The sequence below is a fragment of the Castor canadensis genome, chromosome 7 (assembly GCF_047511655.1).
Source record: "Castor canadensis chromosome 7, mCasCan1.hap1v2, whole genome shotgun sequence".
NCBI lineage: Eukaryota > Metazoa > Chordata > Mammalia > Rodentia > Castoridae > Castor > Castor canadensis.
The window spans coordinates 135,094,049-135,164,882 of NC_133392.1; the positions used below are offsets into that span (position 1 = coordinate 135,094,049).

General features: G+C 49.2%; 2 long non-coding RNA genes across 4 annotated transcripts; both read left to right on the forward strand.

Moving 5' to 3' along the window:
- The first annotated feature begins 9,313 nt into the window (after positions 1–9,313).
- LOC141424975 (uncharacterized) lies at positions 9,314–52,890 on the forward strand. Of its 3 annotated transcripts, none has more exons than XR_012449964.1 (4): positions 9,314–10,735; positions 13,331–16,634; positions 47,063–47,292; positions 48,070–52,890. It is a non-coding gene; the product is annotated as an uncharacterized lncRNA (long non-coding RNA). The 3 variants fall into 3 exon arrangements; XR_012449965.1 differs by lacking the exon at positions 9,314–10,735 and having other exon boundaries at positions 12,877–15,499; positions 16,493–16,634; XR_012449963.1 differs by lacking the exon at positions 9,314–10,735 and having other exon boundaries at positions 12,886–16,634.
- A 13,491-nt stretch (positions 52,891–66,381) lies between these two features.
- Positions 66,382–67,408, forward strand: LOC141424686 (uncharacterized). Its single transcript, XR_012449538.1, has 3 exons — positions 66,382–66,691; positions 66,957–67,000; positions 67,204–67,408. It is a non-coding gene; the product is annotated as an uncharacterized lncRNA (long non-coding RNA).
- Positions 67,409–70,834: the final 3,426 nt, after the last annotated feature.

Genomic DNA, 70,834 nt, shown 5'->3' on the forward strand with positions numbered 1-70,834 from the left:
CAAGCCTGACCTTCCGACACATCTTCCTCACACTTCAACCCAGTGAACTTCAGCCACAGCAAGGATGCTGGTCCTCTTTTGTGCAGCCTGATTGTCCCCAGCAACTTTCCATTGTCAACATTTCCCTTCTCCCGCCTGCCCCTCATGAGCTCTCCACTTCAGCCAGACAGTTCTGCTGGTCTTCTTTTGACACACAGTAAGGATGCTAAAGGGTTTCTCCAGCATTTGAACGCATTTCCAGAAATTTCACTTCCAAGTCTCTGCTACAGTCTATAAGAAGAAAAGCCCTTTCCAGTGTTCCAGCCTCCAGCAAGATGGAGAAAGATGTAGCCTTGAGCCCCTGGCGAGCTCCACCACAGGGTTTGAGAGACGTGTTGTATTCTTCCCCATTCTCAACCCCAGGGACATGATGCTCTCAGATTTGGGGGTCCAGGGGGAACTTCCTTCCTGGGGGTCATCAGCTTCTTTTACAGTCACCCATAGCTCTCAGCCACGGGGCCTTATTACGGCTCTTTGCAGAGTCTCTTTCTGGAATCTTCCCCAAATCCTGGGGAGAGTAACCCTAACTAATATGGCTTTGTGTTCATCTGAGTATCCAGCCCTATTCCCATCTCTGTGCTCACCAGCAGTCCTTCTGGGATTCTTTCTCTCCATCTTCACCAATACTCCACCAGCTCCATGAATGTTCCTGAGAGGCCCACTCTCACTCCCAGTCTTCCTTCAGCCTTGAGATCCATGACTTTAATGCTGCCCTGTTTCCCCATCACCCCTTCCCTAGTCACAGCACCTTTTGGCTCCAGTACCCGTCCCTAAACACCCTTTTAATGTCTTTGTTCAAAAACTCCCCCAGCGATGACTGGCCAGCTCAGAGGATGTCTGGCCAGCCAATGGATGGGCTGCCTTTGAGTCGGGTTTCACTCCTTGACCAGTCAGCTGTGGCTGGTGGTGATGGGGTCATGCTGTACATGGGGATGACAGGGAGCCAATAATGACGAGCATCTTTAGTGAAGGAACAAAGGCCAAGTGTGCCCCCCAAAGCCCACCAAACCCACCCAGGGCTCATGCCTGATCTTGTTTCTGCTCTCAAAAACGGGGCCTGGCACTCTGCACCTCCAAGATGGAGGTAGAACTGAGCACGAGTACCCAACTGCCTTTCCAGTAGATTGGGAGGGGAACCTCTGGGGCTCAGAGGGGACATGGAAGAAGTGTCTGAGCATGGGTCAACCCTGCACGGGCATTTTTTGCTGGGCTGATGGTTGAGATCTCTGGTGTGTGTAGGATCAAACCACAGGTGCCTACTGAGAGGCCCCAAGCAGAGAAGGGTGTCTGAATGGTGGTATTTGCTGAGTGGGACTGGGTGGTGGAGCCGATGTCCTACCCAGACCTCCTTCTGCATCCTTCTCCGGGAATGGAATGTCTGTCATGGGCTGGATGTTTTCCTGCCACACTTCCGCCTTTCCATCCACCATTTCTTCCTCCAGGGGCTGAGACAGAGCACAGCCCTTGGGGCAGCCGAGCAAGGTCTCCAGGTTGGCTGATGAGATGAACATCCCAGGCTTTCCTTCTTCCAGGGTGATTCCTTTGTTTAATTCTCATAGTGCTTGCAATATTGTCTTCTGAGATATTCCTGGAACATGACCAGGATGTTCAGTGGAGAAAGCCTAGGTCTGAGAAACAGGGACCTGGGTTCTAGACCCAGATTTTCCTGCTTACTGTGTGATGCTGGGCAAGACCCTTCCCCTCTCAGAGCAAAATGTTCCCATCCAGATAATGAGGGCATTGGGTGAGGTAATCTGTAAGAATCTCCCTAGCTCTCCAGTAACGAGTGTTGCAAAATCACTAATGTTTGCTGAATGTTTCTGCATGGCTCCTGATTTAGCTATGTTATCTCAACAAATTTCACAATTGTTTGCTGACCTTTTTAAGAGAGGAGGTGAAGGCTCAGAAATGTTAGGTAACATGCCCAGAATCACACAGCCAGGAACGATGGGGCCTAGCAGACTCCAGAGCCTCAGTGGACACTTGCGGAGGAAGGGGATTGGAGACAGGGAGTCTCTGATGCTTGAAGGCATCAGGGACTTTCCAAATGCCTGCTGTCTTCGCCACTGGCAGTGGATTGGAGTCAGCAGGTCTGGTAGAATCATCTCACCCTACAGTCAGGTAATGGTTAGTCTATTGCTCAACTGTCAGATGTTAGGCCATCGCTGGATTGCGATTTTTTTCTTTGACATGCCAGAGCTGGACCAGGTCTTTCTGCTTTCACAGGGAGGTCCAGCTTCAGATGAGGCTTTTCAGGCGGCCCTTTCTTCCTAACACCTCCAACGTCCAAAATGGCCTTCACCACAGGCAGGCGCCGGGGAGTTCTTCTTAAATTAAGAATTTGATACATTCCCTCAGTTCCCCTCCAGGGGTTATGGAGAGCAGAGAAAGTGATGCCTTGTGCTAATGTGCAGGTGTGGTTATGCATTTCGAAGAAGATCTTGACAATCTCCAGAAAAAAAAAAAAGTTCCCAAATGACCCTCAGCTCTTGGAGAGAAATGCTAACTTGTAAAAGCACTAAAGGGCCAGAATTCTGTTTGAGGGTCCAATGACAAAGTGAAGGACATGCATGTGGATGGCTATGCACGCATGTGTGCGCATGTGAATGTATGTGTGTTTCGTGTGCGTGCGTGTTGGGGGAGGTGGGGATATGGGGCTGATTTATTTTGAGTGGGTGCTCTGCAGAGCAGGAGCACTGCCCAGGGCATCTGCAGGTCTGATTTGCTGGTGACCTTGGAGTCACCTTCATCTGTGATTTGTGGGCCTTGATCACTTCTGCTCATGTGACAGTGTGCCCAGCACAGGGTACCGGCTGGCTCTTCCTGGCTGGGGAATCTGTGCTCCGCCTTGGTGAGGGAAAACATCATGGAAGGGGGAGGAGAAGGGCCTGGGGAGAAGGATGGTGATGGGAAGTCAAACAGATGATGTTTTATTTCTGGCTTTGGCAAGTTGCTTGGCCTCTCTGTGCCTCAGTTTCCTCATCTGAAAAATAGCATAACAGTAGTCTAGGCTGTTGGGAAGAAGAAATGAGAACTGATCAGGGTCTGGTACATGCAAAACCTTATTTTTTGATATGTGAGTTTTTATTGAAGCTGCATATATATGCTTCTATTTAAATGAATGGACTATTTTTTAGAGTAGTTTTGGGCTTACAGAAAAATTGATCAGAAAGCAAGGAGAATTCCCATATACCCCACCCTGACAGTTTTCCCTGTTAGTTACATCTTGTATTAGTGTGGTACATTGATGAACAAATATTATTATAGTTATAATCAGAAAACCATTATTATCAGCTGAAGTCCTCAATTTATTTCAGAGTTCACTCTTTCTGTTGCATATTCTATAGGTTTTTTTGGGACAGGGTCTCATTACATAGCCCAGGGTGACTTAGAACTCACTGTGAAGCTCAGGCTGGCCTCAAAGTCTTTATTCTCCTGCCTCAGCCTCCTAAGTGCTGGGATTACAGCTGTGTGTTATCATGCCTGGCATGGCACATTCCATAGGTCTCAACAAATGCATCCACTGTTACAGTATCATTCAGAATAGTTTACCACCTTAAATATCCTCTGTGCTCCACCTGCCCAGCTCTCTTCCCCACAGTCCCTGGCAACCGCTGATCTTTCTGCAATCTCCATGATTTTGTCTTTTTAAGTAATGCCAGAAATGGAATCAGACCATAATAGAGACTTTCAGACTGGCTTCTTTCACTTAGCAATATGCATTTAAGTTTCCTCTATGTCTTTTCATGGCTGAATAGCTCATTCTCTTTAGTGCTAAGTAATATTCCATTGTATGGATGTGACATGTCTTATTTTTCCTTTCATACTCCAAGCTTTGTCACTATCATTTTGAACATCTGGCAGGCAAGTGCTTTTAGCTGAGGACCTGGAGAGTTATTGAGCATTCTGAGAAATGGGGGCATGTGCTACTGCTGTCACACAGACACCTGCACTGCGAAAATGCAAGGAAAATGGAAATTCTTTCTTTTTCTTTTTTTTTTGGCATTACTGGGGGTTGAAATTGGGGCCTTGCACTTATAGACAGGCGCTCTACTACTTGAGCCATGCTTCTAGTCTTCAAGTGGAAATTCTTTTTCAGGTTATAGAACAGATCAGCAGGGGGCGCTGCCCCACTGAGTAACTTCAGGAACCCAGCCCAAGCTTTCGGCATCAGGCTGCCACAGTGACTTTAGTGGTCTTGGTCCTAGCCAGAGGGCGGAAGGGAAAGGAAGTGTGGGAGATTCACCCACTCCCTTTACTGCCCTGGCCTGGAAATGGGCACACTGCTGTTGCTCACATGCTATTGGACAAAACTAGGTCACATGGCCTCCCCTTTCTGCAAGGGAAGCTGGGAAATGTAGTCATGTGTCTGGCTTTAATTTCTGTTAGAGGAAGGGGAAAGTAGAGTCGGGTGGGCAGCTGGCCATTTCTGCCACGTTTGTGATGGGGATTAAATGAGATGACTTGTACAAGGGTCTTTGTTTAAGGCCTGGTGCACAGTGTTTGGTTGCTCCCCGACTATTCACTAGGAATTAAAGAGTTATAGCTTATCTGAGCAGAGGGCCTGTCTTACTCCCTCAGGCTGCTATAACAGAATACCACAGATGGGTGGCTTATATACCATGGGGATTTATTTTTCACAGTTCTAGAGGCTGGGAAGACTAAGATCAAGGTGGTGACAGATGCGATATCTGGTGAGTGTCAGCTTCCTGGTTCAGAGATGGCACCTTCTCGCTGTGTCCTCACATGGCAGAAGGGATGAGGGAGCTGTCTCTGGTCTTTTTCATCAGAGCACTAATCCCCTTCATGGTGCAGTGTACACATTCAGTCTCTTGGGGTCTTTTGAAGTGATCTAGCTCAGTAGCACTCACACTTGGTTCAGCCAATCCTCACAGACCTCTTGGAGGTCCGTGTGTGTGTGTGTTGGGGGGAAGCTTGGCAAGACCAGTGAGAGTCAGCCCCCACCTGGTTTTAAGCACAGTCATTTCCCACCTGACTTATTTTCTACACTGGGTTCTATATGGAATTTCAACCACAGAGAAGGGTCTGCAGCTTAAAATGCTTAATACCAGTGATCTGGAGCTCTCCCACCTCCCCATGAGCTCAGCCTGACCTCAACCTTGCTTCTTGCTGGAGGTGGCTCAGGGCTGGCTCCGGCATCACCAGGGCCACCAGAAGAGGCTATGGATGAGGACAGAACAGTCCTTGGGAACTGTGGCCTGAAGTCTGCCTAGAGCCCACCTCTGTCACCTGCCACCCCAAAGTGTTCTGACTCTTTGGACCCAGGGCCCAGATGTGCAGGCCCAGCCTCTGGGACAACAGGGTGTGCAAGTCCCTGGAGAGCCACATACCATCCCCCTGCTTATGGGCGGGTCACTGCTACCCAGTCTAGGACTTTACATCTGTACCTGATACATCCATATTTGGAGGTGGGCCCTGTGCCTTGCCTCAGCCTATCAGGCTGCTTTGAACCTGGCTTTATCTCCTGGCCTCCCAGGATTTGTGGAAGTGATAGTTTAATTCCTGTCACCTGTGCTGAGCAGGAGGCTGGGGGCACAGCCTTTAGGTCCAAAAGACCCAGGTTCAAAGGCAGTCCTATTTATGTGTGTGATCCCAGGTTTTTAGCTTCTCAGGTGGGAAAGGGGGTGGGAGGACTTTGCTCAAAGGGTTGGTGTGAAGATTAGCAAGGCCATTTGCAGAAAGCCTCAGGAGGTTCTCAATAAATGGAGGTGATTTGAGGGCCCAGCTGAGAGAAAGTTTGTTGTAATGCTAATATGGACTTGCTGCGAACAAACTGGAAAGTTGCAAGGAAGAGTCTCCTTGCCATCTTACTGTCCCTCAGGCACCCAATCCATGTCTCTTCAGAGGTCACACTTCCTAAATCACCTGCATGGGCCCCCACCCCTGGGCTGCAGGCCAGGCACCCTATCCCTCTTTGCCTTATGATCTCCTTCCCTGGCCCTCCAGCCTCCTTTCCTCTCTCGCCTTCTGCCTATCCTGTCTTCATGTCTCCTCCAAGTTCTGTCTGCACTGAAGATCTGGTCCAGATGCCACATCTTTGCATATGCTGTTTCCTCTGCTTGAAGTGCCTGCCCTCTCTTTCTTTTCATTAAACTCCTACTCATGCTTCAAAATCCAGTTCAAGGGTCTCCTCTTCTTTGTGAATCTGCCCTTGATTTCCCATCCCTTTCTCTGTTCTGGAATGGTTTAATGTCCCCCAGGGCTGCACCAAGGCATGGAGCTGGGTCTAGAACTTTCTCCTTCCCCAAGACCCAGCATAGGACCAGTCTTGGAGAAAGTTATCAGGGAGAGCCTTGGACTAGTTTTCTTGTAGTTTACATTTTTCCTTCTCCCCTCCCCTCCCCTATTCTTTTCTTCCTCTCCCTCTCCCTCTCTTTCTCTCCCTCCCTCCTTCTCTCCCTCCTTTCTTTCTGGTATTGGGGATTGAACCCCAGCATGCTAGGCTAGTGCTCTACCACTGAGCTACACCCCATAACTTTATGCTCTAACCCAAAACTTCTCTAGTGTCAACTTTTGTGGTTTCAATTTCCCTTTTGCTGGTGGGACTCCTAAGTTTGGGCCAGCCCCAGTCTTGTGCTCCCGATGGGGCCAGCTTTCCCTGGATATGGGTTGGGGTGAATTTAATAAAGCTTGTGCCCAGGGGTTTGCTGTACAAACAGAGTGTGGGCTCTGTCAGTGACGAGTGGAGGGCCCCCTTCAGTGAGGCCACTGCCAGAGGATGGAAGTGCTGCTCTTCCTCCACCCCCCAGTGTGGGTCTCTGGGGAGACTCAGCTGAGCTGGGCTCAGCCTTCTGGTTGCTTTTGCCCTTACAGTGTGACATATGCTTGTGACTGTGGATTATTAATACTATTTTTATTATTTTGCGGTACTGGGGCTTGAACTCAGGACCTTCACTTTGAGGCACTCCACCAGCCCTTTTTGTGTTAGGTATTTTTTGAGATAGGGTCTCACAAACTATTTACCTGGGCTGGCTTTGAATCATGATCCTCCTGATCTCTGCCTTCTGAGTAGCTAGGATTACAGGCATGAGCCACCAACACCCAGCTGTGACTCTGGATTTTGAGAGCAGTGTGAACAGGTGCAACCTTTTCATTAAACTCCTACTCATGCTTCAAAATCCAGTTCAAGGGTCTCCTTTTCTTTGTGAATCTGCCCTTGATTCCCCATCCCCATCAGGACTCCAGCTGCACCTGACCCTCCACAGAAGTGGCCCTGCTGACTTGGGGTGGAGAGAGCCAGGCAGACAGGCGTTGGTTTCCTCTGGGTGCCTGGGGGGAAGACCTGTGCTCTGTGACCCTGTGTGCCTTGATACTCTCTGACCCAGGGAGTTGTCGGACTTCCTGCTGCACTCTTCCTTTCCTTGGCATCCTGTCATTTCTACATGTCCCCGTCCAGTGCCTGTTTCAGGACCCATTCAGACACTGTGTTCCCCATGAAGCCTTCCCTCAGCTCTTGACCTCTTTCCCCATGCTGAGGTGTCTCTTCCTGCCCCTCAGCTCCCAAGGCATTGGCGTTCATGATGTCATACTTATCTATTTAATTTTTATTTTAATATCTTTAAGCTATAAGATATTATTTTAAAGTCAAATACAATATGGATTTATACCAAAATGTGCTCTTCCCACTCTCCTACCTCTTCAGTGCTCCCCCCATCCCTCACTGAATGGTTTGGGGCATTCCTTGCCTATATGTCTTTTTATATTTTTGGTGGAACTGGGGTTTGAACTCAGGGACTTGTGCTTGCCAGGCAGATGCTTTACCACTTAAGTCATGCCCCCAGCACTCTTTGCTTTAGTTATCATTTTTTTCAAAAGTTTTCACATCCTTTAGGTAATCATGGAAGAATCAGATTTGCAATTTAAAACACCCAACTGTCCAGGCAGTGCTGAGACTCAAGCTTGATGCCAAGACAATCGCTGACCACCAAAGAGCATAAAGCAGCGCGCCATCTCCCACAATTCCTTACGGACCCAGCTTGCTTCTCCTCCAGTGTCTCCCCTTAGAGTTGAACCTGATTTTGTTACCAGTTTTCATTTGAATGCACTGGGGAATGGGACGATTTGCTTTTGTTTCTTGGCCAGGAATCGCTTGACTCTGAAAGGTCCGCACCATGTCACACATGGCAGCAAAAGCTTCTGAGGCTAGGTCACAGAGATTGACTTCTGTTCTCTCCTCAGCTCTTCTTGTGTGCTTGCACTGATTGATTGGGCCGCTTGGCAAAGAACTCAGTGTGGCCACCAGTCAGGCAGCTGTGAGGGACTGACGACTTCTGTTCAGAGCCTTGAGTTGCTGAGAGCTGCCCGGAACCCTGGATGAGCTGGGAGCAGCTGCTTCCCTTCATCACAGCCTGGCGACAGCCCATCCTGAGCCAGGGGCCTGCACAGCTGTGTGAGTTTCTGACCCACAGAGATGGTGAGGGAGTAAGTGTGTGTTGCTCCAAGCCACTAAGCTGTGGGGTCATTTAGTAAGCAACAATCAATCACTAATACACCTCATGTGCTTTTTGTTTTTTTATTTTTGAGACAGGATCTCACTATGTAGTCCAGGCCGGGCTCCAACTCACCATGTAGCTCTAGGCTGTCCTGAAACTTGAGATCCTCCTGCCTCAGCCTCCTGAGCGTTGGGACTACAGGTGTGCACCACCATGCCTGGCTCTGGTGCTTTTATTTCTAGAGGATAAATTCATGAGAGTGGGACTGAAGAATCAACAGGTGTGCACATTCCAAATGGTAAAATATGGGTACAATATTTCCAAAAATTTAGCAATTCCTGTTCCCACCACTCCATGCCTTCATAACTTCATCAGAACCAAATATAATTTTAAAAATAATTTTTGCCAATCTATGGGTGGAAATGGCACCTAATTTTTGGTTCAGTTTGCATTTCCCTTACTGCAAGGAAGGCTGAACACTGTACACAGTGGACAATAGTTTTTTTCTTATATTTATTGTTTAATTTATTTAAAACTTTTTTTGGAAGAATTAACTTAGAAGGTAACACCCACGCACAGGAAATCAATGTGAGTCAATGCCCTGTATAGCTATCCTTATCTCAACCAGCAAAAACTCTTGTTCCTTCCTATTATTGCTTATACTCTCTCTACAACAAAATTAGAAATAAGGGCAAAATAGTTTCTGCTGGGTATTGAGGGGGGGAGGGGGAGGGGGCGGAGTGGGTGATAAGGGAGGGGGTGGGGGCAGTGGGGAGAAATGAACCAATCCTTGTATGCACATATGAATAATAAAAGAAAAATGAAAAAAAAAACAAACTTTTTTTGGCAGTACTGGGATTTGAACTCAAAGCCTTGTGCTTGCTAGGCAGGTGCTCTACCACTTGAGCCATGTTTCCAGCCAGTCTTGTTCAGCTGTATTTTATTAGACATTTATTGAGCCCTTTATTTTACATTTATAGACCAGAATAGATCTATAATTAAGATAGTACTTAGATACAGACATTGCCCTCAAGATTTACAGGGCTGGAAGTTTGGCTCAAATGGTAGAGTGTCTGCCTGCAAGCATTAAGCTCTGAGTTCAAACCCCAGTACAGCAAAAAAAAAAAAAATTTACGACTTAATGAACACACAAAATATACAATGTTCTAGGAACACAAAGACCAAAATTCCCTAGGATTGCTTGAAAAAATACATTGAGGAGTGGGCATTTGAGCAGGGCCTTGCAAGTAGTGTAGGAGTTTGTCAAATGACGAAGAACACTGCATGAACAGATCAGCACTGAGCACAGCAGGAGCAGAGGAAGCAGAGCAATGGAGAGGAAGAGAAATGGGGTAGGGGGATTGAGCAGGTCAGTTGTGGTTGTGAGATGACGTGGTTGTTACGCTTAAGCATCTGGACTCTGCCACACAGGTCATAGCCCTGAGGGTTTTTCAGCAGAAGCGTGACATGACAGATTAACATGCTTGGGTTTATCTGTGGCCATGCCAGCCACATCTCACTGACCAGAGGCTGTGCCCCCTCCCAGGTTCTGCACTGGGCTTCACACAGATTTGTAGACTGAATGGAGAATCAAGTCCAGACCCCTGGCTGGGACTGGCCAATTTGGGCTAAAGTCATGGGGTGGCTGTGAATTGAGTGCCACAAGTTGGGACACAAGGGATTCTGGAAGTAAATGGAGGGGGCCTGGAACCAAAAGACTGTCAGGGACATGAATTCCCCAGCGCTCCACGTCCCACATGGATTCCATGAGGCTGAGCCCCGGTGGGGCACTCTCACTGCTTATGTGTGCAAATCTCGGGGATCTCTCCTGTTCTTCAGAAGGCCCACAGACAGATGGCTTCCTTCTCCCCTCCTCTGCCTTGGCATCTTCTGATCCCTGAGCAGCCATAATGGAGGGGAAAGCCGTCTTCCTCCGTGTATTTTAATAAGGCTGGATGGACAGAATGGACTGAAAGGAGCCCTTTCTGAAAAGAGTCCTATTTCTCTTGTGTAAAAATTCTCTCCTGACAAACAGGGTTCTTTTCCCCACCACCTGAAAGTCACCGAAGTCCTGTTGAAAGCAGGACTGCCCATGGCCTTGGCCCATCAACAGCAGGAGCCGAATGACTCAGTCAACAGCAATACCGGCTACCATGCCTACTGTGTCCTAGGCACCATCTGGCTCAGTCTTCTCCATCGTCCTGGGACATTTGTAGGATTACTCTTGCACCCCTACTTCACAGGTGAGGAATTAGAGGTCCAGGGAGCCTCATTAGTGAGGCTAAGGCAATATTGCAGTTTGACGGTGGTCCAGGACTGGCTTTAGTAATGGGAAATTGCACCTGCGTCTGTAGGGCAGCACACAGCCAAGTGATTGACTCCAAGGCTTTGGCCAACTCACACCCTTCACTGTGGGTTCCCACTGTGGACCTTGAAGGAGTCAGTTTTCAGATGGTACCTAGCTGGCCACTGGTGCAGAGTGTCTGCTTGAGGCTCTCTTTTGGGGAGCAAGGGACAGGGGCTGGGTGCTGCCTGGAGTGTTGTCCGGAGTGGGATGAGCACAGAGGCAGGTCTGAGCCCACAGCCTTGCACATCTGACCCTTGGCCACAGGAAGGCAAGCTTGTGAGCCACAGGAGCAATGAGTGTCAGGTGCCAGAGGGAGGCTGGGGCCTGGAGGTGGGGGCTGGAGAGGAAGCATAGGCCAAGGAGTCCTAGAATGAGCATCAGGGACCTGTCCTGGGCAGCAGGTGGGTCATCAGGGTGGAGAGATGCTGGTACACTCAGTGTCTTTTGGAGCAGGTATCTTTGTCTTCACCTGTTTCTGGTTTAGCCTTTCTTTGGTAGTACTGAGATTTGAACTCAGGGCCTCATCCTTGCGAGGCAGGCGCTCTACTACTTGAGCCACTCCACCAGCTCCTGGTTCAGCTTTTCTTCTTCGTCCTCCTCTTCCTCCTTGTCTTCTTTCAATATCACATAGCCTTAAGTAGACTATAAGTCTACTATACACTGTAAGTCTACTATACACTATAAGTGTATGTATGTATACATACACTTGTTATCCACAGGTGTATGGTTCCAAGGAGACTTTTACTTGCTTTTTGGAGGCAGATTTTCACAAAACTAGGGGCAGGGAAACAACAGATCACACTACTATTTAAACATGACTGACCTTAACGTGGGACTGACAGAGCTGACTGAGCTGTGTAAAGCATGCGTGGGAATTTAAAATTGTTTTTGAAATTTCTTTTGATTAAACATTTTGTTTGACTGTACTTGATCAAAACCACATGTAATAAGTACATAAAAAATTTATGCTCTTTGTATAAAAGTTTGTACAAAAGGCAAGAGGACTACACGTGGTGGGTGTTGAGAGGTACTGCTTGTGTGGGTAGCAAGGCTTGGAGTGATGGGCAGAGCTTGTTTGGGTAACTTGATGTTCTAGATGAAAGCAATTCACTGGCTCATGAGAGAACGAGACACCAAACTTCCATTCATCCATCAAATATGCATCTACGTCCATCCTGTGTGTCAGGCCCAGTGCCAGGAACCAGAGATGTAGGGTTGAGTAAATCATAGTCCACGCCTCTTGGGAGTGGAGAGAAAGGAGACTATGACCTCCCCATCTGTTTGGGAGGAGCTCAAGGAATGGAGTGAAGCAGGGGAGGGCTGGACATTCTGGACTGAGAGAACAGGGCACACCAGCAGTTAGGTTGCAAAGCAAAGCACCTGACAGGTAGTGGGGGTGAGGAGGAAGAGGGTGGATGGGAATGAATTCCTTTTGGCTGGTTAGGGCCAGGTCTTGAAGGGCTTTGAATGCCACACTTAGGGGTTATTCTGTAGGCTTCTGGTTAGCTTTGAAGGATTAGAGCAAAAGATGCCATCCAACAGGGTTGGAGGGAAGAAACTGAGGCCGGGAGACCAGGCAGAAGGTGCCGCATGACCCTGGGGAGAGATGGGGAAAGATCACAGCAAGGCACAGTGCTCTGCATGGGGAGACAATGGGACCAATGTATGAGGAAGAGGTGGCTGGCTTTGGGGACTGCAGGGCAAGGAGGAGGACAGATGGCTAGCTGTCTGGCGTGGAAGACTCCCAGGACTGAGACAATGTAGTGTGGTGGAGAGTTGGGAAGGGATGCAGAAAAAGCAGAAAGGGTTGGCTTTTCCTCCTCTGGTGCTGCCTAACACCTGTGTTGGTGTTTTGCTTTTTTTTTTTTTTTCCTTTTTCTTTTATTATTCATATGTGCATACAAGGCTTGGTTCATTTCTCCCCCCTGCCCCCACCCCCTCCCTTACCACTCACTCCCGCCCCCTCCCTCTCCCCCACCCCTCAATACCCAGCAGAAACTATTTTGCCCTTATTTCTAATTTTGTTGTAGAGAGAGTATAAGCAATAACAGGAAGGGACAAGGGTTTTTGCTGGTTGAGATAAGGATAGCTATACAGGGCATTGACTCACATTGATTTCCTGTGCATATGTGTTACCTTCTAGGTTAATTCTTTTTTATCTAACCTTTTCTCTAGTACCTGTTCCCCTTTTCCTATTGGCCTCAGTTGCTTTAAGGTATCTGCTTTAGTTTCTCTGCATTAAGGGCAACAAATGCTAGCTAGTTTTTTAGGTGTCTTACCTATCCTCACCCCTTCCTTGTGTGCTCTCGCTTTTATCATGTGCTCATAGTCCAATCCCCTTGTTGTGTTTGCCCTTGATCTAATGTCCACATATGAGGGAGAACATACGATTTTTGGTCTTTTGGGCCAGGCTAACCTCACTCAGAATGATGTTCTCCAATTCCATCCATTTACCAGCGAATGATGGTGTTTTGCTTTTTGATTCTCACAGACTCAGGGGGCCTTGGAGATCACCCTGCTCACCCCTTCATTTCATGGCCAAAGAAACAGACCCAGAAAGGGGAGTGATGGGTCCAAGGTCACACAGCAAGTCTTTGGAACAAGCTGGGGCTACAGCCAAGGTGCTGTGATTTCCTGGAACATCAGGTGCCAAAGACCAGGTGGAGCGGTAGCTGTGGGGTCTACGGCTAAACACTGCTGCTTGAAATGTGAGCTCTGCTGCTTGGTTGTTGGTAATCTTGGGCAAGTGCTTCCATCCCTCTGAGCTCATTTCCTCATCTGCAGGGTGGACAATCAGTGCTCCTTGACTGACAGTGTCATCTCGGAGACTGAGCAGGACACTGGGGACAGATGTCTCCTTTGTGCCTGTCACATAGCAGATGCTCAATTCAGGCTGCTTTTCATCCTCTTTCCTCTCTCCAAAGCTTGGCTTCAACATTTCCAACCTTCCATCCCAGGGCCATTTTTCCTATTTTTAACCAAGATCTGCCAACTTTCTGAAATGGTTAGGTTTTAAATTATTTCAAACTGCATCCCCTTGGGCAAATTTCTTAACTTTACTGGGACTCAGTGTTCTTATCCCCACTACCTAGGATTTTTTGGGAATTAAACGAGACAACCCAGGTGAGGTCCATAACACAATGCCTAGCCATGGAAGGTGCTTCATGAGTGGCAATCATCCCTGGATGATGACAGTTTGGGCTCTCAGGAGACCTGGGAAGACCTGTGCAAAGACATCATGCCTGTATCAAAAGCACTAGTGAGTGCGCATCTGGCATTTTGAGGGACCCTCGGGGTACCCTGAGGCAGTTTGAAGGGCTGGTTTAGCAAGGATGTCCCTTTGCCATATCTCTTTTTAACTCATTTTGCTTTGATTTCTCTGTTTGCTATTAACCATGTATGAGCTACCTGCCTCTGTGATCTGTACATTAAATATGACTGTTCAGTGTGTGTGGGAGGCTGTGCTCATTCATGCTTTTTTTTCTTTCTTTCTAATAGTGAAAACAGGGTTTTTAGAATCCTTTGGGCTTCTATGCAATCTGTCGTTCTTTCCAGATCAATAGAATTGGAAGAGACTCGAGGGTGGTCTTGGACCCTCTGGACTCCTAGCTTGTCATGTGTGAATTTGATGGGCGTGAGCAATGTCTGTCATTTCTTCTGCTGTAGAGAGTCATCTACCTTCTCACACCAAGAATAAAAGCTACAGTTCCTAGCTTGGTTTGTTCTCAGGGCCTTTGCACATGTTGTTTCCTCTACCAGGAATGTTTTTCACTCAGATAATCTTATAGCTTGCTTCTTTATTTCTTAATAAACGTTATTCACAATGTTCTGTGCTGTAAACACTGTAAGTAATTAGCAATTGTTTCTTTACCAAAGAGGCCTTCCTCTCCTAACTCCCCTTTCCTCTCTCCTTTCCCTCCTAGTACTTATCACTACTGTCATTTTACTGTGTGTTGATTGACTGTTATGTTCATGATGCTGATTTTTTTCCCAGTGCTGGGGATTGACCCCAGGGTTTCGTGCATGCCAAGGAAGCCCTCTACTACTGAGCCACACCCCCACCCCTACACTCTGAGGTCCTTGGGCATGGAGACCGTGTAGTTTTGCTCCTCAGAGACCTTCTGTAATGTCCTGTAGCTTCTTCTTGTCTTGGAGCCAGGCGGCTGCATTCTAGCCCAGCTGCAAAAGAGCTGTCAAACTCAGGCCAGTATCTTCCTCCCTTTGGCTGTAGCACAGTGATTGAGCCCAGGGTTCCTGTAGCCAGAGATACTTGGGTTCTAAAGAGAAACGACCTGGTCCCACGGCTTCTTGGCTTTTTCCACCCAATCCCTAGGACCCTGAGAGATGGGGAAGTGGTGGGCAACTCCCACTTGCCTCTGCTGTGAGGGACTGCAGGCTGCTGTGTAAGTCTGACATGGAAGGAGTCAATGAAAGGGGTGGATGGGCTGTGTATGGGATCTCTCCCTTCCTCCCCATCTGCCCATTGTAGATGCTTATAGCAGGACAAGAGCAAGTCCTGGGGGAGGTTGCTGCTCTACCCTCATTTTTATATAATGATGTCTCATTTTCAGGCTTGGCATTAAGTGCCTTATATGGATTAACTCACTTAATCCTCCCAACAATCCTTTAAACCAGGCACAGAGAGCATCTCCACTTACAGGTGAGGAAACTGAGGCACAGACCTATTAAGTAACACTGCTAGTTAGTAGAAGAGCTGGGATATGAACACAGATAGTGCTGGCTTCTGGAGTCTTGGCCTCAATCACTGTGCTAGAGCCGGCAAGAGTGGGCACTGGGTCAGGTCCCATGGCTGCTTTTGAAGCAACTGGGCCACCTGACTCTGGGATAGGACACTTTCCCTGACCCCAGGCAGGTAGAGAAATGGGAACAAGAAGGGTTTGGATCAGCCTGACCTAGATTCAAATCCTGCCTCCCTAAGACCATTTAGTGGCTGACTCTAGAATCCTGCCGGGCCCAGAAGCCTGGAAGCTGGAGCACCTGTCCTGATAGCAATGGGCACTGAGGAAGTGGCAGGGTCACCCATGCTCCCTGTGATCACCCTTTGTCTCTTAAGTCTTACCTGGAAGAACTGGGGGGCACAACTCCTCCATCTCGGGGGCTGGAGCTGGCAGACCCCAGGCTTGAGGTACCTGTTGGCCCCTAAGTTTTGCCCACCAGTTGCAGGGAAGGACTTTAAGGAACCTTGAAACACCCTCCCTAGCCCTGGGCACCCACTACCTGTCTTCAGGTCCTTTTTGCCGTTGGTGGCTCATGGTATCTGGAATGAGCACCAGGCTTGGGGTTAGAACACCTGGACAGATACTTAGGCTCTGATACCTGTTTGCTGGGTGACTTAGGGCAAGTTACCTAGTATCTCTGGGACCCTATTTCTCCATCTCTAAAACTGTCTTGCTTTTCAAAGGGCTGTTGTGAGGATTTTTGTGACAAAGTAAGTCAGAGCCTCTCGAACTTTTCCACCAAAGCAAAACCTGACTGTATAAGAGAGTAAACAGGCACCCTGGGGGTTGAGGGTGTAGCTTCAAGCAGCTCGCCACAAACTCCGAATTTATTTGAAGTCTTACTGCAGTTTAAAAATTCATGTGCATTTTGCATTCAGCTCCATAATGTACCCATGTTGTTTCTTTTAACACAGAGACAGTGCTTTAAGTCGCTCACCATTGGGTAATTTTCATGACAGCAGGAACGGCCATGTTTGTTGTGTGGCTCCCATATTCCCTGGCACACATGGATGGGAGTCCCCAGGGTTGTGTGGATCCAGTTTAAGAAGCATTCGTGTAAGTAGAAGTGCTCTGGAAAGAGCAAAAAAAAAATGTGGCATAAAGGTCAGAGAGTTTTAGTGTGGATTTCGGCAGTAATGGGAACACATCCATCAGTGAGCAAGATGGATGAGGGAGAAGAAGCAAGGGAGAGGCAAGCAGAGACAGGACTAGCAATGGGATGGGGGTGGGGCAGTGCTCAGGCAGTGAATGCAAATCCCAAAGGGCCCGGCTGGCAGGCCTGTTCTGTCCTGGGTGGCCAGGACTCTTGATACCACTGAGAAGGCTGCTGCCCACGATGTCACAATGAGTCACACTCAGACTCCTTTGGCTTCTGGTGGCTTTTTTTGTACCTCCCTCCTCCCACTGGTGTGGGTTCCTATATTTCTTTCATGGCCACAGGTCCCAGGGTTTGAGGTCCTTCCAGCCTCTCTGAGTCCTTTGAGCCATTCCTCTGCTGTCTGCTTGCTGGGGACTACAGCAACACAATTCCTCAGAATTCTCCAGAATTCCTCAGGTGGGTTTGCAGATTGGGCTCCACTGGGACCAGGGCTAGAGGTGTAAACCTTTTTAGTCTTCTTCCCACTCTTCTTAGTATCTTTTTAAAATTGCAAAGCTCCCATGCAGAAATACCCACACTTCACCATATTACAAAGTGTCTGAAAGCAAACATTTCCCAAGAACCACGGGAGCGCAAGCAAACACTTTCCTTTCTTCCTCTGTTATTTCTGGGCGGAAGCAGATAATGAGTTACCCTTTTCACAGTCAGCGTTTGGTGGATTTTTGGTTACATTATTCGGAGCAAATACAAACAGGGAAAGTTAAAGGCATGGATTATTGTGAAATAAAATTAGGATACATGAAGCTTAAAAGTCTTAATTTTAAACTACTCCTCACAATAGGCCAGAAACTTGATCCTCTATAATTCTTTGCAAACAGCGTTTGCATTTTATTATTGAATGTGTCTTCTATCCACCTGTGATGAGATTTGGCTCATGTTTTTGCATAAATATAATGAAAGGAGACTTCCCAGTGAACATAGATTTCAGAAATAGTGTTTACTTATTTCTCTCAATTCAAAAAGAGTGTGAACTGGAATTTTTTTGTTTCAGTATTATTATTTTTTTTTAACACAATGGCTGTGCATTCTTTCTTCCCACAAAGAACACACAAGCCAATCTGGGAACAATTATGGTTTTGTGTTTCTCTCTGGGGAGCACAAGCCCTTATTGTCAGCAGACAGGCTCCCTGCAGCCTAGCCTCACTGTGGACTTGGTGTGGAGGTGACCAGGCTCAGGATAGCAGCCAGTCTCCCCTATGGCAAGGGGTGCAGAAGAACCCCTGTGTGTGAGTGTGTGTGCGTGTGCGCGCGCGCGTGTGTGTGTGTGTGTGTGTGTGTGTGAGTGTGTGTGTGTGAGTGTGGCCGGGGCATTGTGGAACTGAGACTGAGGGGGAGGGGCCTAAAAGATGATGGAGAGCCAAGGTAAGAGGCTGGCAGGCGTTTTAACATCCTTCTTTGCGCTTATCTAGTTCTTCCAGACACCTGCTGAGATTACAGGCAGGGGAAATGCTGACTTTGGGTTGGCTCTGAACCCTCAAAGAGGCCCTCTTGGGTCTGGAGCAGGTAGGAGGCTGTAAGGAAATGGTGCAGGGCCTGGAGTCAGCTAAGCTAAGCCAGAGCTGAAGCCTTTCTCTGCCACTCATTGCAGCTGTTTGACCATGAGCATATGATGGCACTTCTTTAAGTCTCAGTTTCCCCATCTGCAGGATGGGATAATAATAATCTTACTTTGAATGGTTGTTGTAGATTTACCAGGGAAAAGAAGAAGATATAAAAAGCAGGCTTGGTTTTGTTTGCCTGAAACACATTTATTTGGCTGGTTTGACTGAGCCTAACTGCCCACACTCAGAAGGATTTGTCAATGTGTACTTGGACTTGGTTTGCCTTTTGTTACAGTGAGTTTTGAATGTCTGGTTGTAGTTAAAATCTCAGAGCAGTTTCAGCCCAGCTCAAATACCTCAAATAGTACTTGTATTTTGAGTTATACTGCATTTAATTTCTCCTCTAAACCAGTTATTTCTGCATTACATGGTGTTTTCCCTGGCTGTTTCTTCCCCACCTTATTTTTGCCAGATAGCACCCCTTCCCACCTGCAGTGTTTTCCTTCTAGAACACTCTTCCTGCAATATGCACCCACCACCACCAGGTGGCAGTAGAGTCCCAGGCCTCTTTTGGGAGCCAGGACACAAGCAAAGAGGATTTCCATCCTTGGGAGACATTTGGAAATGGATCTCTATTTATTAAACCAGTTCAATGAGATTAACCTACTTACCATCCCTAACTTTAAGCATGCAAGCATCACAGCAGCTAATGAGACAAAATACAAAGTGTTTGGTACACTCAATTATCTTTTTTTTTTTACTAATCCCTAAAGAGCCTCTAATCCGGCGCTCCGTCCCTTAGGGAAGACTTTCTTTTCTCTTAACACTCAGGTTTGTGCTGCTTCTTCTCCCCATTCTCGTTGCTTCCTTCTGTTCCTGCTGGTTTTCACTCATTCGGCCCTCCTCGTGGTATGTGTACTCTGTGATGGCTCCAGGCAGGGGTAGCTCACAGTCTGGCATGAAGAGGAGTGGGCTTCTGGAAAGGGTCACAACCCCAAGTGCCTAGTGTCTGGGCAGGTAATGAGGTGCAGGAAACAGGTCTGGATAAGAAGAATAGGGAGTTGGGGGCCTTGGGCAATCTAAGACTTGGGGCTCTATCTCAAGGGGAGGCTGCCATTCAGCCCTACCTTATTTTTGCCAGATAGCAATGTGGCCAGGCACTGCCAGTTCTCCCTTAAGATAAATGGAATATTTTGATTTTTAAGTATAAAGTCTCTGACTTGAAAACTCTGGGCCATATTTGGTTCTTGGGCAGAGTTCGAGGATGTGAAAGAGAGGCAGGAGTAGAGCACAGTCAGTGGGCAGGAAAGGAGCTGTGTCTACAGACTGTGGGAACCCAGAGGAGGGTGCTCTGAACTCTGGTGAACAATACTTACTGCTTTCCTATCATGTGCAGAGTTCTGTGTCCAATGTGAGGGATTCATAGGTGAAGGAGACAATCACTGGTCCTGCCTCTGTGGAGTGCTGTGTAGCCTAATCAGAGAGACAAATATTGAACACTGAGTGACAGCAAGATTTGACTGAAATGTATCGAGGTATCTGAGGAGCAGGTACATAGTGCAATGAGAGTCCTGGGTGGCTCAGGGAGGGCTTCCTTCTCAGGGAGGAAGTGATGTTTGGTCCGAGATCTGAAGGATAAATAGGAGTTGAACTTGACCATTTGCTGGACCATCTACTCCTTCCTCCAAGGTGAATGCAGTGCCCATTGGGGAGAGTCTAGCTCAGACAAGGTAATGACCCAGAGAAGGAGGCACTTGTCAGGAAGGAGTCCCATGTCAAGATTGGGTTTTTTCCTTCTCAAGGAGTGAACAGGACAGAGCAGAAAGCCATTGAGGGTGAGAGGAGGAAGCAGAGAGCCTTCTTCTGCTCTGAGCTGGGCCATGTATCATGGAAGCAGTGGGTGCTCAGACTGGCAGAGGAGGGGGCTGGGGGAGCAAAAGGCTCCTTCAGAGGGCAGGAAGAACCCCAGCCAGCACTTTGGGAAGGAGAATCTGGGTAGAGAATGGAGGTACAGGCCCCTGGCTCTCAGGCCAAAAAGGTTCCAGTTTCTTTCTTTCTTTCCTTTTTTTTTTTGTGACAGAATTATAACCCAGGCTGACTTAAAACTCACTCTGTAGCTCAGGCTGGCTTTGAAGTTGAACTTGAGCTCCCCCTGCCTCAACCTACTGAGTGCTAGGATTTTAGGCCTGTGCCATTACTCTGGCTCCCAGGTAGAGCTGAAATCTGAGGCCCCTCTAGGGCGAGGAGGATAGCTCAGTTATGCCAAGGGGGTTCAGAAGTCAGGTTCACAGTTGCCCAGAGTCTGACATGTCGAGTCAAGAACCTGGTTTGTGTTGTTTCCCCACTGGGGAACTCTGTGATCTGAGCACAGTATTTAGCCCTGGAACCTGGGCATCTCCAGATGGGCATTCTGGGTTTTGCCTGATGGAGTGCGGTGATCAAATGGTATCACGGAGACAGGGGCCTAGATAGCGCCTCTCCCCCACCCGTCCTGTGGTGTTCAGTAGCTCTGAGTTCCATTCTTCTGTCTCCTACCCACCAACCACAGGGTGTGCCATTTCTCCAACCCCCAATGTCCTAGGGCCCTATCCTGTTTGCTTCTCCTCCCCATCCTCAGCCTTGTCTGGGCCTCACTCTAGCTATTCCCTTTGCATATGTCTCTTTGGAAGAAGCGACTAGACACTTGACAGGAGATACAACCACACACTTTTCAGCACACCCTCTTGGGGACTGAGAAAAACAAGTCACAGACTGCCCTAATGCAGGCTGGCTGGCAGAGTGACTGGTGCCAGGAGACTTGGGCTGGATCCTGGCTCTGACATGCTCCCGCTGTGCGACCTTGAACATGACAATACAGATGAGTGTTAAAGATTTCACAGATGCCACTATTTTTTATTTTGTGGAATGTTTTGTGATACAAAGGCAAAGAGGAGGAGGTTTTCTTGATATTTTCCTCCTTTTTTTTCTGTTTAAGCGGAGGACCCAGCAGTTTCTCCCGATCTGTTTAATGAATTTAGCACCTGTCTCCATTAGTCAATGAACAAGTGCCCTAGCATTGCCTTTGGCTCAGCAGGTTTGAGACTCAGGGTGAGAGGTAAGCGCAGGTGTTCTTGCTGGAACCTTCCTGCAAGGTGCCTTCTCCAAACGAGCCATGGTTCCAATGGTGGGTCCTCTGCTTGTTGGTTGTGAAACCTGGGTCACTTGGCTGCCCAGCCCTGACCCTCTCCTTTCTCAGCAAGGACTTGACATATTATAGGTGTAAAGCTCTCACAGGGGGCTTGATAAACTGTTATGATGATGACTATCAACCAGATCACATGTGTGAAGCACACACGTATACTGCACCCAGAGCTGGGGACCTATTTATGGTATCCATTTGTAGCAGTTATGCTCACAATTATAATAAAATATACACAAGGAGGCCAGGCGCTGTGGCTCAAGCCTGTAATCCTAGCTACTCAGGAGGTGGAGATTGGGAGGATTGCAGTTTGAGGTCAACCTCAAGCAAAAGTTCTTGAGACCCATCTCAAACAATAACATCTGGGTATGGTGGCACATGCCTGTCATCCCAGCTACTCAGGAAGGGTAAAGTGGTTCAGGCTGGTCTGAGCATAAATGTAAGACCCTACTAAAAATGCCTAAAGCAAAAAGGGCTGGAGATATGGCTCAAGTGGTAGAGCACCTGCCTACCACTCAGGTACTGGAAAAAAAAAAAAAATCTCAGTACTGGAAAAAAAAAAAAGCACACAAAGGGCTTGACAGCACTGAGTTTTAAACATCCAGGCAGATTTCAATTATAAACTGCTTGTCAGAGTTCTGGGTGCCTACTAAGCACTGGTATTATTGTCAGTAGTATTAATGCTGTCAGGCGTGGAAATGAGCTCACGTGTGTGAAGTACCAGGCACAGGGCCGGGCACAGGCCAGGTACTCAATGCATAGGTCTCTTCCTTACCCTCCAGAGCCAGTGACATAGATTTGGATCAGAAAACTGGCAAATCTCCAGGTTGCTGAGCCCACCCCTTCCCTATCATCTGGGCTGCTTCCTGTCTGGCTCCTCTGAGCTCTGGTTCAAGCTCTGCTGGACATCACTCAGCACTGCCAGCACTTCTCTGCGTGGCCCCCGTGTGGCCTTGCTCCTCCCACTCTAAGGTCATCCACAGGTGGATGTGGCTCTTGTGGTCTCTGTCCTCAACCTGAAACTGAGTGTCCCTTCTCACAGATCCCCATCCTGGGACCCTCTGTTTTTTGGTTTTTTTTTTTGCAATTCCTTTCAGAACTTTTTATGAATATTCCATAGCTTTGTGATATGATTTTTGCAAAAGCTGTGATTGGATAAACACTATTCAGCTCTTGATTTTTTTTTAATTCATATGTGCATACAATGTTTGGGTCATTTCTCCCCCTTCCCCCTGCCCCCCCGGGACCCTCTGTGACACTGAATCTGCAACCAGAATCTGGGCTGGGGGTAGAGGTCCTTGATCAGTGGCACCTTTCCCCTCATTCCTAACTCTCCAACACAGAGTGAATCCCATCCCCCTGACACTTCCTTGTGTTGGGACCACCTCGGTCTGAGCTATGAGGACCTGTGGGGCTCTGTGCAGGCTTCCACCTACTCTCAGGAGGCCTCAGGGCAGCATGGAAGCTCCTACTCTCTCTCTCTTTCTCTCTCTCTCTCTCTCACACATGTGTGCGTGCACGCAGGAACCAAACACATAACTACTCTTGCATGCTTGATACTCCAAGTATCTGAACACATATCTACCCCTACCCTTATCTTTCCTCACATATTACAAGTGTTCACCCCCCTCCTGTCCTCACAGACACACATGCCAACACATGTGGATCCTAGAGTATGCGCTCTCCCCATGCATGAGCACAGGAAGGCACATTGAACACACCTGTGTGAGCCCCACACTCACAGGCCCACACACCACTGCAATTCTCTCCATCTAGTGGAGATCCTGACCTTGCCCATTTACCCCCTCCACAAAAAAACAAAACACAGCAAAAAACTGCACAGACATCCCTTCCACAACAGGTCCTGCCCCTCACTTGGGGCCCTCAAAGAGCACGCTTATAGAAACATTCTTGCCCATGATGGAGTGCTTCCTTTGGGCCTCCTCGGCTTGTAACAGATTAAAGGCGAACAGGCATTTGTCACAGGGAAGTGTACCCAGTTGTGCTGGAAAATGGACTTTTGGATGAGCGTGAGAGCTTGAACCTGTCACAGAGGGGAGAGGCTGTGTTATTGCAGCCTGCCGGGCTGCAGTGGCCGTTGCCAGCTTATCGGCTGTGGCAGGCATCACCTCCGACTGAAAGGATCCCATTACAGTAAGTAATGGCTTAATCACAGCCAGTTTGTAATGGAGATGACCTCTCCGCATCCGCTGGCCTCCTCCGATGGATTGCACTTCTCCACACCGTGACTAACAGCACTCCACTCTGTTCTGCTCTCCTGAGAAAAGGCCATGGGCTGGCAGGGACACATGTCAGACAGCTCGGGGGTGGCTGCAGCAAGGGGTGGGAAGGGCAAGGACAGCACCCTGCCCCAAAGTCTTGGGCAGGTGGGGAAAGTGAGGCTGGAGTGGGCAGGAAGCCACACACTCCCTGGCTTGATGCCACACCTTTGCCCAGAGCCTTGCATTTTAAAGCAGAGTAATGACAGCGAGAGCTTCTCCTCTTGAATTTGATGGGCGCTGGAAAGTGTTTTCATTTTTCATTCTTCATCTTGCTCCAGCTCTGGGAGCACCCACTTTGCAGTGGAGGAAACTGGAGTTCAGAGAGTAAGTGACTCCTCCCAGGTCACACAGCAGGTAAATGATAGAACTTGGTCTTGAACTCTGGGCTGGGTGACTTTGAAATCAGCACTTTGTCTGTAAGTCCAGAGTGATTCCCATCAGCCTCTGGGTGGACTGATGACTTCAGAGGCCTTCTTGCCACCCACCTTGCTAAGCCTTCCTCACCATGAATCCACATCAGGACACTTCCATTTTCTGCCTGGAAGCTACGTGTGGCACATGGTTGGGCATCCATCCATAGCTGGCCATGGTGGAGGCTGAAGGTCAGCTCAAGGTCAGGGGTTCCTCAGTGAGGGCAGGAAGCCTGTTTTTTGCTGGTGCTCAGAGCATGTGTCCATGCAATTGACCTGGTCGCTGAGTTAATGTCATTCCCCCTTTCCCTCCAGACTGGCTGCTGCAACCACTGGGTAGCTACCCAGCAGTGCCCAGTGTAGGACATCTGGAGACTCCAGGAGGACTAAGGGACTCTTTCTTTCCCTGATTTGGCTCTTTTCTCCGGCATCCCATTCAGCCCCTGGAGAAGGGGTTGGAATTTAGAAAGCTCTAGGATTGAGTTCTGGCTCTACCCCTGGTCAGCAGCACAACATCAACAGTCCCTCCCTGAGCCTCAAATTCCTCCCCTGTGCACTACCCAATCCTGCCTCATTGAGGTGTGAAGGACATGAAAGAGCTGGCTATACTGGGAGCGAGACACTCAGCAGAGATTTCTAGAGAGAGGCCAGGAGCCTGAGGAGTGGGGTCCCAGGAATGGATTGCTCTTAAGAGCCTACAGCAGAGTTCCGGGTGCTGGTGGCTCACGCCTGTAATCCTAGTTACTTAGAAAGCAGAGAGCAGGAGGATCATAATTCAAAACCAGCCCAAGGAAATAGTTCAAGAGACCCTATCTCGAAAAAATACCCATCACAAAAAAGGGCTGGTGGAGTGGTGCAAGGTGTAGGCCCTGAGTTCAAGCTCCAGTACTGCAGAAAAACAAAATCAAACCTACAGCAGATGACGGTAATCATGATGGTGGGATGTCACCTGACTGTGACAGGCATTAGTGCTCCCAGAGAGTGCTGACTTAATTCTCCCCAAACTCAAGGCTATGAGGATCATTATTATTATAGTGATCCCTATTTTATGGATGAGTCACGTGAGGTCAAGGATCTTGCTGATGTCATATAGCTAGGAAATGGAGTGCCTGCACACAAACCCAGGCTGGTTGGCTGGGAGTCTGTTCCTTCCCTGCTCCACAGATTGCCTGTGTTTGGGATTGCTTGAGAAACCCCAAAACCTTTTCTCTGGGCCTTTGGAGCATAATGTAGGCCCTTGTCTCTTTGTGCACTAGTGTGCTCAACATTCCAGTTTAGGGTGGGCACAGGAGACTGGGGCCAGCCAGAGGGACAAATACTGAACCAGAGCTGTATTCAGGAAGGGACTGGGCCACAGAGAGTCATTGGTGGGAGGCCCTGTCTCTGAAGAGCTAGGTGAGGTGGACAGCCAAGAGTGCTGGGGTGAGAGATTCCAGAAAAGGTATTGGTACCTGGGGCCTGTAGGGGATGCTCTGTGTTGTAGATGGGTTCCTGTCACCTGCAGGGCTTCCCATGGCAAAGCTTCTGCCTGTGACAGGAGGGAGGGGAGCAGCCCCTGAGTTTCATTTACTTAGCGATCTCCATTCAAGGAATAGTTATTAAGTTCCTGTTATGTCCCAGCCACTGGGCCAAGCAGTTATTTAATTTTACTTACTTGGTGATATTTATTCAACAGATAATATTTAAGTGCCCACTATGTGGGGACCAGGCACTAGAAATTCAAAGGTTAGCCCTGGAGATACAAAGGAATCCCACTCAGGGTTCATATTCATGTGCCTGGCACTGGCACATCACCCCAAGTCATCCTTCATGACAACTCCATGAGGAAGTAGTTTAACAATACTTACTTTTCTTCCAATGAGGAAGCTGAGGCTCAGAGAGCTTTAATGATTTGCCTTGGGTTGCACAGCTGGGAAGTGATGGAGCTGAGTCTGAGCCCAGATCTGTGACAGGCCTGCATTTTAACCAACGTGGCTCTGCTGCCTCCTGTACTGGCCGTGCCCCCGAAGATCTGGGGTCACACTGGGGAGGGAAGTGGGACACAGCCTTTTCCTCTCTACCGGGAGGGCTGCAGTCTTACTTCTCTCCCTCCCACCCCCACTCTCCCAGCTCCCCCGCCCCTGGTGTCTGGGCCTTGCCTTCTCTGCAGTTGGGGGAGAGCGTATTCTCATGCTAATTGCAAAACTAATTGTTCTTATTGCAAAATCCATTATATAGTATATTTATATTGCAGATAATGAGCTGTTTGGATTAAATAGCTCACTAAAAGTCAATAAAAAGAAATTTGCTTCACTGTTCCTCCCCTCATTTTTTACCAGCACCGTTAACACAGCTTCGTTCTCCCTGAAGGCTAGAATTCATTAAAGTGCCTGGAGCTGTGAGGGGGTGTTACTGTGTGGTTCCTCTCCCCACCCCACTTCCCTTTGAAAGGTGTTTGGGAGAGAGGGTTGGAAGACAAGAACCAGGTTCTTTCTCTTGGTTTTAGTGACGCGGGGATGACAACGGAGAAAAGTATATCTTAATCCTAGCAGAATGCAAGAGTGTGGTTCTCTAGAGCAGAAGGGGACTGAGGAGGGTGGGGATGGAGGGCTGAGCTGACAGCCAGTACAACCCTCAAAGGTAGCCAAAGACCTCAGTGCTGTGCTCTGTGCTCCCAAAGGGTTTGGGGCAGAATGAAGGCAGCCCACAGGGCCTGGGCTTCGGACAGGAGCAAGGCAGGGACAGTGACTATCTGGTTGGGGGTCAAGGGTCTGGATTTTCAGGTTCTGCCTTTTCTAGGATTATGTCTTTTATGAGGCCCTAGGATTTTTCTGGTCCAGCTATCTCTCTGGCCTCAGTGGTAAGGCTGAAAGGAGAGTGTTTAAGCTAGGATGTACCAAGAGGAGGGCTGGTTTGTGAAGTTCTTGGGTTGTGGCCCAGGCCGTCTGTGATCACTGTGTTTCATTTCTTCATGTCTGGATGTCTAAGAAAGAGGTGCAACCAAGATGTGAAATCAGGTTAATGACTTTGACACTTAATGGCATGCTCTGAGTGGTCCAAGTACGGCTGAGGGGAGGGCCCTGTCTCATTTCTTTCTTAGGAACCAGCTTCACTCAATAGAATGCATAATTTGAGAGTTGAGGTGACCTGGCTGGGGGCTGCAGCTCCCTTAAACCTATGGGCAGTTAGCCCCTTTTCATTCACTCAGGCATTCAATCAATAAATATATATGAAGGTTGGGGGTGTGGGTCAAGTAGTAGAGTACTCATCCAGCAAATGCAAGGCCCTGAGCTCAAACTTCCATATTTCCAAAATAAATATAAATGTATATTTGTATATCTGTCTATCTATCTATCTATCTATCTATCTATCTATCTATCTGTCTATCTACCTAAGTGTCCACAATGCCAAGACAGTGTGTGTGGCCCTGAAGGTGACTTTAAATAAAAACACATAAGTTCTTCTCTCTCAGTTAATGGGTAGAGTAGAAGCAGTCAACACTCATAGTCAGTCAACACATGAGTGGTTAATGGTGACCAAGGCCAGTGCTTTGAAGGAGAACAGTCCCAAGGGAGCAACTCCAGGAGGACCTAACCTGGGAGGCCAGGGGATGTGTGACACAAGCTGAGCTCTGTTAGGAGGTTACTGGACAATGAGTGCTATAGTTTGGATATGGTTTGTGGGTCCTCCAAGGCTTCATGTGTTGAAATTCAGTTCCCATTGTGAGATATTAAGGGTGGAACTTAATCTGACATGGTGTTTAGTGGTCTTTGGGTGGGAGGTGGTTAGGATTAGATAAGGTCACCAGGGTGGAGCTCCCATGATTGAGTCCTGGTGGCCTTAGAGAGAGAGAGAGAGAGAGAGAGAGAGAGAGAGAGAGAAGAGAGAGGGAGACCAGAAGACACATATATAGACACACTCATCTTCACTGGCTCTTGACAAGTGATGTCTTGTATTGCTCTGAATTCTGCCAGGAAGAATGTCATCACTAAATGGTGATCCATTGACCTTGGACCTCCAGAACCATGAGCCAAAATAAACTTTTCCTTATAAAATTACCCAGGTATTTTAGCATAATACTTCAGGTATCTTAGTATAATAATGGAAAATGGATGAATATGATGGCAGAGGAGGGGATGATATAAGCAAAGCCTCCCTCAGGTAGAAAGCAAGGCAGCATGGTGAGAAGGCAAAAAGGCCAATGGGATAAAGCTGGGATGCCAGGTGGGATCAGCTCCTGCAGGGCCTGGTATGTCAAGAAGGTATAGAGTTTAATCTTCACTGCAGAAGCAATGGGAAGCCCTTGAAGGGTTTAGAGTAGAGGAATGACATGATTTGTGCTTTGAAATGTTCACTCAGATTGCCAGCAGCATGTCAGAGGTAGTGCTGGAAGGTTTAAGCTGCAGAGAAGGGTGGTGGAGCCTGAAGAGGGAGCAGAGCAGAGGCAGATGGGAGAGAGCCTTGGTAAGAATGGAGGAGAGACAGTGTGCCCAGAGGAAATCAAAGTTGTATCAGAAAGGGAGGAGAGCTGCTGCCTGGCTTTCCACTCAGCAAGTCCTGAGCAGACCATCATTTTGAGGGCTGATTTTTAAACTCTTCTGTGACATGAGAGATGATGTGGGCTCTAGCACCATGGAGAGTTCCCCCAAACCATTCTTGGCAACTTGGGGTGGAAGGGGCTGATTACATTCCCTGGGATTCTTAGCTGGGTGCCATGCTTGAAAGGCCAGTAAAGTCACTGCAGAGCTGTCTCCTGGGGAGCAAGGCAAAGAGATGCTGGGTTGTTCCTGGAAGGAGGCAGAAACCCTGACTTTGGCCAGCTTGGAGCAAGGGCTTCAGGAACCTCTGGATGGAGCTCACAGGCTAGCAGCAAAAGAAAGGCAGCCTGAGAAAGTCTCACTCCAGGTGACTGAAATGGCTGTAATCTATAGCCATCTTTACAGACTTCAAAGGGAGATGGGAAGAGAGGGAGAGAGGCAGCTGTATGTTGAAGAAACTTGAGTATGGCTGAGATCAAAGGTAAAGGGATGTGGTTCCATGCACTGCCCCCTTCCTCAGGCCTCAGAATCCATAGAGATGTAGTGTGGAAGAGGTCTCCAGGGAGGAAAAAGAGGCTCCAGGAAACCAAGTCCAGCAGAACACAAGAAGCCCCCGCAGCCCAGCCTAGCTCCTCCGGTTAGGGGCTGAGGAGCTCAGGGTCCCTTCCTTCTGGTACCCCTAAAACTTCCCTGACAGATGATCAAGGACTTCCAAAAGGAAATGATGACCTTCCTGAGCCTCAGTGGTGCTCCCACTGAGGTTTTGGCTGCCCATAGGTTCACCTCCAACCCTTCAGAAAGCTATAAAATTGATGTGACAGTTAGACACAATCACGAAATTCTGGTTCTTTTTGTTGCATCTTTGGGGTTGTTTAAGAGCTGCCTGCAGTTCAGAGATCCACCATGCTTGGGAGCAGAGCATAGACCAGAGAGCATTCTTGTTGCAAGTTTTTCTTTATGAGTCTTGATGGGGCCTGTAGATCTGGGCAGGGTCATTGCCTGCTGATCTGCAGCCAGCAGTAACCTGTTCTTATTTAGGTCATATCTCTGCCCTTGGCTTTGGTTCTTTTGTGAATGTGTGGATCTCCATGAATGGCAAGCTTCATGGGAGCAGTTCCTGGAAAATGAACTGCTCATCCTTTTGGACATAGCTCAAAGCAGCCAGTAATAACAGTTTGATGACTGACATTCTGATTGGTTTGTAATAGGTGTAACCCAGCTTCCTGCTGGGATAAGGAGAGGATGTGGGATTCTAAGAACCAGAGTCAGAATGGTGGTCTGGAAGGGGCCAAGGGCAGCACAAGGTAAACCTCAATGTTTCTGCAGATGACTGGGATAGGGCATGTGGGGGCACCTTAGGTCAGGAGGGCCTTAGCAACTCTGTCACATCATAGCCACTCACAGGGTACATGAGCACCTGAGAAGCAGGGCCAGTGGTGTTAACCAAGGGGGTTTTATTCTGTACTTCCTTGGACCTTCCCCTCTGCCCTTCACCTGGGTTGTGGGGAGCTTGATACAGGAATGGATGAAGAGGCTCTCACTGGGAGAGTGGGGCCTCAGGAGTCTCTGGGGGGAGATTTTCTCCCCTAGAGAGAAAAGGGTGAGTGCTCAGTGCCCTGCTTCAGTCCTGGATGGGCTCATAGCCCCACAGGGAAGAAGATGGGTGTTTGGAAGTAAGGGGAGAAGACTAAAGGCAAGGACAGGTTTGAGTGAGTGAATGTGTGTGTGTGTGTGTGTGTGTGTGTGTGTGTGTGTGTGTGTGTGTGTGTGCAAGCACGCATCTCTCTGTGTGCAGCAGCCAATGTGCACCTCTCTGTGTATAAGAGCAGGTATGCACTCTTGCATCCTGTGTACAAGAGAAAGTGCACTTCTCTGTGGGTGAGAGTAGTGTGCCTCTGTGTGTCAGTCAGTGTGAACATTATTCTGAGGGTAGGGAAGCTTTCAATGAAAATTTGATGCAGGGCCTGTGTCTGAATTTGTGTGTGGGGACTTTTGTGACAGGCAGACTTTCACGAAATGTCTCTCTGAGTGTGTTTGTGATGCTGCTCCATGTGTGTCTGTGAGTGTGCACCCCCGTTGCTTGCTCCAAGGGCAGCATGAGCAGTGCTTCTTCAGGAGAAGGGGGAGACACGGAGAGGGAGAGAGTGTGTGCGAGAGCGTGCCGAGTGGCAGGCATGACAAATGATTAATCTATAGAAATCTATATTCTATTCTTCCATGCGTCCACTCCGCCCTTCTCATGCTCCCATGCATCACCTCCGGAAATCCATCACCGACTCCCAGCCAAGGACAGGCTGCGAGGCACGAGTGCCTGTCTTACTGATGGACTTGCCGGGTGCTTTTTTATACATTTGGATATGTGCAGAAGGAAAGCTTGCTCTGGCCTCATCGTTTCACTCTCTCGCTCATTTATTCATTCGTTCCAGCAAACAGTGCTTGAGTGCCTACTGTGTGCCAGATGGTGCTGCATGCTCACCAGACAGTGACAAAAAGGCCGATGCAGTCCTTATAGTCTCAGAGTTAAGGCTGAGGGGTAGGGGGAGTTCCAGACAGCATGTGGGCCATTTCAGCAGAAAGCAAGGCAGAGGGTGCAGGGGCTCTGGAAGAATAAAGTTAACCGGGTCTGGGGAACTATGATTTCTCCTGAAGGAGGTGACACCTAAGGGGGCCCTGAAAAGTGACAGAACCAAATGGGAGGGAGAGGAGAGGGTGCACCAGGCAGAGGGAACAGCATGTGCCAAGGACCAGAAGCAAAGAGAACGTGCCTCGCAGCCTGTCCCAGGCATGGTTTACATGGCTGGGGTCAGAGGAAGGAAATGCAGGAGGTGAGGCTATGGAGGTCAGTGGGGACCATGGAGGTTCTTTAATGCCCTGGCAAGGAAGATGCATTTCATCCCGAGGGCAATGGGGAACCATTGAATGGCTTAGGTGGGGGTGACATAATGCCACACTTTAGAGGGTCATCCCTGGCTGATGGTGGGACACTGGCCCGGAGACAAGCTGCTGCAGCAGTGGAGGGATGGACTAGGGTTGTAGCAGTGGATGGAGATCTATGGCAGAGTTCACAGTGCTCTGGAGGTAGAACTCAAGGCTTGGTAATAGATTGGCTGTTGGCACAGTCCTAGGTTTCTTGGCAAGTTACTATATCTCGTTGAGTCTCTGTTTCTCCATCTCCAACATGGGATTCTGGTCCAGCGATGTAGCTCAATGGTAGAGTACTTGCTAGCAAGCATGAGGCCATTGGTTTAATTCTCAGCACCCTGACACCCCAAAAAGAAATGAAATAACATGGGATAGCAATTCTTGCTTCCTAGGGTTGGCGTGAGGCCATTTGATTCACTCACCATTTCTGACTGCCATCGAGTCCGCCTGGAGAATGGAATGTTCCTCCCTCCTACTGGATGAGTCACCTCCAGACATACTCTTCTCTAGGAGGGTTTGGTCTGATCTGCTCCCTGTGGGTGCCCACAACGAGGGTAACTCCTGGACTGTGGGGGCCATCCCAGAAGCCTACTTTTAAGTCCCTGAAGGAGACTTAGATGTCATCCAGGCCAGCTTCCTATTTTACAGATGGTCAAACAGGTACCAAGAGAGGGAAAGGACATTTTCAAGGTCATCAGGCATGCCACCTACACTGGCTGGTGTTGAGGTCACAGACCATCATCCCTGGGCAGGCTGCCTCTTAAAAGTCAACATATTCTGTCTCCTGCCTTCCTGTTTTCAGATGTCATCAGGGAGATGAGATTCCTTAGTCATGGCATTTGGTTCTGGGCTGTCCTTGGGGAAAAGGATGCTGGCCCAATCTCCCAGGAGGTTCTGAGGGCTGCTAATTCTTGTGTGGTGTGACAAAACAACCAGAGACAGGCGTTTACTCTGATCCCTGCCCCTAACCAAACAACTCTGGATCTTGGAAACCATTTTAATCCATTACCCCTGTACATTTGTACATGCTTTCTTTTGTAAAACAACATGTCCATTTTAGAAGCAGGCAGAGTTGACACTTACCATAGCAGAAGAATTGTTTCCCCACTTTTTCCTCCCATTGCTTTTGAGCGTGCATCGTAACAAGACCATGAAGTCTGCTGTGCAAAGGCACCTTCTGATGCGTGACAGGGTGAAGCGCTGTTGAGTGGGGTGGGCAGAGGACATCCTGGGGGGCATTTGTGGCTGTGATGCACTGCTGCATTTACTGAGGAAACCACAGACTGCAAATGTACCCAGTTTTTCTTAGGTAGGGCCAAAAAATGCCAAGGAGAGGACCCTGCACACCTAGGATATTTGCAGATTAAGTGACAGCGGGCACAACACAATGGGGGAGACAGCTTGTGTTTCTTTGGAGCATTCAGTCACAATTCATCATTATCCAATTTTTTCCCTTGGGTTTTCTCTCACACACATTTTTTATCCCAATCTGACAGCTAAATGAGGAATCACACTGCCTACGTTATCTGTTTTGTTCAAGAATTAATCCGTCGTCAAACACCGACTGCCAAGTGGTTAGTGTGAGCAGGGAATGGCTGTGCCTGCCCCAGTCCGCCTCGGTGGTGTCAAGTGGGGCCCTTCTGGCTGGGTGGCCCCAGAAGATGTGGAGAAGGTCTGCATGCTCTAAGCATAGATGTGACACCACAGGTGCTGCCTGATCTTTGTCAACTTCATGGGTTATTGGACTTGAGGTTGACCTGCTCTTCCCTCTGCCTCTGGCAGCTTTGAGGAGAGAGGCCTGGACCTCTGACCTCTGTGCAGGGCTAAGTCCCTAAGTACTAACCCTTTCTCACTGCAGCAGGTCCCCAGTGAGTTTCTGGGAATCAAGGAAAACGTCAGCTCAAAATGAGAGGACCACAAAGTGCCCTTAGGGATGCTTGGTCTTTCAAAGTGGCTCAAGTTTCTTCCCCTTCTCCCTCCTCCCTTATTCTTTCCATCTCTCCTTCCTTTCCCCTGTCTGTCCTTTCTCCCTCTCTTATTTTTGTCCCTTTCTCCCTCTCCTTTCCTCTTCCCCCAATTTTTGTTCTCAACTACAGTGATGAATAAGATCCAGTGGTGAACAAGACAGGCCTGGTCTCTGCAAGTGGGGTGAGTTCTGGGAAGGAGAGATGCAGGGCAAACCCCAGCTATGTGCATGGCTGTGCCGTGGGCAAGCTTCAGCATGCTGGCTGATGATTGGGGTGAGGCTGGAGGTGGAAAGAAAGCTGTGCCAGGGTTATGCCAGGACTGTCCCAGGATCTTGGCTTCCTTTGCAGATACCCCTCACTCGTGAGACTCTGAGTTATGTTTGAGAGGAACCGTACCTGGTTTTATTTACCCATGTGCTCCGGCTTTGAGCACAGACCTGGCAGAGGTGCTCAGTACATGCATTTCTTATGTGTCAGTCAATGAGGAGGTACGGGAGACAGATGGCAGTCATGAGCTGAGGCACTGGCCACACCTAAAGTCCCCAGGTTCCATGATGGTTGGCAATTTCCTGCCTATAACTGTGGCTCCCAAAATATTGCTGTCTACAGATGTCACTTTAAATGGCTGGGAGGAGAGGATAACTGTTTGACAGAGGGAGGTGGCAGTGCAGCCAGACAGCTAAGAGCACAGACCCTGAAGCCATGTGGTCCTGGCTCATGGCCATGTGTCATTACTTCCTGTCTGTGAGATCTCAGGCAAGATTTCTGGTCCTGCTGAGCCTCAGTTTCCTCCTGTGCGAGATACAGATGATAAGTTAGAATGTGGCTCTTACAGATGAATGAGCTGGGGCTGGACACACCCCTTTCATACCTGCTTTCACAGGGGTGCTGAGAAAGTTGCTCAGGCCTCTGGCTGCCAGCTCCAGTGTGTTCTTGCCCTTGGTGTGTCTCTGGCCAGCACAATGACCTACATGTCCCTGTGTCCTCTGCTTCTTCCAGCTTGCCTAGGTGGGGATTCTGGTGAAGAAGCAGATGGTAGCCGGGGCTGAGTGTGACAGTGATTACGCTGTGAAAGGGTGATAATTTATTCTGCTCAGCCTTGACTTAGAGTTGGAAGGAGATATCTATTACTTCTGAAAGGCAAGGCTGGGGGGAGTCCTCCCCTTTCTGACCTCTGGCAGGAAGCTAGCCCTGGCTGTTCTGGCTTCTGAGAACAGGTCTGGAAGGGTGCTTGCTTTCCTGGGCAGAAACCTACAGCTGGAATTGGGGGTGGGGACAGGTCTGGGGAGAGGAATTTGGAGGCAGAAGAACCCCAGCCCCATGCAGAAGGGATGTGGATCTAGGGGTGGGGATCTCAGTGTCCCTGTCTTGGCTGGGTACCATGCCCAGCCTGTACATGGACCTTCCTCTCATTCATCTATTCATCTTCCCTGTGAATGACGGATGTCTTCTAAGTGGTGGGGAGAAAGATGTTAAACTAATCCCCTCTCTAATAAAAACAGTTTCCCGATTAAATATGTATGAACACATATTGATTTGGGGATTAAACAGAAAAGAAAATTGAGCCTGTAATTGAGCTGGAGAACATGTACTGGGTGAGACCTGGGATGCTCATCTCCCTCTGGGGCTGCAGATGAGGGACTTGCCATGGTACCTTGGGGCTCCTCAGCATGAGGGGGCCTCTGTCTATTGTGGGAGAGCCTTTGCCTTCCACCTAATTTGGGAACTCCCAGGGGAGGGCTGTCCATTTCCTCTCGATGTGTGCTTTGGTGGAGAACAGCTGTAGAGGGAGGTGTCTATCCTTTCTTAAGGAAAAATCTTTTAGTGTTCACCTGCCATGAACAGGACCTGAAAAAATGGAAGAAGCTGAGCTGAGCTTTGGCTTACAGCCTTCTGAATCCAAGTCCAAGTTGTATTTACTATAGGCCAGGACTGGGCAGTCTAATTATACCAGAATCTGCAGTCATAGGATTGAGGATCCTCTAGGCTGGAAGGGACTTTGGTCACAGGTCCAATTCCCTGCCTGAAATTTGTCACCTTCTTTCAATAATACAAAGCCATCCAACTTCTCCTTGGATAGCGCCAGGGTTGGGGAGCTTATTACCTTTCAGGGAAAGCTGGGAACTCTATCTAGGATAAAACCTACCTAGCCATGCCTGTCTATGGATTCTGCATCTGTTCATTGGGTCAGAAAGAGGAGGGTGGGTGAGGACGAGCTGGTGGGTGTTGAACCCCCACTGTGTGTCAGGCCCTGCACTTGGCAGTCTCACTTAGACTATGACTTAGTTTCTCAAAACAGACGTGACATAGATCTTATAATTTCTACCCTACAGCCTAGAAAACAGACTCAGAGGCCATCTATAATTTTCTAATAATCATGATAACAATGGAAACCATTTATTATTTCATATATTATTGCCAACACTCACAAGGATCCTGCAAAACAGATCTGTTTTCTCTATTTCTGTTCAGAGAGGAAACCATGGCTCAGAGAGCCAGAGATGTGGCCATTGCAGTGCCTAGCCCTGCACAGTGACTCTGAACACTTTTTGCCCTGTCCTGGAGAAGTGTGGCTTCCTGGTCCCTTGCTGCTAATTCTCCATGATCTTCTGTCCCAGCTGCCTGTGTCACACCAGAATGCCCCTGTCTTCCTGGGCCTGGGCTCCCACCTCCCAGGTCACTACATGTTTCTCCCGAGGAAACTGCTGGGACTCACTCATCATTTCGTAGCCCATGTCCCCTCCCACTGTTCATCTCTGCTGTTATCCCAACCCCTGCCTTGACACCTGCTGGAATCTGCCTTTCCCTAGGGCTCACACATCAGTATCTGTGTCCTCAGTGTGCACCATCCTTACAATTTATAGAACACTTTCACCTTTGTCTTCTCACTCAAGGTTCACAGTGACCCAACATCCCATGTTACAGAAGAACTCGAGGCACAGACAAGTGGGGCAATTTGCTTCAAATTACAGTCAGTGAGTGACAATGTTAGATGTCTTCCCAGATAAGATTGCACCTGTCCCAGGAACAGGTGTCTTTCTCGGGAGCCACAAAAGACCCTCTGAGGCCATGTGATGAAGTGGGAAGAGTATATGGAGTCAGGCTTAAACTTTGTGTGCTTCCTCTAGTTGGCCATGTGGCTCTCTGTAGGTCATGTAACCTCTCTGAGCTGTATTTTTTTTTTAAGGTTTTTCTTGAATCACTCTCTAGTGTGGGAGCCAGAACCTCTATGAGCACACCTGTTAGAAGTGCCCTAGGACTCAGGGTTGGCCCACATGACTAATTGTTGGAGGGGCTCCTTGCTAGGCCAGCTGCCTGCACCTCCTGACATGGCCCTGGAAGAGCAGCAGGAGAAAGGCACTGGACACAAGTGGACTGGAGGGACAGGGGCATCCAGTGCCCCATGGTAATGCCCAGCTCATCAAAACCCACGGAAGATGCTGAGAGCCATTTGTCTCTGGCCGTGCAGTCTCCACCCTGTGATTATTAAGGCAATTATTTAAATTTAACAAGGCCTAACATGCTCTTCAGGAAGCTATTGCCTCCTCTCCATCCATATTAAAGGAATGAATCAGGCAGGATTTGGCCTTGGGAGGAGGAGTCATGGAGCCTAGCGTGTTCTGAGCTCTTTTTGGAGACTTCAGCGTCTGCCAAGGGAACTCAGGCTTTGAGGCCATCCTTCTCCCCTAGACAGGAGGCCTGGAGGTAGAGGGCCCAGGCTTTTGTATTCAGAGACCCGGGCTTGCCTCCTGGCTCCACTGCTGGTCAGCTGCAGGGCAAGGGTGAGGGACTTAACCTCTCTGAGCCCCAGTTTCCTCATCTGTAAAGCCTGGATCAGGCATTTGCTGAGATGACATAAAAGAGGATGCCAGACACATACATGGGCAGCGCTAGTGCTGCGCTCATGGATGGCTCAGCTGAGAAGCTGTGACCTGATCCCAGACATCAGCTCTCTCTTTCTCCCCCAAAGCAATCTTTATGTGCACCTGCTCCATGCAGCTGCCATTTGAACCCTGGGCTTCTGAATTCAAGTCTAGGGCTGCTTATGACCCCAAAATTCAGGCTAGGAAAAATTCAGCCCCTGATTCTTTCTGAATTCCTGCAGAATCATAGGATTTGAAACCCTAAACAGCTGTCAGACCCACTAGGGATCATTCAGCCCATACTTTGTCCCCCTGGCTGGGCATCTTAGTCCCTCCCACACAGGTGTACACACAGGCATCTTCTACATCTGTCCTAACCCTCACCATGGGTGGGCAGCCTTTCACCCTGCTTCTTCCACTTGTCAGCCTGGTCTTGCTGGGTCTAGGAAGGGTCCCTGCCTCCTCCTGCTCTGGAGCTCTTCAGCAGTCTCTCGAAAGCCTCAGGCATTTCCTGATTTTACCTGTGGAGAGATACCAAAACCAACACCCCCAGGATGACGATTCTCTTGTGATGAATCTGTGGGATTTGGAGCCCAGTGGATTTACCTCCTGCAGAGTGGGGTCCCTGGGGTTCCTGTGCTGGTAGCCCCGTGGTTTGGTTCCTAGGATATGTACCTGTCTTCCTGATACATCCTAGTTACCCCCAAAGACCCCTTCAGGGAGGTGTCTGGGCCAGGCTGTCCCTCCTGTGGAACTTGAAGCAGCTCAGCTTCAAGTCCAAGTCTCTTGTGACTGGAGGGCGGGGTCTTTTCTAGTTGCCTCTCAAAAGCCAGGTTCTACAGAACTCATCTCACTCCAGGTTTTGGAAAGTGACACAGATGGATGGTCTCTGGCTTCTGAGTGGCTCCTGGGAGGAGGGAGCAGAGCAGGTGGGTGTAATGTCCCTAGCATTTACCTGGCAGGGCTGTCCAGCTTGGGGACATTCCCTGATGGAAGGTCTTCTGGTCCACAGTAGCTTTCTCTACATGACTGTTTGCTTCTAGCAGCTGTCTCCTTGCCCAGGGTTGTTCTAGTCCTAGAGTTCTCCTTCTTTCTTGTGACTCCCTGCCCACCCCAGTGTAAAGAGCCCCTTTAGTCAATGGTCCACCCATGGCCAGTTTGCCAGGGCCATTGATGTTCTCTGGACCCTGACAGACACAGCCCTCAGTGCCACAGTCACTTATAGCTGGAGTCCTTTCAGAACAGGTGCTGCCTATGCTGAGCCGGTTGTCAAATATTTTGATGTTTGCCTCCTGACATCATCCTCTCCCCAACTTCCCTTCTCCTACAGCTCTCTAGCCACACTGGCTCTTGCACTTGCTAGGCAGGTGCCCTACCACTTGAGGCACACCCCAGCTTCCATACAAGCTCTTTCCGAGCCTTGAACTACCCAAGCTTGAACTTGCCTTTCCAGTCGCGCCCTGCTTCCCAGCACATTCTATCATGTCCCATGCATCTGTCAGGGACAAAGCAGGAAGGCAAGGTACACTCAGCTGGGAATCTGAAGAGGTGTGGACAAGCAGAAGGGACCCAGTGGCTAGCAGCTGTGGCACCACCAGAGCCTGGCTATGGCTAGAGCTGCAGTCATGACCAGAACCTGGGCAAAAGAGCAAGGCAGGGGCAGGGGAGGAAACGCCCGCACTTCTCTGTTCTTCTGTGCTCTGATTTCTGCCCGGGTCTCCCATTGCTTAGCACAGTTAGAAGCTGGCTGTCAGGGACCCTGGGACACGGCCTGAACCACTCAGCCCCCACAGTGCAGAGCAGATCAGAGTGGAAAGAATGGAATTGAGGTCAGGAAAAGAAATGGAGAGAAGCCAGCACAACTTTGTATTGTCTGTTTGTACTTATCCTCACACTAAATACCCTCAGGTATGTGGTTTGCCTACTTCTTGGTTTTCTCCCCTATGGGACGGTCAGCTGCACAGGGCAGGGGCCTGTTCTCATACGCCAGTGAATGGAAGGAAGCTAGTGGGAATCTGCTAGACTGTGGATTCCACCTAGCTGCTCTGCTGTGCAGGGCTCCCTGGACTGTCTTTGTCCTCCTTCAGGTTCAGGCTGGAGAGGCTGGGGGTGGGCACCCCAGAACAGGGACATGGTGTGGGTTCTTCCCGATTAGAGCCTTGTGGTGGCTGTGGATTTTGAGGGAAAGCAGAAAGTCTGGGCTTGGTAGGAGGAGGAGTAGAACTTTCTTTTCAATGGAAGAGAACTTTCTTTGTTTTCTTTCCACTCAGAAGGCCAGACACTGGGTGGGGGTGGGGGGGAAGACACACACACACACACACACACACACACATACACACACACACAGAGAGAGAGAGAGAGAGAAAGAGAGAGAAAGAGAGAGAGAGAGTTGCAGTCCTCTGTTTGGGTCAGAGGTCCCTGATGCCTTGGCCAGAGCTGGCAGGAGTCCTTGGCCCTTGGCAGTGTTGGGACCCATCCATCAGTGCAGCAGGGTGCAGTGTTATTCATTCGGTCCGTTCAGTCATTTGTCACCAAGCACTTACCATATGCTAAGGCCTGAAGATAACTGTGGCAAGGCCTGGGCCTGGTCACCTGCACATTGCCCACATTTCTAGGGTGCCCAACAGAGGCATCACTTGCATCCCCAGCTACTGGGACACAGGCAAGTATTTGCTGATGCTGAATCTACTAGTGATGCCCCTGACCCTCAGGGGACCTACCCCACTGTGGGTGTTCTCCTCATTGCTGCATCATAGCAGTTCCCGGTGGAACCTACCTCCAGCAGTGCTGGGCATTGCTTGCCTTGCTTGGTACACCCTCCCAGGCCCTGTGCTCAGAGCTGACATGCTCCACTCTTGCTGTGTGCATCTTACAGCCCCCAGGTTGTGCATGCTTCTCACACCATCCAGACCTTCCTGGGCACATTGTTCCATCCACTTCAACTCAGTGCTGTCTAGCCTAGAGGAAGACATTGTTGATGGCCTCCAGATGCAGTGGACAGGGACAGTGTGGAGGGCAGTAGCTGGGGAAGAAAAGAGCGAAGTCAAAGCCCAGATTCTCTTGGAGCAGGAAGAGACAGTGCAAAGTGGCTGCAGCTCCTTGCAAATGATGTATGAAATGAGGAGCATATGCCGAGAGCGATTCGTGAGCAGAAGCTTGGCTGGGCTCCCCAACCTCCCTGCGCTGCTCCTGCAGCCCTGTGTTTCCAGCCTCCAGCAGTCCAGAGTTCTCTGGGTGGCTCTAGCCCCTCCTTCCTCTGGTCTCTTCTCAGCTCGAGGTGCTGCACACAATAGGTATTCAACACATGTAAGAGCCTTTTTCACCCACCTGGTCCTCTGAAGGCAGAGCAGAAGGGTTGAAGTATGGTGGCAAAGAGTCTGAAAGATCATCCAAACCAACCTTGGCATTTCTGAATGGGAAACTGAGCATAGAGAGCAGGGATGAGCTCCTCCCATGCACATAAGCAGCAAGGTCTTCTGACCTCCAGCCCAAGGGATCATAAGGATGCCCACAGCAAAGGGCTTTGTTTCTCCTGAGTGACTCCTAGATCCTCCCTCCCTCCCTTGCTCCCCCCCTTCTTCATTCCTTCTTTTCTTCTGGGCAATACTGAGGTTTGAACTCAGGACCTTGTGCTTGCTAGTCAGGCACTCTACCATCTGAGTCACACTTCCAGTTCTTTTTGCTTTAGTTATTTTTTGAATAGAGTCTCCCATTTTTGTCCAGGCCAGCCTGGACTATGATCATTCTATTTATGCTTTGCAAGTAACCCAGCTTTTATTGGTTGAGATGGGGGTCTCAAGAACTTTTTGCCCAAAAAAAAGGTTTTTGCCAGCTTCAAACTATGATTCTTCCCATCTCTGTCTCCCAAGTAGCTGGGATTAGAGGTGTGAACCATGGTACCTGGCCCCTGCAGGTCCAGGATTCCTACATCTATTTTCTTTCCTCACTTGTCAGCCATGGTGCCCAAACCCAAGAGGTGAGGGAGGGAGAGTCACGGCCTTGTTTGAGTTGGAATTTCCCATGAAGGAGGCTGCAGTACTCTAGCCCCAGCATTCATTCTCTCCTGAGACCCTACCTCCTGCTGCCTCAGCAGGCATGCACCTCTCCTCTCCGTCCCTCGTCCTTTGTCTTTGTTTCCTACCATGTTACCTCTAGCCTATCTCTCAATCTCTGAATTCTCCAAGATTTTTAAATTTAATTTCAAGTGGGCTTAGGTATAAAAGACAGTTTACTGGTTCATAGAAACACCATTCTTCCAGTTGCTCAGGCCAGAATCTTAGATGTCATCCTTGGCTCCTTTCTTTCTCCAACCCTGCTTGCCAGCCTCAGGGTGCCTATAGGTCTGAGCCTGCTGTGTGGACTGTACCTTCCTGAGGCACTTATATAGTTCTTTCCCTCACTTGGCTCCAGCCTCTGCTCAATGTCATCTTCTCAAGGAGGACTCCCGAACCCCACATGGGAACCCAGCACCTCCTGCAGCCTTTTCCTCCTCATACTCACCTCTGCTGGACAGTGCTAGTGTAAAGCATAGTATCTTCATAGAGGAAGCCTCCATGTCATCAAGGATGCCATCAGGGCCTGGTGCACAGTAGGTGCTCATAAACATTTGGAGGACGGGGACAAGTAGGTTCAGGTACTGTATTCGAGGCAGAGGGATCCCAGAGTCTTATTGTCTGCTATCCCTTGGGGTGATGAGTACTAAAACTAAGATGATTTAATTTCCACTGAGAGATGTGCTACAGGGGAACAGCCCAGGCAGCTATGACAGTGACTTAATCAATCACCCTGAAGCAAAGGAGGGAAGTGGGTAGGAGGAGGTTATGGCTTCCTTGAGGAGGTGCTATTTCAGGCACAACTGGAAAGACAGGGAGTTATTCCAGTGAACGGTGAGGGGAAGGGAAAAGGAAGAGAACACCTAAAGTTCCTGATTGGAAAAAATACTCGGTACTTTTAAGAAACCAGCAAGAGGAAGCGAGGTGGACAGAGTGAGGAGGAAGCAGTGGCTGGAGGAGAATGGAGGGAGTGGGGCTATAAGCTCAGAGGAAAGGACCACTACTGGTTTCATGTTTCTCTAGACAAGCTGGGTGCTGGCTGCATGGTGCTACTGGACAGGGAGCTTGGCAGGCCTGGAGTCTACCCCTTACTTGCTCTGTGTCCTTGAACAAGTCCCATTGCTTCTCCAAGCCCATCTGTCCCTCATCGGCTGCTATGACACCCCCACTCCCTCCAGGACTGTGCTCTCTAGCCTGTGACATGTGTGCAACTGCACTACAGACCAGAAAGTGACAGTGTGGGCTGGTCCCTGAGGCAGCCATTACAGCTGCAAATGAGGAACAGAGGTTCCCAGAGACATTTAGCCATGACCTTTTCAGGCATCTTCCATGATTCTTTGACAGGGCTGGGGCTTCCTCCTTGTAGAGAGAGTCAAAACCCAATCCAACCCCCCCTACAGCTCCAGTCACCTCTGATTCATTCTTCTTCTTCGTGACTTGGAAAGCCAGGAATCCATCATCTTTGGTCTCTCCCCATTTTCCCAGGAGAATCTGCCCAAATGTGCAGCCTGCCTTGGACACAGTTTGTGTCCCCTGGCACAACTGTGATGCTTACAGTGAAATGAGATGCTCGTGTCTTGCATGGCTCGATCATAAAGAATAGCAATGACAGGCTCGAAGCAATAGGTCATGTTGATATTTTCACCTTAGTTTTCTGTTCTTATTACATTTTGATGGATGGAGTGAGGGGGGGTTTTTATTGTAAATCTCATTCCCGTCTTAAACTGCTAATTCATGCCTGAATTCCCTCTTCCATTTTGTTTCTACAAATTCAGTCAAGTGCTGATGGAATGAGGATTTAATACGCAGCTGCAAGAAGAGGCATTCAGATAGGAAAAGCGCTAGCTGGGGAGCAGTGCTTTTAAGAGAACGGTCTAATCAAGTCATTTTGTTATGAAAGTGCCTTATCCCCCAGGGAGGTTGGGGCTCCTTGTATGTAATAATAAATACATAATATAACAAAAGCTAAAATTCAGTACGGTGCTTTTAATTTTTCAAAGTGATTCATTAAAAACATTCTTTTTTTAAAATAGTCTCATGAGGCTGGGGGGGGTATCCTTATTATTATTTTATAGATAAGAAACTGAGGCTCAGTGAAAGCGACTTAAGCCAGTGCCTTCAACTTGAACCTGCAGGTGAATCCCCAGGAATGCTGGGACGGGGTCTGTGTCCTAACCAAGACCCCAGGTGCTGCACACTTGGAGCAGTAAGGATTTGGCGTACGTGGCACAGGCATTGAAGTCAGTAACGTAATCTACCCACAGCACCTACTGTGTGCCAGAGCCTATGCTCAGTAGCACGGATTTGCAGTAAACGGCATGGACTGAATGACTGTCCTCACGGAGCTTAAAGTAAGGATGTAAACAAAATTGCAGGATGAGCCTTTTGTATACTGGAGTTTGAACTATGGGCTTTGCACTTGCAAAGCAGGCACTCTACTGCTTGACTCACACGTCCTGTCTGTTTTGCTGTGGTTATTTTGGAGATGGGATCTCAAGAACTATTTGCCCTGGCTAGCCTCAAACTGCAATCCTTCTGATCTCAGCCTCCCAAGTAGCTAGGATTATAGGAGTGACCCACTGGTGCCCTTTTAACCTTCTTCCAGTCTCTTTGGCACCTGAAACCTCCCACTCACTCACTCCTGTCTTTGGAAGGATCCTGGAATGTTTGCCCCCTGCCCCTGTGTGTCAGCCAGCTCATCTAATTTTTGTCTCACCTACTTCCTGCCCCTTTGCCCTTGGTGGAGTCTTTCTGTAGAGCAGAGTCTGGGGCTGTCTCATTTAAGCCCTGCTGACAAATCCACACTGGTGCCAGCCTCTCCTGTTATCCCTCGCTAGCCCCCTCCTCCCTGCCCCAGAACTCTCACCTGGCTCCCAGCTCTGCCCCTTGTCATTTGGGGCAGTGCAGGACTAGGGATGAGTCCTACAGATCACAGAAGGCCAGGAGCTGGGTGAAGGGTGGAAGGAACTCTACAAGTGAGGGAAGAAAACAGATATAGGAATCCTAGGCCTGCGTGCCTTCCATTTCCATGGACCTCTCCAGTGGCAAAGAGCCTTGACACCTGTGTACACCAGACCCTCATAGTCACCCCAGGAGGTCCCTTTTGAGGCATACAAAGAAACTGAGGCTCCAAGAATTTCTGTGATCTTGCCTAAGGTCAAAAGCCGCTCTGGCAAAACATGAACTCAAAGTCCAGTTTTCTGACCCCCAAGTCCAGTGCTGTGTGTAGGGACCACCAGGGCCACCCTGGGCAGCAACTTCTGGTATGTTTGCATGTTTCCTACATTCTGCACCAGTATGCAAATCATACTGCAAAGCCATTGCTCGCATCTCTAACTGCTCCCTGCCAGTTTGTGGCACACACTAAGAGCTCCCTAAATGTTAGCTGAGTCTGTAGATGGCTGGACATGAAGCCTGCACACACAGCACCCGCAGTGAGACTCCACAGCCCACCACCCTCTCCCAGACTGCTCCCCTGTCCTCCCTTCCTTTCAATAGCTTTCCCTCTCCTGCTGCCTTCTCTGTCTCTCTCTTTCTCTCCTAGTCTCTCTCTCTTTTCAGAGAATAAATATGACTGGACTTGGCATTATCTGTTGGTTTCCATGGTAATAAAATCTGTTTCCGATAATGGCCCTTCCCTGGCTGTGGTTAGTTTTGGTAATTTTTAGTAACACTGTTGCACAGGCCACCTGCATTTCAATATGATGTAAGCTGGATTTGACTGCTGCTTTCAGGTTGAATAGAAATAAGGGAAAGTGCTTGCTCTCAAATTTCTAGACTGGGTAACTGCTCAAGAAGAAAAGGAAAAGTTATGTAAACCCCGCAGGCTTGGATGTGTATACAGCTTAAGACTTGAGTGTGAGCCTGTCATTCTCCTGCTTAAAACCCTTCTCACCATCTGGGTGCCTGCAGAGTGGGTCCAGATTCCTTCCATATTGGGGTCTTCTGCATCTTGGTCTCCAATCCCCTGTCCTGCCTTGTCTCTGGTTCTCACCATGGCCTTGACCATAAAGTGCTATTGCTCAATTTGAGTCTTTGCATATATTGCCCCACTGGCCTGCAATGCCTTCTCTACTTGACTGCCTGCTGAGCTCCTATTCAGTCTTCAAGAGCCTGTCCAAAAATTCTGCACCCCCCTACTTAATGTCTTCCTTCTTTACACTTATAACTTACACCTCTCTATATCAGCTGTTTTGTTCACATGTCACAGTGAACTCTTTGAGAACAGGGACACTAGCTGAGTTCTCTATGGCTTCTGAGCCTGGCATATAGCAGGTACTCATGAATAAAAAATACACACAGTAACAGCTGCCACGAATGGCTCCTTTTCTCTCTGTGCCAGGCCCTCTGCTAAATGCTACGTGAGTACTCTCACTGCTCACTCCCCATATGGGGGAGATACTACTGCTCCCTATCTCGCAGAGGAGGACACCAAGGCATGGAGTGGTCAAGGTGCTGGCCACAGAGGACAAAGCTAATGGGTGGAATGGATGTTAGTTGAACAAATGTACAGACCAATGAATTTAGGTGGAGAATTTGAACAACTGGCACTGAGCTCATGGCTTCCTTTGGCTCTGTAGGAAGATTTTTTTTTCCTGGGAATCTTTAGGGGGAGCTGTGAGGGTGTGGTGGCAGTCAGAAGTAGTTCCTTTTCTTTCTGGTGCAGTGGGACAGAGGGGCCATGAAGGGCAGGAAGGAGGGGGGTTTGCACAGATGTGAGCCCCCCTACCTGTGTACACAGATTTTGTATGCAAACTTGTGGGGGAGAGTATTGGGGCGTGAGCAGGGCTGAAGCCTGAGTGCCCAGCCTGAAAATGAGCTGATCCACCTATGAGCAAGCTTGGCTCCTCTGGTGGCCTGGAGAGAGTAATGGTGTGGCCTTGGTCATTAAATGCATAAGGTCCATGAGCACCCTACAGCTGCTCAGGAAGGCCAAAGAGAAGGAGCACAGGCAAAAGCTGAGAAGAACGTGCCCAGCGTCTTCCTCCCTTCCTCTGATCTGTGTGCAAGGCCAGCCCCCGGATCCCCCAGGACAGGTTCTGGTGGTGGCCTGTCTGTACTTGGAGTTGAAACTGTTCTGGAGAGGCACTTTAGTCAGGTCTGAGCCTATGAGGAGGGCTGTGGGGACCATAGAACTTTGGGTTTTCATAAGCAAATCAACTCACCCCCTTCCCTCCCAGGTTTGCACTGCAGGGTGGTGGTAGGAGTTTGTAGTGATACCTGGAGCTGGAAGTAGGACAGCTCTGTGCTTTTATTCTCCTGGTTCAAGGTCAGGTGGGATGGGGGCCTGCTGGACCCTTTCTCAGATCAAGTTCTGGAGATGGCTAGAGCAGCAAAGGGGGCTCCTGCCCAGCCTCTGGCCTCAGGAGGGGGAGGGTTGAGCCAGACCCTACCCTGACCTCTCTGAGGCATCCAGCATAATGACAGATGACAGGGTGAAGGGGACAGTCCTCTCTTATTTGACTACATGTGAAATTTGGGTAAAGTGCCCTCACAGGCTGGAAGGAGGCATGATGGAAGGTAACAATAGCCAACATGCCTGTCCCTCTTACTCTCACAGTGCATTGGCACTCATAGCATTCCTATTTTACAGGTTAGAAAGCTGGAGCTCAATAAAGACAGAGAAAGAGAGAAGAGAGAGAAGAAGGAAGGAAGGAAAGAGAAAAGAAAACAGAAACACAGAGAGGCTAAGCCCTTTGCCCAACATGTCTACCTTGGATTTGATTCTGGTTGCATGTTCTTTTAGCCACTGGGCAAGGAGAGAATGGTGGAAACTCAACCAGGACCCAGAAGAACTTTCTCTCCCTCCTTCAATAACATTTTGTAAGTACTTCTGGGAAGCCGTGCTAGACTCCACTGGGATGATGGGCGTGGAGTGGCGGGGGGGGGGGGGGGAGGTGGAAGAGGAGAAGCTGTTTCCAGCCTCCAAGGATGTTGATATGGCTTATGTGTCCCTTGGAGTAGCTGCTGACCAACAGATCAGGGCCCAGTGATGAGCCTCAGCTAGGTTTTGGGATCACAGCTTACTCCCAGTTTTTCTGCATCCTGGCTGCCTGGTCTTGGGCAAGAGCTCAGGACCTCTGGGAGCTGGGGCTCCACTTCAGTAAGATGAGACATACACACTTTGTGTGGCTTTCCTGCAGACTGGCCACTGTGCCCGCAAAATGATAAATGGTTCAGTGCTTTACAAATGTAAAATGCTCCCCAAGGGTGGGGGGTGGTTAGAAATAAATGTTCTAGAAGAATAGCTTGCTTTCCCATAATGTGGGAACCTTGACTAGGGATGTCTCAGAGGCATACCATGTTCAGAGCAGACCTCCTTCCTGGCTGTGCCTGGGGACCCCTGCTGAGCTTTGCACACAGCAACGTCAATAATTATCAAATCAAGATGTGAGGGGGGAGATAGGGCAGTTGTTGAACTGGAGCTTGGCAGCCATCATCAGGCAGGGTGTCTCAGATTCAAATCAGATCTACTTCTTTTTTTTTTTTTTCATTTTTCTTTTATTATTCATATGTGCATACAAGGCTTGGTTCATTTCTCCCCCCTGCCCCCACCCCCTCCCTTACCACCCACTCCGCCCCTTCCCTCTCCCCCCTCAGATCTACTTCTAACTCTGGCAAGAAGAAGAGCTGCACAAAGTTCACTCCCCTCATTCCCATTTTGCAGAATGTAAAACTGAGCTGCGTGGAAGGCCTGTCCAGCCAGGGGTAAGTCTGGAGCATCTGGCTTGTAATATGCCACAAACACAGCTCAACTCCTAATTAAGGTTATGCTTCAATCCAAGATTTTTCCTGGGCAGGAGTTGAGTCATTAAGACAAACACTTGGGTTACCCCAGGATGAGGAGCCAGACGCTACCACTCCAGGTGCTAAACCCCACTCCTCTAAGCCAGGCCTTCTCTCTTTAGACCCATTCTTCCTCAGTGGGCAGCTGCTCTGAAATGGTTTGCTGGACCCTCTCCCAAAGTGGGACCCCCTTATTGTGCAGGTAGGAGCTAGAAGGGTGTCATAGTACAAGAGGGAAATTGAGGCCCAGAAAGGGAGAGATGTTATGCCCAAGGTCATTTTCCTAGAGTCCTTCAAGAATTCCCGTGTCTTGGTAATTTCCTAAGCCAATCTTTATGGAAGGACCAGGGTGCCCTAATTCCTCTCCCCACCGGACAATAACTGTCTTGTTTAAACTGTCTCTAGGATTAGTCAAATAATCAGAGATCACAGCCAACAGCCACCCCGTTTGTTCTCTCATTACCGGTGCCTATAATTAATATTTATAAACCAAGAGGGTGCTTGTCTTTCTTTGCTGAAAAGGAATTCAGTATTTCCAGCCAGTGGTTGCAAACATTCAGCCTCTTGTTACCCATCATGGAAAAAGAGCTTGATGCCTTCAGCACACACACTTATAATTGCAGTTGGCAGAAAACAGAGCCCTGGGCAGGCGCGGGGGGAGGACGTTCGACAGAAACCTCAGATGGGGGAAAGGGACACAGACTAGGAGAGAGACAGAGACAGAGAAAATGAGAGGTACAGCCTCACACTGAGACACAGAGAAAAGAAAACGAGAGAATGTAAGTGAGAGAAAGATTACAATAACTTCAGAGAGAAAGGGGACTTTGGCTAGAGACTGAGAGAAAGAAAGAAGAGGGAGACAGAGAGACAGACAGAAAAGTTCAGAGGCAGAGAAAAGAAGATGGCAGAGACTGCAGGAGCTCACTGAGAACCACGGGATGGAAGGTAAGAGCTCCAGAGAGAGGCAGAGAGACTGCAGAGTGACACAGAGAGAGCCACAAAGGGACAGAAAAGTGACTGCAGGGGGAGACAGAGGCAGAGCCCTTGGCCAGCTCACCAGGCATAGAAGCTGCATGATAGGCACTCAGCAGTGCATGGCCTAGCACCCAGTTAGCATCAGAGGTGCTTCCCTAGCATAGCTGGCATAAGCTCTCTGATATGGGACCTGATGTCCAACAGATGCCCCTGCCCCAGCACACACTGGCCTATAACGGCTGTCCCTGCCAAGTCCTGAGCCAGACATAGTGTTAAATTCATCAGGAAAAGGGCCATGTCCAGCTTCCAAACATTTGCCCTTTCCCCTGTGACCAGCAGGGGACAGTAGAATGAGCCCTGGGCCACCAGTCAGGACATTTGGTTCCTAACTCTGCCACTGGATGGTTGACTTGGGCAAGATCTCTTTCCTTACTGGTGCCTCAGTTTCCCATGTGTTAGGTGAGGGGTAGTCCCAAATGGTGTCTGAGGTTCCCCTTGGCTCTAGAATCCCATGACTTCAGATCTTGACTGTCTCCTGCTTCACATCCTGCTTAGATGGGTCACCCTCACTGGGCTGTGGGGCCAGTCCTGGCAAGGACATGCTCTTCCTAGGGCCACCAGAGGCTCTCTGATTTGCACATCAGAACTCAAGGAGGGCTTTCAGCTGTTCATGCCCCCGGGCCTTGAAGAGGTAGCTGGAGAAGAGGAAGTACAGCCAAGAGGCAGCCTTGAAAGTGGGGCTCTCAGGAGCCATGAACTCGACCCTGCATGTTTATGCATGAGAGCTGAAGCCAAGACAGAGCATGTGAGAAGGAGAAGAAGCTGTTTGTTGGGAAGGATGAAGAGGATTGGGATGTTGGGAGCAGAGACTTGGAGGAAGATGCATAAACCAGCCATGGCAGTCCCTTTATTTCACAGGTAGAGAAAAATGCTACCTAGTAAACCATCCCAGTCAGTGACTGAAAATAGCAATCCTTTATTTGCATAGCTCTGTGGTCAGCCGATGTAGCATGGGCCTGACTGACTGCAGGTAGCTCTGTTTCCCCTGTCTCTCCTCCACCTTCGGAGACCAGTGGGCTAGCCTGGACATGTCCATCTCATGGCTGAGGCAGAGGAGTAGGAAAGCAAGCAGGTCTCCTGAGGCCTAGACTGGAGCCAGCACACCACCACCTCTACCTCACTCTGTGGCCAGAGCAAGTCACATGGTGAAAGTGAAATTAAGAGTCCCACAATGACAGGCAGAGGGCTTGAATACAGGAAGAGGCAAGGCATTGAGGCCAATGATGTAATTTATTGACAGTACATACCATGTGCCAAGCACTGTCCAGAAGTAGGACTGACAATAAGCAGTGAACAACAGGACAGACAGGGGCACCGTCCTCATGGAATTCACAATAAGCACATAAATGAATAACAATGAAATCACAGGCCATGACACTAGATAAAGGAAATTACAGGGGGTGTGATAGGGATGTGAGAAATATGTTTACCTGTCCAAACTCAAGAAATGGATTCAGAGACATGTGGAGTACAGTGAAAGCAAGACTCTAATGACAATCTTGCAAGATCGGGGGCCTGGCGAACAAAGTCACCGGAAGTGGTTATAACAAGCATTGTATTGTCTAGTGTACAAGTCCCTTCCCCGGCTTCTCATTGGCTGAGTACTATGGGGTATGCATCATTTTCCCAGACATCACCTAGATTTCCTACGGGGTTATTTAAAATATGCCTGTCTTGGGATTTGTCAAATTCTAGAGGAAGGCTTTAGGTGGTATCCACCTCCTTTGTGGTGTGATCTCCATGACACGTTTCTGATACGTACAGTTTTTACCCGTTTCCCCATTTTATTGTGATTTACCCCTCCTAGTTTAAGTTTCCTTATAAATTAATCCTCCCCTAACATTCCCAAGCTGACACATAAGCAAGTGGCCAAGGTTAAATGCCTTGCCTTGAAAATGAACCACCACTGACTTCATTTCTAATGGAGAAACTGAGGCATCTACTTGGATTTGGCCATTGGGAACAATCTTTCTGAGGAGTCTTGGAACAAAACTGAAGAGTGAGAATAAAGAGAAGGAGGAAGAACTTCTCAGTCAGGGGCTGCAACAGGGGTGACTCCCAATCCAGTACTCTCTCCAAGCCGTGTGCTGCCTCCTGTGGTGGGAGCCCCAGGAGTCCCTGAGTGTCCTCTTTCTTCCATCACTAGCCACTGTCCTCATCACTTGTGTCTGATGACTAATGGACCCCCAACTTGGCTCCTACTTGGCTGTCTCTATCCTTCCAGTGGGTCTATCCCACTGTCACAGAGTCCCCTTTGTCTCTCCTGAATCTGTTATGCCTTTCCTTGCCCAAAGCCCTTTAGGGGCTTCTGAGAACTCAGTACAAATCAGTCCTAGTCCCCTTTCTGTCTTTGTTTCCTGTCTCATTCTTCTTGCTCCCTCCCCAGCCCTGTCACCAGAGAAAGGAAATGGATGAGTGGAGTCCCCCTAAGACAGAAAAGGGGAAATCCTTGATTCAACTTGCCAATTCCAATGCAAATCACAGTCCTTAAAATCCATGACAAAAAGCATTTCAAGGGATTTCACAAAAAGAAAAATTTCACAAGGTGGACATTTAGCAAGGATTTATTTAGTATAGTGGGACAAAGTAGGGAGAAATAGAGAAGGGTAAGAGGAGCTTCCCCTGATATGCAGAGGATAGGAACTTAAGAGGCTCAAAAATGGCAGTCATCATCCTGGATCCACTTATACCTCCTAGATTAAGCTGGGGAATGGGATTTACACTAGGTAAGTGGTCCTATCGCCTGCTGACCTTTATTCCAAACATGGAAACAATGGGTTTGGGTGTCTCTATAATTAAAAGGTTTTGTAACATGGGTGTCTGCTTACTGTGTCCTTGAACATTCATTTCTGGTCAAAGAATTACCTTCTATTCTCAGACTAAATTACTCATCAAGGGAGGATGCAACTCACTTAGCGTCTAAAGAAAGGGGTGTAATGGATGCAGTACTTTCTTAAAAGGATTAAAAGAAAGATTATTTAGCCATCAATATTTCAATCATTTGGGTGTGGCTTATCTTTAGAACTCAGAATGCCAGGCAAGGGGGGAGAAGCAAAAATCACTTTGCCAAGGGTAGTTCCCAATGGAGTAGCCCCTGTTAGAGCAGGGCATTTTATTTATATATAAAATATTTAAATCTTTTAGTGACTTTTTTTTTTTTAGTCTTAGTTCCCAACTCTGGTTTATTTTCAGATGTCTTCTAATTTCCTTGACACCTTATCCTATCCTATCCTGCCTCAAGCCAACTTACTTTTCAAGCCTTCCCTGTTCTGTGTAACTTGAATTCTACATCACCTTTCCCTCTTGTCTGTCTGGCTAACTTCTACTTTTCTTTCAAGACCCAATGAAGGCACCTCTTCAGAGTCTTCCCTGATGCCCTCTGAGAGCTCACCACTCCCTTGTCTGGGACCCCTCCCCACCATGCACAACCTACTCTGTGCCTGCCACTCTCCTGAAGATGTTCTGAAGGCAGTGCAGAGGCAGCATTAAAACCCAGGCCACTGGGTGCCTCTAGGATGGGGATCCCAGAAGGCCTGGTGACTCTATGCTCTATTCCCCAATACCACAGCCTATGTCTGAGGCTAATTGGACAGTAAGTTCTTTTAGGGTGGGAACACATCATAACCACCTCTGGGCCTCTATTGCCAGCCCTGGGTCTGGCTATCTCAGAGTTGGGGTCTGCCACCATTCAGTGAGGCTATCACAGACACTAGTGTGTGCTGGGGTAGCACTGTGATCTGCTCAGAGGAACGGCTCCTTTCTCCAGCTGCTGCTAAGCCCTGTCCTATGTCCTGTTTTGGTGGTAGGCAGGATGGGGCTGTGGAGGGGGAGAAAGGGGCCAGAGATCCTGCTGGGCTCCCAAGTAGGCCCCAGCTGAGGGAGTTCTCCACTTGCCTTCAAGTCTCAAACCCTGGCTGGGGTGGAAGTGAAACTGAGACTTTCATCAGCTTTAGGGACAGAGCTTGCAGGCAGAAGCTGAGGGCCTGACACATAGCAGGGTCCCACGATTTGTTGAATGAACCGTAGAGAGATCTATGAGTGCTTCTGAGCCTAAAATCTGGTCTTCAACCCTGACATTGAAATCACTGGGAGCTTTTGAAAACATCTGGGCTCCATCTAAACCAACGAAGCCAGAGACTCTGCGCCCCAGCACATCAGCATTCAAACGCTGCCGTTTAACTAAGGTGACCTCAGGGCTGTAATAGAACACCTTGAAATCTGGGTGACCTAATTCGGAAGAGGGATTTCTCACTTATGTAAAGTCCATCCTGCTCTACCCTGTCATTCAGGACCCAGCTGATGGAGGCACTGTCATCTCTGACAGTGGCTCCTGAGGTCACCTAGGCTTCACTCTTAGTCAGTAGATCAGGGACAGGAGAGGGGGTTGCTCAGGGGGATATGGTGGGCCAGGCCTAGGAGGGGTACACACCACTTCCTACCCATTGTGCTGGCTATGGCTCCATCCATGGCCCCATCCATGTGCTGGGACATTGGGAAATCTAATCTCCGGTGAGAAGGCCACTTCCAAACAACACTTAGGGCATCCTAAGTCTTTGGTGACCAGTTAAACAGTGCCAGAGCTTCCTGGGTGAGTTTAGCATGGAGGCCGAGCTGAGGCCTTCTGCATCAGAGCTCCGGATGAGCCTCTCTGGCTGCCATGCCTTCCAGCAGTAGGATGCTTCTCTCCTGCCTGGGGGAGAACTTGGGACAACAGGGAGTCTTGGGATACTAGCTTCCTCTTGGGAGGTCCCTATGAGGGGGCCATGGGAGATGAGTCTGGAACAGAGAGAGGCAGACCCTGTGAAGCCAGCCTGGAAGGCTTTGCCTCTGTTTGGAAGTCATCGAAGGTTTGGAAGCAGACCAAGTTACAATAAGAACGAGCCATGGGAGGGTTAACCTGGTGGACGGGTGTACAGATGCCTTGAGGAGGGGAGGCTGGCAGTCACTTGTGTTTGTTTTCATTTTCATCTCTGAATAGATCAGCCTTGTGTCCAGTCCCGCCTGGTCTGACACCTTCTCAGTACCCAAGAGGGAGGGATGGAGCTGCCACTCTTGCACGTGGTCCTCTGTTCCTTCTTCCTGACCCACCACCCTCTATTCAGGCCTATATTACAGACTCAGGAAGCAATTCTATAACAGACATCCCGGATGCTTTATACCATAGCAGCGCTATTGTATAAACTATTTATAGTCTCCCAAGGGGATGTCTTTGTCAGAACTGTTCCTTTGTGTATACAAGGAGTGTTTGTGAGAGAAATCAGTACTTTATAGTTAAATTCATTTGTTCATGCAACCAACAAATATTTATGAATCCCAGGACCTATCCTAGGCACTAGGTGGTGGGGGGGAGTGACACAACAGAGACTAGGACAGGCGTAGAGGTTCCTGCCCTCAGGGAGCTTGTTATTTTTACCCCCTTTGCCTATAATAAAAAATATCACCATTTGCAGGTGAATCCACCTGTTCCTAAAGACCCATTACTGAGCCCCATTTAGGGCTTTTCAAACACCAGCAATTCCCTGGCATCTTTTGATAAAGATCTAATCAGGATCCAGACACAAAGGCTCCTTTATAGCATGTGGAGTAAACAAAATAATTTCCTTTTGAGAAAGTGTTTGTAACACATTCATGCTTGGAAAATTGTACCCAAAGATGTTGAAAGTCCAAAGAGTAGTTTCGTTCAGGCAACAGTAAATTGGTAATACTTGATTTAGCCAGACTTAATAGTCCTAGTGGCTTTAAAAAATGTTTACTGTGTTTCTGATTATAAAAATGATACCCACACATTAGAGCATTTCAGAAACAAAGAAAAGTTGGAGGAAGAAATAAGGGTCACCCATAACCTTACCTCAGAAATAACTTACGGTTATAGTTTAGTGGTTTTCCTTGCAGTTTTTTTCTTTTAATGCTTACATTTCAAGAAGTTGCTATTCAAATATAATATTACTTGTGTTTTTCCATTTTTTTTGTGAAGGGTTTTTTGAGATAGGGTCTCATGAACTATTTGCCTGGGGTTGCTTTGAACCTTGATCCTCCTGATCTCTGCCTCCTGAGTAGCTAGGATGACAGGCATGAGCTTCCAGAGCCCGGTGTTTTTCCATTTTATTAACATTTATCAGAAGCATAATCCAGAATGATGCCTAGCATTTGGACACATGCTTGTATCCTAATGTACTGATCTAATTCTCCTTCAGAAGGCTGTAGGTCATTTCTAGGTTTTTGCGATGGTAAGCAATGCTGGGTGACATGTCTTCATGCGTGAAGTTTTATCTGCTTCTCTGATTGCTTCTTTAGTACCAGTTCCTCTGGAAATTAAGGTGCCCAGTTAAAAATGGACAGTGAGAAGAGGTGATTCAGAAGGCAAGAGCTGCAGATGGCCAGGGGCACACAGAGTGAAAACCTGTGCTGTGTCTTTGCTCATCAAGAAGTGCAAACCAGGGCTGGAAGAGTGGCTCAAGTGGTAGAGCACCTGCCTAGCAAGCGAGAAGCCCAAGTTCAAACTCTAGTACTGCCAAAAAAAAGTTCACATTAAGGCAGCAGTGAAATTCCACTGTTCAATGGATGGATAAAACTAGAAAGACCAATAATACCAAGTGTTGGTGAAGATGGGGAGCAACTGGATGTCTCAGATTGCTGGTGCCATTGAAAATGGTACAGCCACTTGCAGGCGAGTTAAACATGCACCTGCACTAAGACCTGGCAATTTCACTTCAAAGTACATGGCCAAGAGAATTGAGTGCATGTGTCATTCACACATTCATTTATATTCTTATCATAGCCCAAAGCTAGAAATAATCTAAATACACATTAATACATGAGTAAATAAATTGTGACTAGTATTCATACAATAGAATACTATATAGCAAGAGAAAAGAATAAACCATTGCTATATACAAGCATGTGGATGAATAATATATACCATGAGATTTCATTTGTAGAAAGTTCAAGAGCAGGCAAAATGAATCCATGTTTATTCAAATCAGAGCCGTGGTTACCTGTGGGGGAGAGGTAGGATGGAAAGTCCAGGAGGGATGTCTGGTGGCACTAACATTATTCTTTTTCTTGATCTTGGTGATAATAGAAAAGTAAAAAAAAAAAAAAAGATAAAGCTGGAAATGAAAACAGATTTAAAAAAAACCAAAAAACCAATACCAGGGCATTGGTGGCTCACCCCTGCAATCCTAGATACTCAGAAGCAGAGATCAGGAGGATCACAGTTCAAAGACAGCCCAGGCAAATAGTTTGAGAGGCCCTATCTTGAAAAAAAAACCCATCACAAAAAATGGGCAGGGGGAGTGACTCAAGGTTGTAGGCCCTGAGTTCAAACACTAGTCTTAAAAAGAAAAGAAGAAGAAGAAGAAAAGAAGAAGGAGAAGAAGAGAAGGAGGAGGAGGAGGAGGAGGAGGAGGAGGAGGAGGAGGAGGAGGAGGAGGAGGACAGGTCCAGATATCAGGGTGGAATTTGGATGATATCAGAAGACTTTACTGCCAGGAATTTAGAAACGCCAGAATCCAGCCCTCCCGGTCACAGAGCACCTACCTCTGAGGTTTTAAAGAAACGAAAACAAAGAAACGAGCACAACTAGACCAAAGGTACCATGTCATTAATAGCCATGCAAGTGTGACCCAGTGTCACACCAGTGACTCTGGGGTGCATGGCTTAGCTTAAGGCTTAACGGAGCCAATGGCTGCCCTCTGCTTCTCAAATCCCAATCTTGACAGCAGCATGCTCAGGCATGTCAACCCACAGACCCTGGCTCCTGGGACAGAAGCAGCAAGAACCAGCAGAGCACCCCACAGGGAGGCTCTAGTGACACCATGCCCTGTCTTCAGTCACAGCTCCCTCTCCTCTGGGAAGGCACTGGGAACTCAGAATCCTGATTTCCAGGAGGGCAAAGGAAATGCATGTAAAGTTATCCTTCAGGAAGTTTGTGTCAATTTCCATTCATTCATTCTTTTTTTTTTTTTGGTGGTACTGGGGTTTGAACTCAGGTCCTCATGCTTGCTAGGAAGGTAGTCTACCTTCCTACCTATTTCAAGTGGCTCTACCACTTGAGGCATTCCACCAGTCCTGTTTTGTGTTGGGTCTTTTTCGAGATAGGGTCTTGTGAGCTATTTGCCCCAGGCTGGCTTCAAACCATCATCCTCCTGATCTCTGCCTCCAGAGTACCTAAGATTACAGGCGTGAGCCACCTGCACAAGGCTTCAATTTCTATTCTTATGAGAACTGCACATGAGAAAGTCAATTACATCACATCCTTGTCAGAGCTGAGTGAGAGGATTTTACAAGGCAGCTTGGAAGCCGAGGCACGCTTGCCTTTGACGCCATCTGCACAGCTTGTTATTCCTCTCTAAGTCGTTCCCACTCTGATGCAAGGCTGGGACCAAACTACGCGAGTTGCTTCTGTCACAGTAGATGGGATCGGGAATCAGGAAAAGAGCCCAGGGCTGGACCTAAGGATGGACTGCTGCTGGAGACAGTGTGTTGGAGGCCTGGGGAGGGTACTCTCTCTGGGAACATTCAGCTGAGGGTACTCTTCTCTGGAAACAGAAGGCAGGTGGCCAGAGCTCAGCCACATCCCAGAGCAGGCTCAGTTATTGCTCCGTTCCCCCAGACTGTGCCAACAGCACAAATGTGGCTCCTGTGTGACCTCTTCCTCCCAGGTGTCTTGATGACAAACCCCCGTGAGCAAAGCCATCTGCCCAGGGTCTCATCCCTGCCTTCTGGAAGACCTGTGCTACCATGAGCAATTTTTTCCCCAAAACCATTTTCTAATTTGATCAGCTAAAAGCGGGGCTTTGTGTTTCTTTGACGCCAGGTGAGGTTGCACCTTCCTTGTAAGATTTACTGGCCCTTTGTGCCTCCGTGTCTGTGAACTTGGTATTGAGGGCTCTAGCCAAGCTCTCCCTTGGGGTCTTTCTGAATGGTTTGGCTAGCCATGAGAGATGCACTCCTTGAGCAGGGTGGGTTGAGGTCCCTGTCAGCTCATCCCTCTGGGGTCCCGAGCCATCATGAGTGTGCATGGATGTATTTGGGTTGTTGGTGGTAGCGCTTGGCATTTTCATCTACAAGTACTTTCCCTGGAAGCTGTGTCAGCCGGCAATTAGCTCCCTCAATCAGGGAAGCAGCTCCTGTGAGAAAGACGCATCTCGGGCTGATTGCCGGGGATTTGGGAGCGAGCTGGCGGGCCACAATCTGCTCTCTCCCTTTCTATGTCTCTTTTCTTGTCTCCATTTTAAATAACCGCTTGATTGTAAAGAGGGATGATTCACTACTTGAGATTTCTTCTGTAGCATGGGGGGAGGTTAAGAGCAAAGCGCTGCCTCCTCCTCCTCCTCCCTCTCCCCTCCCTGAAACCCAAATCCCACCTGTGCTAGTGGCTTGCACAGGAAGGCAGGAAGAGGGAAGAAGATGGGGTGGGCCTTTTCCACACTGCCCCTCAACCAGGCAACCTCTTTCACTCCAGCCTCCCATTGGGAGCCCATTGCCTAGCTGCAAATTCCGCCCCTCCAACTGTGTACCCCAGCATCTGACCCCAGTACCTCTCCCACTGTCAGAAAACACTCCCTCGTGTCTAGCTCTGGTTACTCTTACTGATTAATTTTATTTTGGTTCTTGAAGTAATTTATTCCTTCCTCTCTGATGCCTTCTTCACCAAGTACTTGCCAGCTTTCTTTCTTCCTTCCTTCTTTTCTCCTTCCCTCTCCTTCCTTCTATCCTTCCTTCCTTCCTTCTTTCTTTCCTTCTTCCCTCCCTCTTCTTTCCTTCCTTCCTTCCTTCCAGCCTTCCTTCCTTCCTTCTTTCCTTCTTCCCTCCCTCCCTCTTCTTTCCTTCCTTCCTTCCTTCTTTCTTTCCTTCTTCCCTCCCTCTTCTTTCCTTCCTTCCTTCCATCCTTCCTTCCTTCTTTCTTTCCTTCTTCCCTCCCTCCCTCTTCTTTCCTTCCTTCCTTCTTTCCTTCTTCCCTCCCTCCCTCGCCCCTTCTTTCCTATCTTCTTTCCTTCCTTCTTTCCTCCTTCCCTCCCTCCTTCTCCTTCTCCTTCTTTCCTCCCTCTCTCCACTTTCTCTTTCTCTGACAATGTATGGAGACCATACATTGAACAAACCAGACACAGCCCCGGCCCTTGGGGACTTACACTGCTTGAGGAACGGGCTATAAAAACACAACAACATCTATGATGTGATGTTGGGTAGTGATCCATTTGATGAAAAAGAGAGGGGCAAGGATGCTGTTTTGTGGTGGCAGCAATGGCCTCCCTTAGCAGAGCACTGAGTGCAGTGAGAGGTTGGTGGCTATCTGGGGAAGAGCGTTACAGATCCGGTTTGGGGGTGGGGTGGGTGCAGCAAGTGTAAAGGCCAGGGCAGGAGCGTGCTGGTGCGCTGTGGCAGTTGAGTCAGCAATGAGGTCAGTGAGATGGCAGGGCCAGGTTCCACAGGCCCAGCAGGCCACACTGAGCACTTGGGTTTTGTTCTAAATAGGGTGGGAAATGCTGAGTAGAGGAGCAGCTGATCTGACTTGAGTTTTAAAACCTCCTTTGGCTGCTTAGACGGTGGAATGGAGGAAGTAACCAGATAACCCTGGTTACTTCTGTCCAGGAAACAACCCCTCTCTGTGGCTCACAGAAGATGTCCTGGTGAGGCAGAGCCCAGGGTCACCAGGTGCACTTGTCTTTCACAGCAAGAGGAGCTTAAAGGACAGATTATAATATTCAGCTCAGTGAATTCTTTTTTATATAAGCACCCACTGGGTTTTTTCTCTTTCAGATGTTTTGTTGATCAAATTATATTCTTGACATGTTAGAGACCTTCTTTGTTTTCCCAAATGCCACCTAATGGTGCCACAGTGCAATTAAGACTAATTTGTTGGCAAAAATAATGGGAAGTTGTTCAGTTCTACAAAAGAACAAACCTCTGTGTTCTTCTTATTACACGTGTTATTGAGGCCATTATTGCTGCTAGACGCATGTGTTGGGCTGGAAGAAGCAGGAGGGAGGATGAAAACATTTCAGAAGGAAAAAGGTAGTGTCCCTGAGGACAGAGGTCCTTGGGAGTCAAACATTCAGAGGCTGCTGCTTGCCTATACCTCCTGCTCTTTGTGTGGACAAGTGACTTAGCCTCACCAAGCCTCAGTCTCCTCATCTGTAAATTAGTTACATTAATATTATCTGTCTCATTGGGTTGTTGAAGACTAATTGAGACATTTAAATTATTGCCTGAGAGACAGAGTATGGTATCATTTAGGATTAAGTTCGGTGTTGACAAACTGAACAAGTAGATGTTTGTGTCTCTCTTGCCTACAAGTCTGATATGGGAATGAGATAGATTAAAGTAGGGAAAGTTTGGGACTGATAGAAAAAAAAATATTACATCTTAGATTAACCATGCTTTGGCTCAGGGAACATCCTCACCTGGCTGGGAACCAATGCCCCTTCCTAATAATTAATTATTGGGTGAGAATCTCCTTGTTCTCCCCTTCCCATAGGTTATGGTAGGTTTTAAAAGCAAGTACCCGAAGAGCAGAAACACGCTCTCTCAGCTTCCAGCTTCCACCTGGGCCTCACCAGGTGTATTTCCCTTCCCTAACTTTTAATAAACTCCATTTATACCCATGTGGCCTGCCATGGATTCTTCCCGGTGGGATATAAAGAATTTGGAAGTCTTCTAATCACAGACTGCACTAGCACCGTGAACAGGAAGAGAAAAGTTGATACCAAATCTTCAGGATTCTAGGCTCCTCCTATCTTCCTGGTCTAAAATGGTGGCCAAAGTGCCATCCATCACACCTATTGTCCAAGCAGTAGGGTGGAGGTGAAACAAATGAGGGGGCCAGAGGAAATCTGCCAGCTGCTTTTAAGGAAGACTTTCCAACACTACCACATGGCACCTCCAACCACATCGTGATAGTTAGAATTTAGCCATGTGGCCAGATGTAGCCACAAGGATGCTACATGCCTTCATTTTGGAATGACTTTTGTCCAGCTGAAAACTGGTGATTTTAACACAATGGAAGAAGGGCTGGGGGCATAGCCAGGTAGAGCACAAGGCCCTGGGTTCAGTCCCTAGTATCCACAGGTGGCCCTAGAGGAAGAGAAGGTAGGAGGAAGAGATAGAGTCTGTGTCCTCCTAACATCACTGCAAATATCATATCAGCATTATCTCTTTCTCCCTCTCCCCATAGCCAGCCAACTACCAAGCCCTGTGGCTCACATCTTAAAAGTCTCTTAAAAGATCTGCCCTGTCCCAGTCTCCATGGAAACAGCACCAGTTCAGACAAGCATTGCTCACAAGGACCTCATATCTCTCTCAACAACCTGTGGTCCTTATCCAGTCTGTGACTGAGATCCATTGGGACCCCAACTGCCTAGGGGCCCTACATGATGGTCCACAAAAGCTTGTTCATTCTGCTCCCAGCAGCCAAGCCAACTATTTTCCTGCTAACTGCACAAGCCACATCCTATGAGCTTCTTTGACTTTAAACTTGCTTTTCCTTGTTCCTGTACTGCTTTCCTGCTTGGAAAACTCCTATTCATACTTTAAAACTTGTATCTCAAATGTCCCTTCCTCTGAAGCCACTCATTTGACTGTGCCTTGCTCAAATCCCTCCCTTACTCTTCCATCATGGGGGTGAGAGGTCTTCTCCTGCAGGTTGTGTTCTCCAAGGCTCCTGGTAAGCTGCCTTTTGGGTGGGTTTGACCAATAAGTGACACTGGCAGGAGACTGGAGGATGGAAGGAGAGAAGGGAGAAGCTGGGAGACTTTCTTGCCTTTTTCTCTGCCTGGGCAGTATCTCTGTCAGCAATGACATCTCCTGCCAGATAGGCGCCCCTTCTGTGGTTCCAGGTTCTGCTGGGCAGCCTCCCATAGTCTACCTCTCTACAGGGCGGCCCTGGCTTCTGGTCTGTAATAAAACCACCTCCTCTCACTATCCTTCCATTCCCAGGGCTGCTAGTGGCTTCCTGCTGTTGCTAATTTGGGGAAAGTGGCCTCTCAACTCTACCATCACCTGTATACTCAATCTCCTTCATTGGATTCCTACTGTGTGAAACACCTAGAATGGTTTCTGTTTCCTTAACCAGACCCAACTGGCTTAAGTGCCTGGCATAGCACTTGGCACAGAGTATGTGTTCAATCCATAGCTGTCAAATGAACAAACACTGAGCCTGCTTTCAGGTCATTTGTTTATTATGGCATGCATCACACTTGCTTGTTGACTCATCTGCTTCCCCAGGAGACACGGCTGGTAGTTGGGGATGAGGACATGGGATCCAGGTACCCCAGCTCCCTAGATAGTGTTTCTTGTTCTCTGCAGACGGAGTCTGGGAGGGAAGGAGAGGAAGATAGAATGGAGAAGGGTGAAGGTTTTTCCCCCGGTCTCCTTGCCTCTCATTATAAACACAGTCCAGGCCTCTGTCAGTGTTGGTGGTGGTTAGGTTTAGGTGCTTGCTGCTGCTCACGTGGAGATTGTTCTAGATGAAAGGATTGTGTTTAGGCAATCTGGGCTCAACATGGGCTGGGTACCAGGCCTGGCCTCAAGGCTGCCTGAGATGGCCCTACTGTGGAGGCTGCTGGGCTGGGGGCCAGGAGATGGCTTGCTCCCTGTGGGAAAGACTACACTGTCTTTGAGCCACCAGGGACCTAGTGGACAGGCGTGTGATGCAGCTGCTGAGAGTGTAGACCCTGGGGTCAGATGCCTGGATTTGAATCCTGACTCTGCTGTTCATTAGATGGGAAGGTTAACTCACCGCCCTGCACCCACGTTTTGCCATCTATAGAGTTGGGAGAATAATACCTGCCTCATGTGCCTCTGGGAGGATGTAATGAGCATGTGTGACGCATATAGACCTGTGCCTGGAGGGAAGACGCTATGAACATGTGACTGTCAACAACAGCAACTGTGATTGTTATTATTTCTCTGCCTGTTGTGGGCTGAATTGCATCCCCCACAAAGTTCACCCCACTAGCCCCCGTATGTCAGAATGTGGCCATATTTGCAGACAGGTTTTTAAACAAGTGCATGGGTGAAAGTGAGCCTTTTTTTTTTTGGGGGGGTGGCTAATTTGAGTGGTATCCTTGTAAGATTAGGGCACAAGGAGAGGTACCAGAGCACTTGCACAAAGAGGAAAGGCCACATGATGACACAGACAGAGGATGCCATCTGCAAACCAAGGAGAGAGGGCTCGGGAGGAACCAATCTGCCTGTTCCTTGATGTTGGACTTCCAGCTAGGCGACAATAAACTTCTGTTGTTTAAGCCATCTGGTCCGTGGTATTGTTATGGCTGCCCTAACACACTAAGTAAGACCTGGGATCGAGAAATTCACAGGCCCAGAGAAATGGGTTGTGTCCTCCTCTCCCTCCTGAGCCACCATGGGAGCAGCTACAGTGCAGCTGAGGTCCCCTTTGCCTGCCCCTGCCTGAACCAGCTGTAGTCTAGGGCTGCAGCTCTCCCTCCTGCTCAGCAGTGGCCATCATTGGTCATTAGGCTGGAGCAGGGCTAAGGAGGCTGAAGTCGCCCTTCTTGAGATCTGTTTTTGGTGACAAGAAAGCAAACAAGCAAAATGGCCCTCTGCCTGGGCACCTCAGTATACATAATAACTTGACCATCAGTCTATGGACCAGGGACAAACTTGGTCATGATGTCACTAATTTATGTCACTTCAGAATGAAGAGACCCCAAAGGGACAGACTGGGAGAACATGGCTGATTCCCCACCAGCCTCCCCGGGCCCAGCGCCCCTTCCCTCTCTGTCCAGAGTAAAGACAGACTGAGACACCCAAAAAGCTGATTGAGTGCTCTTGAAAACAGCCTTGTTATACAGATGGGGAAACTGGCCTTGAACGCCAAGTTGGTGACTGCACCCAGGACACATTGATTCCTTTCCGAGACAGTGACAATCTGGAGTGCTCACAGGGGAAGGTAGGATGGGAAGGGCTTTAAATTCTATCCCAGGAGGGTCACTGCTGATGCTGGAATTGAGCCTGGAGAAGTCCCACAGTAAGAAGGGCTGGGGCACTAGGCAAGCAGGAAGCTCAAGAGGACAGGTCACCACGTGTCAGAACCTTGCGCAGTGCGAGACAGTTCCTTCCACAAGGTCCGCACAGGCAGCCTTTGACTCCTTCCATCCCATCTCGCCCACAGCTCTGCCTCAACCCTTGGAGTTATGGCCCTCAGTTCGAGCCAATCTCAGAGAAGCAGGCAGAAATGGGCCCGTCTGATTGGAGCAAGGCTTGTCTAAGGCGGGGCCAAGTGGTTGACTGGCAGAGCAGCTTGCCTGGGCCCTCGCTGTGGCTGCCGGGAGAGACCAGCCCTGGCTGGAGGGCAGGGTGGGCACCGGCTCCGGAGCAGCTGGTCAATCCGGGGCCTTTGGCAGTGGCGGTGGCTCCGCTCAGCTGGTGAAGTGATGTTCTTCTCTGATTGAGCTAATTGTGCTGATTGAATTTCCTCCTTTTCCCTTCGGAGCCTCTGTCTGCCTCCTCCTCCTCCTAGCCTGTCTCTCCCCACCCGCTCCCCCGCTCCCTTTTGAGAGAACGGGAAGGTTTCCTTAAAGTGACTGGTAATTGTTATGCACACAGTGTCAGATGTTAATGTTGGCCCAGATTGACAGCTAATCAGCCCATCAGCTGTACAAAAAGAGTGAATAACTCAGTAATTTGATTTCCCCTGATTCCCCTGCGTGGGATGGCAGGAAAGTCTAAATTAGCAATCAGGGAGCCCATGGCAGATCCTGGAGGGTGGCGGTGAGGATCCAGGGGCTGCGGTGCAGCTGCGGCCTCTGGGCCGGTATCCATGGCGGGGTGGTGGTGGTGGGGAGCCCCTATTGGACTGGCTTGGTGGGAGGAGCCCCTCTGCACTGCGCAGACAGGAATGAGGACATTCGGTGGTGGAGTGAAGTCCCCAGCCCGGGGTCCCCTTCCTTGGCCTATCCTCTCTGGGAGGGGGAGCATCTGGGAGGTGTTCCCATATGCTGTCGTCTAGGATGCCACCATGATGGAGACAGAGGGGTTTGAGTGTGGCACCCCCACCCCCAGGCATCTTTATGCTGGTTGCCAGGGTTTCCACCATGTGACCCAAATTCTTCCCATTCAGGGAAATGGGAGTCCCCTCTCAGCTTCTAGTAGATTCTATTCAGGTGAACTGGTGTACCTATGGTTAGTTGGTCCCAAAAGATGCCTCTTCAGCTCTCTTGGGCAGGCAATAGTAGCTAGTTGCAGCATCCCTTAGGGAACCACAGTGGCCCAGGTACTGTGTCAAGTGTTTCGTTGCCTCCATTGCATAGAGGCCGAAAGATTGAGCACCTAGCTCGCAGTCCCACAGTGAGAAACTGGTGAGCTGAGACTCGAACCCAGGGCATCATGAGGTTCTTGGCTGATGGGGGAGGATGAGCAGCAGTTTCTTCTCTGGCCTGGCCCAGGTGGCCACCTCTACACTAGCAAACCTTCCTATCGCATGAAGTCAAAGACCTTCCTGGCTAGAGAAATGGCCATGTGTGTCTGAAGACACATAGATTTGTGTGGACATTTGTCCTTTTACAAATGGGGAAACTGAGGCTGAGGAGGACTGGGGCTTGTCTGAGGAGCTACTCACTCAGCTGGGACCAAACCCCAGCTCTCCTGTCCAGCCTGGATCTCTTGCTGACTTGCCCCTCCCTCTGCTCCTCACTCTGTCCCCCCAACCCACCCCACGTATAGAGCTAACTCCAGTGGGGCTGGTGCTGGGCAGCAGCGGGGCCTGGATATGCCGGGTGAGAACTCTAGGTGGCAACCGCTCATTATTGAGGCAAGGTAGCTCTGGGGCTTCCAGAGCGGCAGGTATGAGAGGGGGAGTGGAAGGGGTTTGCCACTCTGGATGTTCTGAGAACATGGTGGCCCTGGTCTGGGGACCAGAAAGATTGCCTATGGTGTGTTTCCATTGTTCATGCCACATGCATCAGTCTGTCTGAGGGGCAGGACCTCCCTCTTTGGGCCCCAGAGGTCATCTCTCAGCTCTCTGTCACTGTCCCTTATCTCCAATGGACTAGCCATCTGAATGCCGAGAATAGATGGGGGATCTAGAAGAAATCATGGAGCAGGAGCCCCTCAGAGGGACTGGGAGGCTGGGGTGTCGGAGAGCAAAAGCCAGATCAGGCAGGATTTGAGTGTGGCAGCTATGGACCCTGGCTTTTACTTGTGCATTGTCAACCCCTGCACAACCCTGGGAAGGGCTGAGGGGGAGACTGAGGTCAGCAGCGGTGAGATTTAGAGGACCCAGGTGGGGACAGTTCGAAGTCCACTCTCTGCTGTGCTGTGCTGGCCCATAGGGAGAATTAACTCCACTGCACAGATGGTGAAGAAAGTCCCTCGAGGTCACACCCTGAGGAAGACAGAACACCTGATTCTGCTTGGTGCCCAAGTTCCCCCTTGTTCTCCTGTAAGTCGCAGCAGAGGCTGGGGCATGGGGGAGGGGAAAGAGGAAGCAAGGAGCAGCTGTGTGGGGGTGCTGAGTACGGGAAGTGCTTGATCACAGGGGCAGGTCTTGAACCTCAGATTCTGGGCAAGCTCATAGTGGCCGTGGGGGATAAAGGTGAGGGTCCTGTCCCAAACAAGGAGACTCTTCAGGACCCAGAGCTTTGACATGGAGTCAGCCTGAGGAGAGCTATGTCCAGCTGTTCAACACACATTTGCCTGTCTTTCAGCCAGCAAGTGTTTACCGAGCAAGTGCTGCCCCGAAGGCATTGAGGTGGGTGCCATGCTACCTGGGGAGCCAAGCAGATTACTCCTACAGAGTTCACTGTGGTGTGCGCGCGTGCGTGCGTGTGAGTGCATGTGTGTGTGTGCATGTGTGCGTGTGCATGCCAGAAGAGGTGCGCAACGTTAATTGCAGCACCAGCAGTAATGATTGCGACCGCAGCTATCATCGATTGAGCTATTCTTTTGTTCCAGGCTCCAATTTAAGGGCTTGACATTTATAAACTCATTCAACCCCAGGACAGCCCTAGACAGTACCTGACTCTCCTGGTTCCACAGTTTCACAGCCGTTGAATAACTTGCCTGAGGCCACCCAGCTAAGCAGTAGAGGTGGCTTCTGGACCTGAGCTCTTTGGCACCAAGCCAACACTTTCAGTGTAAACAAAAGTATCTCAATAAATCCTAACGAATCTTGACTTTGCAAAGCACCTTTTTGTTTTGTTTTGTTTTTTGTGGTGTTTTGAGATAGGGTCTCACCAGATAGCCTAGGCTAGCCTCCAACTCTTGATCCTCCTCTCTCAGCCTCCTGAGTGCTGGGATTACAGGTGTGCACCACCACACCCAGCCAAGCACCTGCCTTCATCCTGCCATTTCATCCTCCCAGTGAAGGTTAGGACCCCATCTGACAGCTGAGGTCATTGCTGCTCCAGGTTTGTGCAGCCAATAAAGGTCCGCCTATTGAGGAGGCTCCTGCACCAACTTCTGAGCTGTCAAGGTCACACAGTCCTGTCCTCACCCTCAGGCCTCTGACCCTCAGACCCACCAACCCCCATGGGTCTTTGAGTGACATTTCTATGATGTGGTTGTGCTGGCCTGCCACACCTGAAGGGCAGGCTGATGGGCCTGGCTGTGACAGGACCTTGCTGTGACAGGACCTTGCTGTGACAGGCATCTGGAGCCTGACCCTGACCTTGCCTCTGTTGTCCCTACATGCTCCCAAAGCTTTTCTGGGGCCTCTGCCTGGTGTCTCTTTGGGGGCCCTGGCTCCCCAGGGTAACTGAGGCTCTGGTTTCCCAAATCCATAGAATCTATCTCTTGACTCCTGCTCTGCTCCCACTTGCAGCCTGTTGGCCCCTGAGGGCCACCTCTCCAGCAGCACGGGGCCTTTCCAGGGCTATCGCACACTTGTGTGGTCTTGTCATTGCTACCCCCCACCTTCTCTCCCACTCTGACTTCAGGCTCTTCTTTGCTGGTGGCATCTGAGACTTGGTAATCCACTTACATCGTGTGTGGAACACGGCTGCTCCTGTGCTCTCATTCCGAAGTTGGTCCCATGCACTCATTGCAGAGATGCATGACTAACCCTGGAGAGGGTGTCACCTGCCTGTAATAAGAAGTTGAGTTGAGTTTTGGAATCCTGAGTTTGTGTTCTGGGGACAGAAAGATCTGCTGTCACATTGCCTCCTGGCCCCTGCCTCCCAGCACAGGGTCACACTCAAGGGGTGCTCTTATCTCACTGCCAAGCCTGGGTGGGTGGTGCTGATGAGGTTGGCAGAGAGGGTACTTAGGGTGAACTGAATCATGGGCCAAGTGCATAGGGGAAGGGCTCGGTGGGGACTGTGAGCCAGAGAACACAAGGGCAGAGGCAGGAAGGACTGTCACGCCCCAGAGCAGGCATTGGAGGCTGGGCCATTTTGTTAGAGAGCCCTTGCCCACTGCAGGCTGCAGTGGGATAGGTGGTGGGGAGGGGATGGCCTCAGCAGCTCCTGTCCTGGTCCTTCTCCTGTCTACTTTCCCTTAGCAGTAGAAGCAGGGGAACAGAGACATCTTGTGAGCTGCCTGAGGCCACACAGGCAGGGGTGATATGTCAGGAGCAAGGCCCAGGGTGACCTGGTTCAACCTTGGGATGCTCCTTCCCTAGGGTCAGCATGGTAGCTGACCAGGCAGGCTTTGGGCACCATGAAGCAGGAGCCTCCTAGGGCAGACAGACAAAGGGCTGTGCTGGGTGTGGAGGCCAGTCAGGATGGCTGGCCCTGTCTGTAGACACACACCTGTGTCCAGCCATGCTCCCACACAGATACATACTCACCTCAGACATCTGCACTCTTCCACACAGACACAACTCATGGAGAAGCACGGTCACACACGGCTTGGCCAGGTGAGCCTGGAGCCAGGCACCTGGAGCACTGGGTCTGTTCGTTCTTGCTGCATGAACTTGAACGGCTCTGCACTGTATTTGGAAGCCTTTTCTTGTGGCTCTCCCCACCTCACCATCCCCCAGGAATGACCACCCCCTTCTATAGCCTCAGGAGCACCCGGGGCTCCTTATAACCCTGCTTACCTGTTCAGGAGCCTGTTCCCTCCCCCACCAAGACTGGACACTCCCTCAACACCCCAGGGGGGTCCCAGTTCTGACAAGTGGCAGGTGGTTAGCGAGCATCCTCCAAACAGGGACCGGAGTCATTTCCCTCCTGGCGGGCTCAATTCCTCTTCCTCACCCAGCTGTCTTACCCCATGCTTCTCACCCAAGGATCTCCTTAAAATGTACCTTGCAGGGCTGGGAGGAGGTCACTGAGATCGATGCTGCTGGCTTGGGGACCTCGCTGTGAGTTGCAAGGCTCTGTCCTCCATTCTGACCCCTCCCAGACTCAGGGTCTCTGCCACCTCCTCCAAATGCCTCAGGCTTGGGCTTCATCACCTCTAATGGCAAGAATGTTACTACTTTTATCCTAAAAGTCTGGACACTCAGATCCTCCTTTATGACGTTGACCTCTATCTCCACGCAGCCTTCAGGGGTTGCAAAGCAAGGCCAACGTTTTCGGGGTTTGTTCTCTAGCTGCCTCAGGAGTTCTGGGGCTATACATTCAAAAGTTGGTTGTGTCCAAAGTGTGACAAGAACTGTGGGTGGCACTGCAGGGAAGTGTGCACCTGAACAGGTCAGTGAAGCAATCACTTCCCTTAATCTATACATCACACTCCTCTTGATAAAACCTCAGAGTGAACTAAACTTTCTTAGCAGCTGCTTTACTTTGCTGGCCCACAATTCACTTTTGGTCATATAAAGGCACTAGTGCTTGTCCTCAGATTAATTCTTATCATGCAACAATCCTAAGTGACAAGTCTGTTACTTAATAATCCTATAAGATGTAGTTTGTGCTCAGTAAGCAGAGTCCCCTCTTTTTCACCCTTCTGGCCATGCACCGACTCTGAGGTCTCTGCAGTTGCCTTCTTGGCTGGCCATTGGTGTCTTCTCTAGTTCTCTTCTGCATGTTGGTCTGGTCTGTCTCCCTGTGCCCCATTGGGGTTCGGGAACTGCAGACACGCCACTTACCTTATTGCCTTCCTTGCCCTTCTGGAGCCGCTGCCATAGGGGACATCTAGATTAGGGAGCCTGATACAAACATGAGCCTGCCTGTCCAAGGAGTCACTTTAACACTCATATGCTTTGCCATGTGCCCTGAGAGGGCACTGCTGAGAAAGGACAGGAGGAGGTGCGGGCCACTGGAACCCTTCATTCGCTCATTCGTCCATCCATGCATGCAACCAAGAAATATTGATGGAGCGGCCATCATGGCCAGGTGTCACAGGGGTTCTGGGGAAGCTGGGGAAAGCAAGACAGGCATGGCTCCTGCCTTCATGGGCGGTGCATTCAGTTGGGTGAACAGATAAAGTTAGAGGGGGGACCCATTCCAGTCGTACTGCATCATGTTAGGGACCTGGAACTTGGGCCAGAAAAGTGTGTGAACCCTGTCAGCTGTGTGGCCCTGGGCAGTTACTAGCCTTGTGTGTCACTTTTCTCTCCCATGGGCAATGATAAAGTACCTGCACGGTGCCTGCGTGTAGTGAGTGCTTCTATCAGAGGGGAGGTCTAAGGGGTCCTCTTTGA